General features: G+C 40.0%; 1 protein-coding gene and 1 pseudogene across 1 annotated transcript; one reads left to right on the top strand and one right to left on the bottom strand.

Annotated features, from left to right (window-relative positions):
• The first annotated feature begins 26,171 nt into the window (after positions 1-26,171).
• LOC117272991 (transcription factor MYB82-like) lies at positions 26,172-27,540 on the top strand (annotated as a pseudogene).
• A 1,345-nt stretch (positions 27,541-28,885) lies between these two features.
• On the bottom strand, positions 28,886-44,436 carry LOC104121336 (uncharacterized). Its single transcript, XM_070197096.1, has 6 exons — positions 44,167-44,436; positions 43,959-44,051; positions 43,520-43,769; positions 43,324-43,420; positions 29,528-29,593; positions 28,886-29,417 (listed from the first exon to the last, which is right to left on the bottom strand). Exons 1-6 carry the CDS (start codon positions 44,318-44,320, stop codon positions 29,217-29,219), a joined length of 861 nt encoding a protein of 286 aa, XP_070053197.1. The 5' UTR covers positions 44,321-44,436; the 3' UTR covers positions 28,886-29,216.
• Positions 44,437-70,473: the final 26,037 nt, after the last annotated feature.

Genomic DNA, 70,473 nt, shown 5'->3' on the forward strand with positions numbered 1-70,473 from the left:
TCGAATATGTCGGGCTCTTTGATATCTTCCTTGATCTCGTCATGCCTTGACCTCGTCATGCCTTGACCTCGACCATACTGATTGATATGCCTCTTTTTCATTGTCCTTCCTTTGTTGAGTAGTCGTGATATCTAAAGCAATGCGGTAGCACTTCCGGGACGTACGTTTCCCTCATTGTTTGTTGAACACTCCCCATGGAGTTAGAAATGTGAAGACTTGGTATAAGCTGGAGGGGGTGGCCTTCATGGGGTGTATCCACAGTCGGCCCACTATGGCATTGTACATGGTGTCTTGATCGATGATGTGAAATGTCATTTCCAGAGTCACGCCGCCGGCCAACACTAGAGTGTGATTTCTCTGGATGTCTGCTCAACTGCATTATTAAAACCAGTTAGCGTGATGCAGCGCGACACTATCTTGTCTTCAAGTCTCATTTGGGTGAGCACTTGAGGAGGATAATACACGCGTCGCTCCCATCATCTATCATAATGCATTTAACATCAGTATCCAAAATTTGTAAAGTAACAATGAGGGCATCGTTATGAGGAAAGGTCAAACCATCAGCGTTCGACTTATCAAAGATGATACTTTTTTCGAGTACGTCGTACCGTTCGTGGTTGATTAATCGCTTGAGTTTGTAGATAGTGGTGAACTTCATGTTGCTGATGATCATGTTGATGGTTCGAGTTGGTGAGGGTGGTTTCAGCGGTCATTGATGTTCGTGTCCTCTGGCGATGCTGATTCTTCCCCTGTTGCTCAGCAATTCTTTGAGGTGACCTTGTCGTAACATGTATACGACTTCTTGCCTAAAGGCGATGCAATCCTTGGTTTTGTGTCCTCGTTCCTTTTGAAACTCACAGAGGGCATCGAACTTTCTGGTGTTCAAGTCCTATCTCATCTTCGATGGCCATTTCACTTTCGGTCTGAGTTTCTCCAGTGCATAGACTATCTTTGTAGGTGACACACAAAAATTATGAGCAGATAATCGATGAGGCATACCTCGGTCGTTCCGATGAGTTCCCGTCCTTGGTCTAGATGGGCCCTCTTCGTAGCGGGGAGAGTGCGCAACGGTCGCCCTAGCATATGGTTGATGGTGTTCCCTATTAGGTCACAGGGTTGGATGATCTCTTCTGGCATTTTCTCTTCGATCCTTTCTTGTTTCAGCTTGTACCGAGGTCAGTCTTTGGGTTGGTCCGTTGAGGTCATCTTCATCTGCACAGACCTCGGCACAATAAGCATTGTGGATTTCATCCTAAGTGGTTGGGGGGTACTTCATCAACCGACTCAGTAGCTTCCTAGTTGCTCTCGAACCATCCCTACTCAGCCTCTTCTGAAAAGCTACGACCGTCAGCCCTTCGGATACGTTTGTCAAAGTCATCCTTACTCGATTGAACCGAGTGAGGAAGTCCCTCAGTCCCTCTCCTAAAGACTATTTAATAGCAAATATGTCATTTACTCTTTCCTTGGCTTTCTTGACTCCGGCATGGGCCGTTACGAACTTGTCGGCCATTCAAAGGTTTTAATGGAGCGTGTTGGTAATTGCGAACACCAGGTTAATGCCCCTACTGTGAGGGTTTTGCCGAACTTCTTCAGCAAGATGGAAGATACTTGTTCTTTGGCGAGGTCGTTGCCTTTTACGGTGGTGACATAATTAGTCACATGACCTTCAGGGTTGGTTGTGTCGTCATATATCCTGACGTAGGGCGGCATTTTAAAGGTTTTTGGTATAGCATACGGGGCTGCGTCATCACTATACGGTTGTTCGATGAACCGGCCGACATTCCTCTTCGGAAACAGCTTGGGGCGCCTGGTATTTTGTCGACCCTTTCCTGGTGCTCTTTCATTTGATCTCGGAATGTCTTGTTCTCATTCTCCATTTCTTCCATCCTTTTCAAAATGGCTGCAAGAACGTTGTCACCTGCGCTATCAATGACATTGTGAATAATACATGTCGTTGGAGGAGGATGGAGTTGGTTGAACTGCTCGTCTGCTGGTTGTATAGTGCAAGTCCTTGCAATTTCTGTAGTCGTGTCTCGGGCGGGCTTGTTGAGGACACTGGTTAGCGTGTCGGTTAGCCACGCTTCGAAGAGCTTTTTCACAACTGGGGGGCTTCTCTTCCCCTACCGATGTGGAGGCTCCCTTACTAAGAGATTTTATGATGTTGTAGTGAGGGGGCGGGGACCCATCTCGCCTAGGGGAGGCATTGGGCGTCGCGCCTTCGTCTTCCGTTTCACAGCTTTCGTTGATGACGTTCATGAGGTTGGTTGGGAGGTCACTTACTATTCTTGTCCTTTCTTCTCAGATACCTGCCATGTTGGGATTCGGGCACACAAAGAAAGGAGATCTCGTTTTTGCTTCTTTTTTTACGTTAGTGACTCGTGATAGTTGTAGATCTAGAAGAAACTAAAATCTTAACTAAGAAATCCCATAGACAACACCAAATTGTTTGACCAAAAAATATAACTTTCGGTTCAAATAATTAAATTTATGTGATAATGGATTAAACCTAGTTAATAATAATATTTCTAGCTGCGACTTCCGAAAATGTGATTAGCGCCAAATAGATCTAATAGAAAAATGATAACGATATGCAATAACTATTCCAAAAAGTATGAGCTATAATGTAGCATTTAATAATAATGAATAACAATAAATGACATTTAAGTAAATAGGAAGAGTGATTCATCCAATAAAGAATGAACTAGATGGTTGTTCCTCCTGACAATGATGAGTGACAGATAAATCCTTGAATGTTCGAATTATTCTCGGATCCGATGGAAAAGTATGGAATAATATAGACAAGAATCTTGATGAAAAGGTAGTGTTTGTAACTTAGTGTGAGAGAGAGAGAGAGAGAATCTTTTGTGAAAGTCTGTTCTTACAATTGAATATCACATGTCTCATATCATTGTCTCTTTTTTTATTTATATGATACGTTTTCCTAGTAAACCCTAATAGTACAAGTGCAGAGAATATCCACTAAAATATTCTCATTAATATCCTATTTCGAAAACTAGTCGTTACAGCCTCATTAACGGTGTTCGACCTCGAGCATTTTTGATATATCAACCACGGCTCTCGTCGACTCTTCGACTATGAGTCTCGATGCTTCCTGATCTACCTCGACTAGCGACGACTTGAGAATTCTTTCTTTATCGTTTTCTTATCTTAAATATTCTAGGGCAGATTTTGACTCATACACCTCGCAAGATGAATTATTTAGAAACAAACAATCAACACTTCGCCTTCATCGAAGAAACCTAATGAGTTGAATAAAGACAAAATCTGAAAGACCAATTTGATAGTAGAAATATAGTACTTCCTCTTGTCCATAATAAGTGACCTTTTAGTTTTTTTATTTTGGTCTAAAATAAGTATCATTTTACATAATCAAGAAGGAATTAATTTTATTTTTTCAAAATTTGCCCTTATTTACATATCTTAATGTGTTAAGGTAACAATTAACTAAGCGTAATTTAGTGAATACATCTTTTTTCTTTAGGAATTTCTTAAAGGGTGTGTCAAAGACTAAAAATCATTTATTATGAATCGGAGGAGTAATTCTTGGTTAACACAATAATCATCGTATAAAAAACTGTTTTCTTGGTTGACTAGGATCACGACAAACCATGAGAGGCACTGCGTCTTTTTTTATTTTTTAAAAAAAGAAAGTACTTATATTCCTTCTCTTTTTCTCTGGTCAGTTAACACGAGGTACGAATTACTACATCATAAAATCAGCAATTCAGACTGTTTTGACAAGGCAATTATAATATAAATTGAATAAAAGAAATCGATCAATTTATTCTACCTTTATTATTTGATGACTGTTCTCCATAAAATAAATGTGTACTCTGGAAGACAAAAGTATTGGACTTTGAATTAAAGTAGCCTTTTTTTGGGTACCATAACATACCAGCCAGTAATATCAATATGTGAACAGTCATATATATATTTGATCTTAAAAGCTATAGATACATAAGACGATGTTCATACTAGGATTTCCACCCCAACGACTACTCGTTTACTCTTATTGTCCGAGAGAAATTGTTGAGCAGAAATATTGTTGAGGTTTTATTTTAAGATGTAATATTCTTAAAATGAGGGTGAATGGGAAATGGAGGGAAAATGAAATTTTTGAGTAAAATTTTAAGTTTTTCCCTCTTAACAATGAGACATTGTCCCATATTAGAAGTGGAAGACATTTTTGGTGGGTATATATATAATTGCTCTTCTTGTAGCTCTTAAAGAGTTAAGAAGAAAGCAAGCCTCGCGCCGTCGTCGTCGCTCGCTCGCTCGGCTTCGGCTACGGCTACGGCTTCGGCTTCGGCTTCGGCTTCGGCTTCGGCTTCGGCTTCAGATTCGGATTTGGTCAAATGATTTGTTAATAGTAAATATTAACGTAAGATTATCCGTATTTGTAAACGGATATTTTCCAATCCGTGTATTGATAATTTAGCAGCCGGATAATGGTCTTCCCACCATGAAGTGCTTGCTCCACACATCATGAAGTGCTTGCTCCACCATGAAGGGTGGACGTTTGGTCTTGCACTCCTTCTTGGCTGCTATATATATGAGCAGCAAATGTTGAAGAAAGATACTCAACTCAACATACAATTCGCTCAACAAATTGGCTATACATTGCATTCCTTCCTCTCAGAACTTCCATACGTTTTTTCTGAGTATATACTCCTTCGTTCTGCATTGTTTTTAACTTCAAACAAAGCAACTGTAAGTGTGATTTGCTACCGAACTTTGTGTTCGCCGAAACACTGGGGTTTGAAGTACCGCTACACCAGTGTGTTATTCGTTCTATCCTGGGAGGAAATAATCCATTACCTTGGGTACTAGGAGGGGATTAAATTCCTTAAGGAAACACTGTGAATTCAGTGGGCTCGAATTTATTATTATTGTTTCATTACGTTAACTTATATTTTGCAGAATTAATATTTACAAATACAGCAATATTGACCGGGAATAACAATCTTAAGGAATTTAATATTTATTTCTGTACTTGTGTTATTCTTATTATTCTGCAAACTAAAACCTTTGTGGTTTGTGTACTCCCGTTTTGGAGAGTTAAGCCTTCGTGGCGTTTTGTTGGATATTAAAATCTACGTGATTTTTACTCCAGTTTGAAAACGTGTATTAAACGTTTGTTTGTGTCATTCTTTTACAGAAAAGATGATGACTGAAAACGAAAACCAAGCTGTTCCGATGGCGACTGCCAACGCAACGACAAGCCGAACACCGGCGTTGGCACCGGCAGAAAAACCCGGAAAATTTTCCGGGATTGATTTCAAACGCTGGCAGCAGAAGATGTTCTTCTACTTAACTACGTTATGTCTACAGAAGTTCATCAAGGAAGATGTTCCTGATCTGCCGGATAAAACTCCAGATAATGAACGCTTTCTCGTGATTGAAGCGTGGAAGCATTCTGATTTTTTATGCAAGAATTATATTCTTAGCGGACTGGATGATAATCTGTATAATGTATACAGTAGCATGGAGACATCCAAAGAATTGTGGAATGCGCTTGAAAAGAAATATAAGACTGAAGATGCCGGGATGAAGAAATTCGTTGCCGCAAAATTTCTGGACTACAAAATGATAGATAGCAAGTCTGTTATTACTCAAGTCCAGGAATTGCAAGTGATTATTCATGATCTACTTGCTGAAGGTCTTGTAATCAACGAAGCATTCCAAGTAGCAGCAATGATTGAGAAGTTGCCTCCGTTGTGGAAGGACTTCAAAAATTATTTAAAACACAAACGAAAGGAAATGTCCCTTGAAGATCTCATTGTTCGGTTGAGAATCGAAGAGGACAATAAAGCTGCTGAAAGGAGAGGCCGTGGAAATTCAACAATAATGGGAGCAAATATTGTTGAAGCTAACAAAAAGAGGAAGAAGGCTTCTGGTCCGAAATACAACCCAAGCAAGAAGCGGTTCAGTGGAAACTGCTACAACTGTGGGAAAACCGGACACAAATCTACGGAGTGTCGTGCTCCGAAGAAAGACAAGAAAAGGGATCAAGCAAACATGGTAGTAAACCATGATGATGTTGATAACTTGTGTGCCATGCTCTCTGAATGTAACTTGGTGGGAAATCCTAAACTGTGGTGGTTTGATTCAGGAGCCACTCGCCATGTTTGTGCAGTTAGAGAGGCTTTTGCTACCTATGCTCTTGCTGAACCCGGAGAGACAGTTTATATGGGAAATGCTTCAACAGCAAAAGTTGAAGGATATGGGAAGGTATTTCTAAAAATGACTTCTGGCAAGGTCATGACTTTGAACAATGTCCTTCATGTTCCCGAAATGAGAAAGAATTTAGTCTCTACTGGACTTCTTGTTAAGCACGGTTTTAAGTGCGTTTTTGTATCCAACAAGGTTGTAATTAGTAAGAATGGAATATTTGTGGGAAAAGGTTACCTCACCGAGGGCCTTTTCAATCTAAATGTAATGGTTGTTGAAAATAATAATAATATTTCAGCTTCTTCTTACTTACTTGAGTCAAATAATTTATGGCATGTACGTTTGGGTCATGTCAATTATAAAACCTTGCGAAAAATGATTAACTTGGAAGTACTGCCCAAGTTTGAATGCGAAAAATCAAAATGTCAAATATGTGTGGAATGTAAGTATGTTAAACATCCTTATAAGTCAGTTGAAAGGAATTCAAATCCTTTAGACTTAATTCACACAGATATTTGTGACATGAAGTCAATACCATCTCGCGGTGGAAAGAAGTATTTCATAACTTTTATTGACGATGGTACTCGATATTGCTATGTTTACTTACTGAATAGTAAAGATGAAGCAATAGACGCATTCAGGCAATACAAAAATGAAGTTGAAACGCAACTTAACAAGAAAGTAAAAATGATAAGAAGTGATAGGGGTGGTGAATATGAATCTCCTTTTGAAGAAATATGTTTAGAATATGGAATTATTCATCAAACAACAGCCCCTTACACGCCCCAATCTAATGGGATTGCGGAAAGAAAGAATCGCACATTAAAGGAGATGATGAATGCGTTGTTGATAAGTTCTGGTTTGCCACAGAACTTGTGGGGGAAGCCATTCTTACGGCTAATCGAATATTAAATCGAGTGCCCCATAGCAAAACACAATCCATTCCTTATGAACAATGGAAAGGAAGGAAGCCCAACTTGAATTATTTTAAAGTGTGGGGGTGTTTGGCAAAAGTGCAAGTTCCTAAACCCAAAAGGGTAAAGATAGGACCGAAAACCGTTGATTGTGTTTTCATAGGATATGCGACAAATAGTAAAGCATATCGATTTCTGGTTCATAAATCAGAAAATCCCGACATTCATAATAATACGGTTATAGAATCAGATAATGCTGAGTTTTTTGAAAATATATATCCGTATAAAAAGGAATGTGAGTCATTTGGTGAAGGATCTAAACGACCTCGGGAAGAAACAAAAGAAAGTACATGTAATCAGGAGAATCCAAGACGTAGTAAACGTCAAAGAACGTCTACTTCATTTGGACCAGATTTTGTGACTTTCTTATTGGAGAATGAGCCTCAAACATTTAAAGAAGCTATGACTTCTTCGGAATCATTGTTTTGGAAAGAGGCAGTCAATAGTGAAATAGAATCCATATTGAACAACCATACATGGGAATTGGTTGATCTTCCTCCTGGAAATAAACCTTTGGGTTCTAAATGGATTTTTAAGAGAAAAATCAAAGATGATGGCACTATTGATAAATTCAAGGCAAGGCTCGTAGTCAAAGGGTATAGACAACGAGAAGGTCTAGACTACTTTGATACATACTCTCCAGTTACAAGAATTACGTCCATACGGATGTTAGTAGCATTAGCTGCAGTGTATGGTCTTGAAATTCATCAAATGGATGTTAAGACGGCCTTCTTAAATGGAGAGTTGGAGGAAGAAATTTACATGGAACAACCTGAAGGGTTTGTGGTTCCAGGTAAAGAAAAGAAGGTATGTAGACTTGTTAAGTCTCTTTACGGACTAAAACAAGCACCCAAACAATGGCATGCGAAATTTGACCAAACAATGTTGTCAAATGGTTTTAAGATAAATGAATGTGATAAATGCGTGTACATTAAAAATGTTCCAAATCACATAGTCATTGTTTGCCTATATGTGGATGATATGTTGATAATGAGTAATGACATTGCCAACATAAATGCTACTAAGCGTATGCTCAATAGCAAGTTTGATATGAAAGACTTGGGAGTTGCTGATTTAATTCTGGGAATTAAGATCAATAAGACTCCTCAAGGTCTGGCATTGTCACAATCTCATTATATTAAGACAGTACTTGAAAAATTCAAGCACTTGGGCTTTAAAGTTGCAAAGACTCCAATTGACGTGAATCTTGCATTAGCAAAGAACAAAGGCCAAAGCATATCACAATTGGATTATGCTCGTGTATTGGGATGCTTAATGTATATCATGAATTGTACACGACCAGACATAGCTTGTGCTATAAGTAAACTGAGTCGATATACGAGCAATCCAGGCCAATCTCATTGGATGGCAATGAAACGAGTTTTGGGATATTTAGAACATACCCAGAACTTTGAATTGCACTACAGTAATTTCCCTGCGGTGATTGAGGGATACTGTGATGCAAATTGGATCACCGGTTCAACTGATTCTAAGTCCACGAGTGGATATGTATTCACTATTGGTGGAGGAGCGGTATCTTGGAAGTCGTCCAAACAAACATGTATTGCCCGCTCTACAATGGAGGCTGAATTCATAGCCTTAGATAAAGCCGGTGAAGAAGCTGAATGGCTCCGGAATTTCTTGGAAGACATTCCATTTTGGCCCAAACCGTTGGCACCAATATGCATACATTGTGATAGTCAAGCGGCAATTGGAAGGGCTGGGAGCGTCATGTATAACGGTAAATCTCGTCATATACGACGAAGACATAAAACCGTTAGGCAATTACTCTCTAGAGGAATTATCACAATTGACTATGTAAAGTCAAGTGATAATGTGTCGGATCCACTTACAAAAGGCCTAACTAGAGAGGTAGTTGAGAAATCATCAAGGGGAATGGGGCTATGGCCGAGAACAAGTCATTGTGGCGGTAACTCTACCTAGAAGACTGGAGATCCCAAGATCTAGGTTCAAAGAGATCAAACAAAGTCATTAATGACGGTTCAACATTGTCAAATAAAATTTTAGTCCATTCTCGTGATGAGACAATGTTCAGTACCAAGGATAAAGCATTAAGGCTTTTTAATGATTTTTAAATTTGATACGGGGTATATCAAATAGTGTATCTACAGGATGACACGTTTAGGAATCACCTATTTAAGTGTGAAGTGTGAGCCGCTTCAAGGAGAACTTTGTAAGGCCAGTTCTCTACGCACTTATGAAACCAGGCGGTGTTCATGGCTGAAACGAACACAACAATGAGAACCAAAGACGGTTAAGGGTTGATTGTGTGACTTATGGTTGTCTAGGTATACACCAAAGATCGACGGTTCAAAGATATCAAATCTACCGATTGACCGAGTATATCCGACATAAGTTTACTACGGAAAGTTCAAAGGGAAACCTACTTATCCAGATGTAATTAATCCTTGCTTGTAAATCACACAGTTTTTCATGCATACTTCCGTGATATAGCCATTCCCCATTCATGTGGGGGATTGTTGAGGTTTTATTTTAAGATGTAATATTCTTAAAATGAGGGTGAATGGGAAATGGAGGGAAAATAAAATTTTGAGTAAAATTTTAAGTTTCCCCCTCTTAACAATGAGACATTGTCCCATATTGGAAGTGGAAGATATTTTTGGTGGGTATATATATAATTGCTCTTCTTGTAGCTATTAAAGAGTTAAGAAGAAAGCAAGCCTCGCGCCGTCGTCGTCGCTCGCTCGCTCGGCTCGGCTTCGGCTACGGCTACGGCTTCGGCTTCGGCTTCGGCTTCGGCTTCGGATTTGGATTTGGATTTGGATTTGGATTTGGATTTGGATTTGGTCAAATGATCGATTGATTGATTAATTTTTTGGACCAAATTTATTTGTTAATAGTAAATATTAACGTAAGATTATCCGTATTTGTAAACGGATATTTTCCAATCCGTGTATTGATAATTTGGCAGCCGGATAATGGTCTTCCCACCATGAAGTGCTTGCTCCACACATCATGAAGTGCTTGCTCCACAAACATGTAATGCTTGCTCCACCATGAAGGGTGGACGTTTGGTCTTGCACTCCTTCTTGGCTGCTATATATATGAGCAGCAAATGTTGAAGAAAGATACTCAACTCAACATACAATTCGCTCAACAAATTGGCTATACATTGCACTCCTTCCTCTCAGAACTTCCATACGTTTTTCTGAGTATATACTCCTTCGTTCTGCATTGTTTTTAACTTCAAACAAAGCAATTGTAAGTGTGATTTGCTACCGAACTTTGTGTTCGCCGAAACACTGGGGTTTGAAGTACCGCTACACCAGTGTGTTATTCGTTCTATCCTGGGAGGAAATAATCCATTACCTTGGGTACTAGGAGGGGATTAAATTCCTTAAGGAAACACTGTGAATTCAGTGGGCTCGAATTTATTATTATTGTTTCATTACGTTAACTTATATTTTGCAGAATTAATATTTACAAATACAGCAATATTGACCGGGAATAACAAATATCACAGTATAACTTTTTGACATGGTAGCTTCATTGTTTTTTGAGTTTTATATTCTATGCATGACAATGTAAAAACTATTAACGGTAACTAGCTTGTTATTACAATATTTTAATTTATATTGATAATCTTTAATAATAAAAAAAAGTCTTTACATTATCAATATATAACATAAATTCTTGTTTTTATACTTGTTTTACATAGTATTAGATGAGACGACTATTACTTGGAAATAGTGAAGACTTGCAATTATTCCTTAAAATTGGCTCAATACTCGCAAGTCTTCACTATTTTAATATGACAAGTATAAGTTGTTTATAAGAAGATTAAACGCTCATTCTATCTCGTGTTAGTTCTTATACGAACTGGATAAGCGATATCATTCAAAATGATTTAACTGGATGACTAATGCACAATAACAAAAATAAGTGTAGACCTTAGATTAACTCTAGCAATTAAAGTCAATCCTAAATTTCTTAAGCATAGATAACTTTCAACTATCGTTGTTAAAATATTGATGGAAAGAAAAGGACGAAAGGGCAGCTTACATTTCGACGAGGGATGATATGGAACCCCTCAACTTGTCATGTTTTCTCAACTACACGTCTTAATTTGTTTGATTTATTATTTTCACCTTTTTAATCCTCCGTCTTAAAAATAGTTATTGTTTGATCCAAAATTTAGACCTAGGTTTAAAGAATTAGATTTTTTAATAAAATAGAGTTAATGTTAGCCAATATTAATATCCAAAAGATATATTAACCGATTTTGTAGCAAGATAATATGGGCATTATCTAAGTAGCAATAAATGATGACAACACTGTTATATCCAATGTTCCAAAAATGAAGGAGGTAGCATTAAATAACAATAAATAGCAATGAATGCATTTAAGTAAATAAAAGCATGTGAGTCACCCGATAAGGGTGAGATACTTTGGTATTCTTTCTCACAATGATGAATAATTTATGAGTCTTTGAATATTCGGATTCTCCTTGGATCGTGGGAGAAAAGTTAGATAAGGATCTCAAGATAAAGGTATATTTTGTATGTGTATAATAAAGCAAGAATCTTCATATAATGTCAATGTATTGTCTTACAAATGAGTGTTTAATGTCCCCTATAACAATGTCTCTTAAATTCTTAAATTTTTCGGGTGATTTGTTGGAGCCATCTGGTCCAAGAGAGGGGGTGACGTCATGTGTCATGATGATGCTTGTTTCCGATATGGGATCTGTCGTTTCGATTCTGTGCCAATTAAGATAAACCGTTTCGGATTTGGTGCCTCAATCTCTATAAATAGGGATAGCCAAACCCGAATTTGGAACTTTATTCTCCCAAACTTTTGATACTCCAAACTTCCTCTCTAAACCTCTCTTCTCTGCATCTTTGCTCTCTCCCATATTCTAAACTCTCTTCCCAGTACCCTTCTTCACTTTCTCATTAACATGTCGAATGTTTTATCTATTGTTAGTGAAGAGAGTCATGCCATTCCGTTGGTGGTTGTGTTCCCTGATCAATTTAGATATGAGTACTACAAAGATAGACACTGGAAGCCTTGAAGGGATAAATATTACCTTAGTGTCGCTCCTGTCCCTGGTAGAGAAAGAATGTTAGGCAACCCGAATAGATAGTAGATAGAGCAAGGGGAGCTAAAAGCAAAAGAATATCTTGTTCGAGTTTTCAGAATAAAGTGATAGACAGAAGTGTTAGCAGGGAAATATTCGGTTAGCCATGCTTCGAGAAGCGTTTTCATGGCAGGTAGCATCCCTTCTCCTGCAAACGTGGAAGCCCTTTTCCTATTTAGTTTCGTTGTGCTACAATGAGGTGGAGGCGACCTCTCATTTTTGGGGGAGGCAGTGGTGCAATATTAATATTCAAAAGATATATTAACCGATTTTGTAGCAAGATAATATGGGTATTATCTAAATAGCAATAAATAATAACAACACTGTTATATTCAATGATCCAAAAATGAAGGAGGTAGCATTAAATAACAATAAAGAGTAATGAATAGCATTTAAGTAAATAAAAGCATGTGAGTCATCTGACAAGGGTGAGATTCTTTGGTATTCTTTCTGACAATGATAAATATTGATGAGCATTTGAATATCCGGATTCTCTTTGGATCGTAAGAGAAAAGTTAGATAAAGATCTCAAGAAAAAGGTATGTTTTGTACGTGTATAATAAAGCAAGAATCTTTAGAGAATGTCAATGTGTTGTCTTACAAATAAGTGTTCAATGTACCCTGTAACTATGTTTGTTTCTATTTATAAGGGGACATGTGTCACAAAACTCTAATAGTACAGATCCACAGAATATTTACTGGAATATTCTCTTTAAAGTTGTATCCTAAAATTAGCCGTTATTACTCTGTTTAAGAAGAGTGTTCGTCCTCGACCTTGATCTCTGTTGACTACTCGACCATGCCCTTCATCTCTTGTTAGATTACTTCGACCTTAAATATGCCTTTTGTTGAAGTCATACTGGTGGTGACACATGGCAGCCCTCGAAGGCCCTCTTAATGCTAATATGATCTAAACATAATTAAGATAATTTTTGGCTCATACAATTATAAAGTTTAGAGGCGGTTTAGGTAAGTTTTCACTGGGACTTCTCAGTGCTGGAATGGGAGAAAAGGGTGGACCGAAAAGAAGATAAAAGAAAAGAAAAGAAAAGAAAAAAGTGAGGAAAGGGAAAGTATGGTGATTTGGAAAATGTATATTTTTAGTCTCTTTCAGATATAATAGCGGATAAAATATATATTTTTTGTATATTTGCGTATTATATAAAAAATATATATATTTTATATATTTTTTTACTAGCTAATGCAATTAATTTCAGCTTAGATGGTAGACCAGTTTTATATTTTGCCATTAAAAGTGAAAAGGTGAGGAGAGAGAAAATAGCTGAAAATTAAATGTTTTTGTTGCTTCCCCAACTCAACAAAAAAGACATAATAATTCTATAGAAGATTAGAAATAGTTCAATGGGATAGTATAATCTCCCCAAAATTTACGTGAGCAGTTAAAAAAAAACAAGTTGAGGGAGGTTGGTATGTATTATTCCTTTTATGGACAATAAAATTGCGACATAAACTACATACTAGCTATTATGATGATTGATTAGCTAGTAAAGTGGTCAAATCCGAAACTAAATAGTGACTAGGTCGTCTTTAATTTCTTTAAATCAATTGACCTCGTGGTCTTTGACATTAAAAAATCATAAGTAATCCGAAAGTCTGTAGGTCTTTCTTTAAATCAATTTGTTGAATTAATATTTGTTTTTGTAATGTGTAGTCGGCTATTACCAGCTTACATCAACCAATTGACATCAGCTCTTGTTTTCACTGCTTTGTGCCCCTATTAATTTACTTTGTGATCCCGATTAATTTAATTTTGCATAATGTAAGATTTATTAACAGGAAAACGCTAATTTTTTATTCTTAAGATTCGAATTCGAGATTTCAAATTAACAATTGTAGGATTTTATCCATCTCTGAAATCCTTGGAGTGACATCAGCTCTTGTTAATCTCACTATCTCAACTTCTTCCTCAACTTTAATAGCATGTTTCAGCTCAAAAAATTCTTTATAGAATTTTCCTTTATTATGTCACGAAAAAATATTTAAGAATTTAAAGAATTTATTTTTCTAAAAACAATTGAAGGATGGGCCCACTCTAACCCGCGGCCCACTTAGGATTGGGTAGGGCTGGCCATTTCAAGATTCATTCATGTAGCGGGCCGAGTCACTCTAGCCCACCAAATTTAAAAGCCCACGAGTCTTGGACTGGCCCGTCTTGATAGCTCTACCCATTAGACGTGAAAAGTTGTAATTTTCTATATAAGCAAATTATTGTTTTACGAACATGCCACATACAATATTACAAACACTAAAGTTTAATTATTGTTTTACGAACATGCAACTTTGACCACATGCAGCCATGGACTTTTGTAACTAATTTGACAAATTTTTCATGGTTTTATTTGTGACTTTGCGAATTAATACTCCCTCTCTTTTTCAAATTATATGACATAACAAATGTCACGGGTGTACATGAACCGGATCGGTTCGGATTTTATAAACCAAACAAAATCAACTATATCGATTTGAATTGATTCGGTTTTGTCGGACTTTTCGGATTTTTTTAAATTTTTTTGTTACAAAAATATTATTTAAATTTTACTTTGTTAAAGTTATAGATAAATTTTTGATAAGTGAATATATATTTAGTAAAAATTAAAATAATTGACAAACATATGATCTATTTAAATATTCTTATGGGAGAATATTTTTAATAACACATGATAATTATTTTCTTGTCGTCTAACAATAATTTTTTGTTGATGTACGCTTTCAAGATTAATCGAATTTAATAATTAAGTATAAAAATTAATATGATACCTAAATAATAATAAGTTCTGTTTAATTTTAAATTATCAAAATACCATTTCAACTTTGAAAAAGATATAAGAAATCTTGACGTATATGAATATGGAAGAACAAATAGATGATTAACGCATTTCAATAACACTTGATAAGAAAGTGACACAACTTATTATTAAAAGTAAATAAAAATAAATGCACTTCATAGTCCCATGAGAGGATCTCAAATATTTCTAGATATTTTTTAAAGAAAATTTTATATAAAGTCTTAAAAGTATATATATAAATTATATATTTATATGTCGTTTTGGTTTGGATTTTTTTGCTCAATATCAAATCAAATCAAATCTAATATAATCGAGTTTTTAATCGATTTAGTTTGACTTTTCGGTTTGGTGTGATTTTTTCGGTGCGGTTTGAACACCTCTGACAAATGAGAGTTGAATACCAGAATTCAGAATCCTCAAACTCACTGTACATTTTTGAATAAATACATATGTTAGGCTTTGCACTTTTTCTGCTAAAGGTTTGGTTTTTGTGCACTGACGCCTAGCAGTATAAAAAATATTCTCAAATCAGATTATTTAAAAGGTGATTGCAAGTAATTCTAATTAATAATATTAGTCATGTAACCAAGAATAAATAATAGGAGTAAATAATACTGTAATAGATGCTGTCAAAAATTCATTACACTATCCTTCTGCTAAATAGTCAAAGCACTTCTACTGTGCTTCCATGTTCCATATGCGGTCACTTCTCATCATTAAGGACAATCTAGTTACTTCGTCCAATTGAATCATTGAATATTCATACTAATGTAATTTGTATGGTAAAGAACTCAACAAACTTAATCATGACACTCAATTAGACATTTGAAGCTGAAAAAATTAATTACCAATTTTGTGTGCGGGTAAAATCGGGGATAAAAGTTACCCCCAATTTTCTGGTAAGAAAACGAGAAGACAGCGCGTCCCGAGATGGCCTCGGGTAAAGCCGAAGGCTTCTACGGACCAGAGCCCGGGGAGAACGAATGGTGCGCTCGGAAACCGGACGCGGCCAAGCATTGAGCTCAAGCAAAGTGAAGAACCGAGGCTACGGGAAAGACGGTTAGACAGAACAATTGAGGGGCCGAAATATCCGTCCTTAACTGGATATTACGATCCAAATCTCGCCCGATATCAACTGCATATCAACGTTTACTAGAAGAAAAAGATGTTTACCTTAGACTTGTACTAGGATTGAAACTCCTCTACTATATAAAGGGGAGAACTTTTTCATTTTGAGGGCCACTGTTGGCATGCATATCAAAGAAATAAAGTTAATTTTTGTTCTCTCGCTATTGTTTAAAGTGCCTTCAGCTACTTGTTTATTGAGTTGCAACCGAGCCCGTTTCGAGGGCTTGATCGAAACCGATTTCCAAACATCCATTGCAAAGCCAAACTTAATCATCCATCGCATTTGGTTTGATCGCTTTGTTTTTCTTTAATTCAATTAATTATTGTTCTTAGTTCATTCGTGTTAAATTAAATCACTTATCCTTTACATCGCGTACAAATTCAATTGTTACTCACTTTAAGGATATACAGTTTGGCGCTCACCATGGGACAGAGGATAATAGTGGTAATTTAATACGAATCTCCGTATCACACCATATTTTACACTTGCTCTTTGAAGTTTGATTTCAGGTTTATTTAAAATTTTAAATTCTCAATCTGCTCATTTGAACGTTGATGCCGAGTCAGGACACCACGGTGAAAATAATAACGTGGTACCAAGCAATGACGTACCCCTTACTGATCCTAATAGTGTTCCAATCGTTGAACCGGTCAACTCTAACTCACAAGTTGCCATTAACATCAACCAGCCAACTAATCCCGAAAATAGCATTCGCGGGGCACCCCGGCCATTGGCTCGAGAAGCACCCGAAGGGGAAGGTGATGGAGTTAGCTTACGATTGATTTTTGAAATGCTACAAGCTTAGCAAGTGGAAATAGCACAACTACAAACTCAAAATCACGCCCAGAATAGGACCGAACCTGAGCGGGTTAGAGAAGACGCTCGAAGAGATGAATAGATTGTCACAGAACCGGATGAGTTCGGACTCGAAGAAACTTCCAAGGTGATGAAAATGCTCGAAGTGCTAACAAAACGGGCGGAGTCTGGTGAAAAGAAGATAGAGGCAAATGACAAAAAGGTGAAAACTTACCATTCGAGGGTCGACCAGATCCTTGGAGCGCCTCCAATATTGAAAGGGCTAGATTTCAAAATATTCATTCAGAAACCTTTCCCCCCAAATGCAGCACCGAAGCTAATTCCGAAGAGATTTCGGATGCTCGATATTCCCAAATATTACAGAATCACAGATTCAAACGAGCATGTAACCTCTTATACGTGCGCAATAAAAAGCAACAACCTAGAAGATGACGAGATCGAGTCGGTGTTGTTAAAGAAGATTGGGGAAACCTTATCCAAAGAGGCAATGATATGGCATCATAACTTACCTCTTATTGATTCATTTGCTATGCTTGTAGATGCCTTCGTTAAAGCCCATGTGGCGCAATCAAGGTCGAGATGAGGAAATCGGACCTCTTCAAAGTCAAGCAAAGAGACAACGAGATGTTTAGGGAGTTCGTCTCGAGGTTTCAGATGAAATGGATGGATTTGCCATCCGGTCGCAGATGATTGGGCCGTTTAGGCATTCATTCAAGGGCTCAACCGCCGAAGTTCCATTGCTTCTCAGCAATTAAAGCAAAACTTGGTAGAGTACCCGACGATTACTTGGGCCGATGTTCATAACATGTATTAATCAAAGATCAGAGTCAAGGACGACCAGCTAGGGGCCCCCTCGGGGTCTGTTTACCCCCGATAGAGCGAACAACAAATCTAAAATAATTATGGACCAGGAGCCAAGGCTTTTCCGAGATCGGTATCAGTCACATACAGTTCGGATAGAAGGGGAAACGGACCCGGTTGCCACCCAGTCGGGAACGACAGGAGAAGAGACCAAGGACCTAGCAACTGGGGTCTGATGAGTAAGCACGGTTTTGATAGATCACTTGGAGGAAGGGAAGCCCCGAGACTATCGGAATATAACTTCAACGTGGATGCTACGAGTATAGTGTCAGCCATTGGTCGCATCAATGAGACCAAATGGCCTAGGCCACTTCAGTCTGATCCCGCACAAAGGGATCACAACTTAGTATGTAAATACCACGGTACTCACGGTCACAGAACCGAAGATTGTCGACAGCTAAGGGAAGAAGTGGCTCGTCTATTCAACAATGGGAATCTTCGGGAATTCCTAAGTGAGCGGGCCAAAAATCATTTCAAAACAGGGACGTCAACAAACAAATTGAGCAGGAGGAGCCTCAGCATGTGATCAACATGATCATTGGGGGGGTATATCTCCCGCAAGGGCCAGTGATCACAGGGGAAAATTTACTCGGGACTACGTCCCGGAGGAGTCCATCTCGTTCAGTGACGAGGACACCGAGGGCATCATTCAACCTCACAATGATGCACTGGTAATATCTATATCTATTAATAAATCTCGAGTTAAGTATGTGTTAATTGATTTAGGTAGCTCGACCAACATCGTTCGATGGAGGGTCGAAGAACAATTGGTATTATTGGACCAAATCGTACCGATAGTACGGGTATTGAACGAGTTCAACATGGCGTGCGAGATGACAAAGGGTGAAATAACCCTACCTCAGGCGTTGAAGTTTCCCACCCCAGGCGGAAACAAAATGGTCTATGGGGAACAACCGACCGCAAAGGAGATATTCGATGTCGATGAAGTGATCCTCGTGCCTGCGGTCACAATATCAAAAGGTATGGGACTGACCGAAGAGAAAGTAACCAAATAGCAATAAGCAGCCCCGACCCTGACCAGGCCGGGAAACAGAGGGAACACATAGTACAAGGAGAATGATTTCGGTTTCCTGAGATACTTTATAGTACCCGAGGATACCAATGCCACCAAATCGACAATCGAGGAATTGGAGCAAGTCATACTGATCGAGTACCTACCAGACAGAAAGGTATACATGGGCACGGGGTTAACTCCTGAGCTCAGGAAACAACTTATTAATTTCCTTAAATCTAATGTCGATTGTTTTGTTTGGTCCTACTTAGACATGATAGGGATCCCACCGGAGGTGACAACTCACAAATTAAGATTGGATCCAAAATTCCACCAAGTCAAACAGAAGAGGAGGCCGCAGTCCGAGATCAAACATGCATTCATCAAAGACAAGGTATCTAAACCTTTGAAAATAGGTTCCATTCGGGAAGTTAAATGGCCGGATTGGCTAGCTAACGTAGTGGTCGTGCCTAAAAAAGAAAATAAACTTAGAATGTGTAAATTATAAGGACCTAAACAAGACATGTCCGAAGGATTCATTTCCTTTGCCTATCATCGACCGAATGATCGATGCGACCGGTGGGCACGAGACGCTGAGTTATCTCGATGCCTATTCCGGGTACAACCAAATACAGATAGACCTGGGTGACCAAAAAAAGACTTCTTTTATAACTAAGTTTGACACCTATTGTTACAACATAATGCCATTTAGGATAAATAAAAAAAAAATATCGGTGCTACGTATCAACGCCCAGTTAACACAGATGTTTGAAGAACACATAGGCAAATCAATGGAGGTTTATATTGACGATATGTTAGTTAAGTCCCTGCGAGTAGAGGACCATTTGAAGCATTTGCAGGAAACATTCGACATACCAAGGAAATACAACATGAAGCTGAAAGAAGAAGTGTGCCTTCGGGGTCAGCTCGGGCAAGTTCCTCGATTTTATGGTATCCAACCGGGGAATAGAGATTAATCTGAACAAGGTAAAATCCATAGAAGATATCATTGTAGTTGATAATGTCAAGGCGGTACAAAGATTGACCGGGCAGATAGCCGCATTGGGCCGGTTTATTTCGAGGTCCTCTGACAAAAGCCACTAATTTTTCTCATTATTGAAAAAGAAGAACAACTTCTCTTAGACCCCAGAATGCCAGCAGGATTTAAAAGAACTCAAACGATACCTATCAGGACCTCTTTTGTTGTACACCCCGAATATGAACGAGCAGCTATACCTCTACTTGGCAGTCTCTGAGGTAGCGGTAAGTGGTGTCCTGGTCCGGGAAGAATAAGGTACGCAGTTTCCTATTTATTATGTTAGTAGAACCCTAGGTGATGCTGAAACAAGGTATCCACACTTAAAAACACTAGCACTCGCCTTACTGAGCACATCTAGGAAATTAAAACTGTATTTTCAGTGTCACCCCATATGTGTTGTGACCTCGTACCCGCTAAGGGGTGTTATGCATAAACTCAAGCTCTTAGGTTGACTAGCCAAATTGGCCGCAGAGGTTAGCGGGTACGATATTGAGTACAAACCCCGAACTGATGTAAAATCTCAAATTTTGGTAGACTTCGTGGCCGACTTCACGTCGGCCTTGATCCCCGAGGTCGAGAAAGAATTATTGTTCGCCTCAGAAAGTTTGGACCCTATTCACGAACGGTGCTTCTAAAGGAAAAAGGTTCGAGTATGGAATCGTATTAAAACCGCCTACGGGTAACGTAATAAGATAATCTATTAGAACTGTGAAATTGACTAACAACAAAATTGAATATGAGGCTATGATTGCAGGCCTAGAACTGGCTAAGAGCTTGGGGGCTGAGGCAATCGAAGCCAAGTGCGACTCCCTCCTTGTCGTTAACCAAGTTAATAGGATATTTGAAGTAAAAGAGGACCAGATGAGGAGATACTTTGATAAGTTGTAAGTAAAATTACACCAATTCAAGTAATGGACACTACAGCATGTAATCCGAGATCAAAATAATGAGGCCGATGCGTTGGCTAATCTAGGGTCATCGATCGATTCTGATGAATTCAATTCTGGAGCAGTGTTGTAATTGATGAACTTAGCAATAGAGGAAGGCCGTGTCGAGGTAAACTCAACAAACTTAACTTGGTATTGGAGAAACAAATACATAGACTACCTTCAGAAAGGGAAACTACCATCAAATCCCAAAGAATTGAGGGCCCTACGTAGTAAGGCTGCCAGGTTTAGCATGGTTAGTGGAAAACTATATCGAAGATCATTTTTCGGACCGTTAGCAAGGTGCTTGAGTCCGGGGGAGACCGACTACGCGATGAGGGAAGTGCACGAGGGTACTTGTGGGAACCATTCCGGACCAGAGTCCTTGGTTCGAAAATTGATCAGAGCCGGTTATTATTGGAACGCGATGGAAAGAAATATGAAAGAATTTGTTCAAAAGTGTAACAAATGTCAAAGGCACGCCCCGATGATCTACCAACCGGGGGAGATGCTTCACCCAGTCATTTCCCCCTGGTCGTTCATGAAATGGGGAATGGACATCGTCGATCCCTTGTCGTGGGCACCCGGCAAAGCACAATACATCTTACTTATGACCAATTATTTCTCCAAGTGGGTCGAAGCAAAGGCATTTGAGAAAGTTAGGGAAAAAGAGGTCATTAACTTCATCTGGGATCATATAATATGCATGTTCGGGATACCGGCTGAGATCACGTGTGACAACGAGAAGCAGTTCATCGGAGGCAAGATTAATAAGTTTATTGAGGATCACAAAATCAAAAAGATTTTATCGACGCCCTACCACCCAAGTGGGAACAGTCAAGTGGAATCAACAAACAAAACTATACTCCAGAACCTGAAGAAGAGATTGACCGACTCAAAAGGGAAATAGAAAAAAAAATTGCCCGAGGTCTTATGGGCAAATCGAACGACTTCGAAGTCTAGCACCGGTGAAACACAGTTCTCTCTAGTCTACGGCACGGAAGCTCTGATTCCGGTAGAGTTAGGAGAACCGAGCCTAAGGCTCCAATACGCTACAGAGGATTCAAATAATGAGACCATGGCCACGAGCTTAGAATTAGCGGACGAAAGGCGAGAAACTGCCCTAGTCCGGTTAGCAGCCCAAAAAACATGCATGGGGAGATATTACAACCGAAGGGCAAACCTTCGACACTTCCAAGTCGGGGACTTGGTACTGAGGATAGTTACACTACATACCAGGAACCCGAATGATAGAAAACTGGGCCCGAATTGGGAAGGACCGTACAGAGTCACCAGTATAACCGGGAAAGGCTCGTATCAGCTCGAATTCGGAAACGGGGTACAACTACCAGCAATTGGAATGTGGAAAATTTAAAGAGATACTACCACTAGGGTATGAACGCAATCTTCTTTGTGCTTTATTACGCTTTGAACTAACCCGTGCAGGTACTCAGTCAAAGTTAAATCTAAGAATTAGGTCTGAAAGCACGCGTTGTACTCTTTTTCTCTTGGACCGATTTTTTCAAAAGTGATTTTTACGGCAAGGTTTTTAACGAGGAAACAATAAAACATGTTACCCTGGTTTTGAAGATCGGCTGGAGGCCGGGGACTACGGATAATCCGTATCAGATCAATAGTATTCGAGCCCTCAAAAATTCGATCTCGAATACTAAGGGGTCATCACACCCTAAGCCAATGTACTGAATTCGGGAATATATAAGGCATTTTTATTCGATATTGAAATCCAAGACTTGAATATTAGGATTAACTGTAAGGGTCAAACGGTCGAAAGAATCATGCCCACATAGCTCATTCTCGCCATGGCAAATAGCTTTTGTACCGTCGACAATTTATACAACATTCAACATAATGAAAGAAATTTACCTTCTGTGTTTCATCGGTTCACATTTGCATAAACAATATTATTGTCAAAATTTACTTAGAACAAATGTTGGCTTCAAAACCCTTAAGCCTACTAGCCTCCCCGAACCAAGGACTGCTACCCGACGATACCGTAAAATTCGGGTTACTAAATCCCATAGGCACCGAGCCTACTTGGCAGGGCCCGAACACAAAAGGCCACGACCAACCTAAACGGCTCAGAGACATCTGAGTCTGTACTTGAAAAGTAAGGTCCTTACATATTTTTGATAACAAAAAAAGACTACTTCAGACCCGGTCAAGTTACTTGGTCTTGATTTTGGCAAATAATGATTCTATCCAGCTAAAATGTTCAAAATTTTAACAAAGACTTCGTTTTTATCGGGTCCTCCGAAGCCAAAGAAATTCAGAGTTATTACTTAACCCGGGCCTCATCCAGGCTTTAGGGGAACAAATAATTTAAACGATGTCAAATCCTACGCTAAGTCATCGACGACATATTATAAGCCTTAGACACAAGCAAGTACAGAAAAGTAAAAGACACAATGCATAGCCGAAGAAAAGCTTTTATATGCCCTCGGGACCAGATTGGCCTCTTAAGGGGCAGTGGCCACAGGTCCTCCCTCGGGTTCCCGAGCTGAGGAAGGTTCAACTTTACGGTCATCCCCCTCCGATACTGCCAGCTCTTGTGCAGCGTCGTCCGGCTCATGGATAACAAACTCCATGTCATCATCCTCGGAGTAGTCCCAGAGCCGGTAGAGAGAATCAGGGTTTGGTACCCTAGCACGAGTACTTTTCTTAGTACTCTTTGTAACCCTAACCGAGACCTTTTTCTTCTTGGTCTCGGCGGGAGCATTCGGGGAGCCGGAGGACCTCCTTTTCTTGAGTTCTTTCTTGTTTTCTCCTTCTTCTTCGTAGTAGCCCCAGCGATAGGTTGTACCAAAGTGGAGGGTTTTGCAGATGGGGAAGAGGTCTCGTCCTCGGTAATTGCCCGAAGCTCGGTGGTCTTGGGAAAACTTGTGAAAGGAAAAAGAGTCTTAGTCGAAGTGATGACAGAATAAAAAGGGAATTCAATCGGGGGAAGAAGGATACTCACCATGGGAACGAGCCTCCTATTAGCCTTCAGAGAGTTTGCGCCACTCACGGTCGGAGTATATCAACTTCTTGAAGATACCCTCGACCCACTCCTTGAAACGGAGGATTGCATTGGGGACTCGGGCGACCGCTGCATATCAAGAAAGTGAGTGATGAAAAAGAAGAGTACGTTCAAAGGGTTATTTTGACGACTTAAGAGGAGATGAACTTACATGTCGAGTTCCACTTCTCGGGGAACGACAGGAAATCGGAGGGAATGAGATATTCGGTCTTGACCCGAACAAATCTCCCTTGCCAACCTCGATCCATGTCTTCGTCGATGCTCTTCTTTGCTCGCCGGGCAAGCTTGATTAACCACCCTCAAAAGATTTGGGGGCTGTAGACAAGAAGTAGATGGTCGATAGTAAATCGGGACTCCTTCGTGTTGTTGACAAAGTGACGAAAGAGAATCACGATCCTCCAAAAAGACGGATGTATCTGTCTGAGACAGACCTCGTATCTCTTACAAAAATCAAGGACCACCGTGTCAATTAGGCCAAGCGTGAAGGGGTACATATAAATGCTTAAGTACCTATCGTCGTGCGTTGTGATGTCCTCATCAGGACCGGGGATAACTACTTCCTTGCCTTCCCACTTGCAATCCTCCCAGACAGTCGGGAGCGTGTCTTCGGTAATGGAGCAGATATACCTCCACACCTCCTCACCACGATCTCCTTATTTGGAGGTGTTCTTGACCTTGAAATCATTATCTGTGGAACAACCTCCAGGGATAAAATCTTTAAGAGGAGGTTCCGGATCCACTACCGTAAGGGTCGCTTCGATATCAATGGTCGGGGTAGAAGTTGAAGGGCGGTATTTTGAGGCACAGACTTCGAGGTTTTTGCCATCTTTATCTAGGAATATAAAGGTTTGAAGGTGGATATGAAAGTTTGAGGATGGGTATGAAGATTTGAAGGTCTGACTTGAAGATTCAAAGACGAAATATGAAGATTTGAAGATTGGTGAAGAAGAAGTGAAGAACAATGTATGAACATTTGAAGGAATTATGAACAAGTAAAACGTTCGAGGATAACTTAAGATTTGAAATCGGAAAGTAAAAAAGTAAAAAAAGGAAAACCGGAGCTATTATAGGAGGGAAATAATTAATGTGTGACGTTTCACATTCGATGCCCACCGAGGATGGTCAACCGGCGGCTGACATGTGTTCGAAATCAGAACGACGCGACTGATGGGACATTTCGCTAACTCGTCAACGCGTTTGTAGCGTACGAAGGAAGGAAACGGGATCAGTCAATCACTTCTCGTCATTTCTATAAATCTGCTCTCCAAAAAGTAAGAGGACTATCTATGTGCGGGTAAATTCGGGGATAAAAGTTACCCCCATTTCCCAGTAAGAAAATGAAAGGATAGCGCGACCCAATATGGCCTCGAGTAAAGACGAAGGCTTCTACGGACCAGAGCCCGGGGAGGATGAATGGTGCACTCGGAACCGAATGCGGCTAAGCATTGAGCTCAAGCAAAGTGAAGAACCGAGGCTACGGGAAAGACGGTTAGACAGGATAATCGAGGAGCCGAAATATCCGTCCTTAACCGGATATTACCGCGCAAATCTCGCCCGATATCAACTGCATATCAACGTTTACCGGAAGAAAAAGATTTTTACCTTACTTATACGTGTATTAGGATTGAAGCTCCCCTATTATATAAAGGGGAAAACTTTTTTATTTTTAGGACTACTGTTGGCACGCATATCAAAGAAATAAAGTTAATTTTTGTTCTCTAGCTATTGTTTAAAGGGTTCTTCAACTGCTTGTTTATTGAGTTGCAACCGAGCCCTTTCCGAGGGCTAGATCAGAACTGATTTGCAAACATTCATTGCAAAGCTAGACTTAATCATCCATTGCATTTGGTTTGATCGTTTTGTTTTCCTTTAACTCAATTATTTATTGTTCTTGGTTCATTCATGTTAAATTAAATCACATATCCTTTAAACCGTATATAAATTCAATTGTTACTCACTCTCAAATTTACCGCTAAGAGTTAGTCATTCTTTATGCCAACTAATGTAGGAACGAAATAATATCTTTCCTCCCTCTTGACAACTTTAACCCACTGTCAGTCATTCAAAAATAAACTCATCCTTCAAAGAATTGAAATAAGAATAAAAATAGGAAAAATACCATCAAAAGAAAAGAAACACTAAGAGACAAAACTGTGAAGTCGTTGCAAAGACTCTTTCTTGGAAGGAAGGCTTTGATTAAAGAATTCATAAAATGGATGGCAAATTCCAATATAAATAACCCCAAAGTATTTCTAAAAGAAAGTTGAAACAATTTTAAGCACTGAATTGGAGTCCTACTTCTCTGCAATCATGCCAAGAGTACCACCACAACAGCAGCAGAAAAGTACAAACATGAAGGAGATAAAGAAGGGGGCATGGTCTCCTGAAGAAGACCAAAAATCTGAGAGCTTATATCATGAAATATGGCATTTGGAATTGGAGTCAAATGCCCATATTTGCAGGTCTTAGCACTAAAACCATAATTGATTCATTTTCATTTCCAATCATTTCCATTCAATATACACTTTCCAATGATTCCTTCTCGGATTTCTACCTGCATAAAACAACTAAATTATAACTCTTTTGGGTAATTTCTTTGTGCTTAATTAGCCTCTTGAACTTTGGTCATGGTTGCAGGGCTTTCAAGAACGGGGAAAAGTTGTAGACTCCGATGGGTGAACTATCTCTGCCCTGATGTTAAAAGAGGACCCCTTAGCATGGAAGAAGTCGAAATAGTCGTCAAAATGTATCAGGAACTTGGAAACAGGTAAGAATTAATTTATTTATTTTTCCCTCAAAAAAAAAGTATGCCCTGATGGTGGATTGAACCCATGAGACAACTCTACCGTTGCTCCAACGCTTCCCTTGTCTTCCCCACATAACATAATATTATAAATCTCGTGTTTAATTTAATATCTTTTCCTAATTAATGGTAAGTAGGCTATCTAAGAGAATTTCTTTGTTTCTTTACAGATGGTCAACCATTGCTGCAAGATTGCCGGGAAGAACAGACAACGAAGTAAAAAACTTTTTCCACACACACTTAAAGAAGCATTTGGGACTGAAAAATAATGCCCCATTGAAGATTATGGCAAGACGCAAAAGGGTGGATCAAACCAAAGAAAATGACAAGACAAATACGATCGAAGCTGAGGAAAGACCTGTGCTGGGAACAACCAGTACCAGCAGCAGCTGGTTACTATCACCTGATGTTTCTTCACCCTGCAGCAGCACTATGACACATGAAGAAAACCAAATGATGGATGTCGTGAATTTCTCACAAACGTATCTGAATTGGTACAACGTTAATGTGGAAAACACAGTCCGGAAATAGATGAAAATATTGGTGTTGCCAACTCTCAACTTCGTCATCAGTTTGATCAGTACTTCCACACATGTTCCATTTCCGATATTAGTACAAGCTTTAATTACTCTATCGATCAATTCGATATGAATTCATTCTGGTTTAATGTAATTAGGGGTTCAGATCATTTTATTTTCTGAAAGATGCAACAACATAGAAATATCCATGTGGAGGTCCTAGTTTTTGTTCATCTTTCTTTTTACGAAGCCATGATCCTGTATGTTCATTAAACATGAAAAGAAAATTAAGTACAAATTATTACGTATTATCTAAGAATAAATTCATCAAGTTCGTATGTAACTATCAAAGCTTTGAGGTGTATGGACCTCATGCGCCTCAGTTTGCTTTTTCCTAATCTATAATTGCTACATCTTTGACAAAAAAGAGAGAGAAAATGATATTGTATAACCCCTTTCAAAATAATAGCCGAAAAATATGTGTGTTTGTATATATATATATATATATATATATATATATATATATATATATATATATATATATATATATACGCGCACACATTTCTTTATGTTATATACAAAAATGCAGCTACTGGATGTATATAGTTACGGCCATGGGCTAAAAGTGATCTTTGCCCGAAAAAAATAGTGCAGAAGAATCCATAACTGCACCTAATAAAAGAATAGATGTACAGTCGGCCACGCGTTTATGGAGGATTTAGGGATAAAAAACTATATTGAAAATACCATATATATGGAAGGTTAGTAAAGGTGATATATTTTTATTTATTTTTTTGTGAGACAATATGACTAAACTTGGACCAGTTGGAGAAGGAAACTACTGACAAGATTAAGAGCCTGTTTGGATTGATTTATTTTAAGTGCTTTTAAACTATTTTGTAGTGTTTGGATAGAGTAAAAAAGTATTTTTAAGCACTTGTTTTTAATCTAAAATGACAAAAACAAGCCAAAAGCTAGGATTCCTAACTTATGGCTTAAAGACTTTTTTGACTTAAAAGTCACATAAAATAAGCCCATCCAAACGGCTCTAATTTCTAATGTCATACTCAAGGAGCTTATTACTGATAAAGAGCTTAAATGACTTCAACCCTCACAACTTTGTTCTAAAAGTAGCTACTATTGATATTAACCTTAGTGATATTGACGAAGGGAATTTATAAGGCTGAGTTTTTGTACCAATAGAGAGATTTGACACAAGGATCTTCCTTTCAGAACTTTTCTTTTTCAGTATGTGAAAGCTAATCCAAAACAAGATTGATACAAATGATACCTCAAAGCTGGGTCCAAATCCAAGATGGAAGGTGGTTAGTATATTCTCGTAAAATAGTGACCTAGGTCACGTCTATACCCAAAAGTTAGATTGGAGATATATGTGTGCGCAGGATTCAGGCATATTGGACAGAGACTCTAGATTCGGGTGAGCCTCTCTTCTTGTTATCTATCTTATATTAAAACGACAAACCTATCAACAATCCCAGCCTTTCCTCTTGTTCCATTGGACTTCTTATTCGTAACAAGTTCTTTTCATTAGCCTTCTGGGAAATGCGTAGTGGCTTGAACTAGGAACGTTAATTAGGAATCTCTCTAGTTGCAGCTTGGCATTGGAATCAGTTGGAAAGACAGCGTCCTCAGGAGAGTGGTTAACAATTAACATTAAGTCAATTACTGGAAATGCGTAAAATACATGGGTGCTTTTTTTTAAAGACTATTCTAGTTTAAGAACAACAGATCAAATATCAGTATTCGATTCATGTCCAAGCTAATTTCCTCAAGAAACAGAGAGCTATTTGCCGCAGTTTTATGTGATTTTTTAGTTAGATATAATATCCAAGTTCACATTCCATGATAAATGTGATTTGCAGGGTGCGACTGCGGTTGATGATGCATAGGGTAGCACTTACTGTCATCAAAATTCACAAGAGAACTTGAGGCGTTTGTCCTGCACTCTGTAAATGACGGCTATTCCTCCTGAAACTTGCAGATTTCATGCGTCTTATTGCCTATTTTGCACAAAATGCCATTGAATTTGCTTGTGAATATACACTTCTGGGGTGAAGTCGAAACTAGTATGTATTTCTTCATCTCTTCTTCCACCATTCTCTTCAAGGTGTCCCTGATATCCCCCAAAGCCCAAGTTACTGAGATGTGAGGGCGTGGATCCTACCATCAAAATCCAAAAAAAATTGTAATTTCCACTGTCACGGGAAGAATCAATTTACACCGGCTAAAAGTGAAAGTGGCAGTGAAAATAAACATAGATGTGGCCAGACCTTGTAAAATTCCGGAAGATTGTGAAGTTTGTAGACTTCATTAACAGCTTGGATTTGCTTTCTTATCTGAGGCGCACAAGATAAAGTAAGTTTCCTCCCTTGCTTCAAAGAACTATATTTACCAAGAGATAGGAGGAGGACGAAGAACAATAAGCTCTTATCTAACTTGACATGAATGATGTCAGAGGAATAATAGTAGACAGCTTAGTTCAAACTCATTGTTCCATAATTGAAGACATTGAAAGATGAACATCCAGAACAAGCAAACACCAGCTAGAAGCTCACCACTGTAGAGCATTAATTGACCAAAATTAAAGCAGGAAGAACCTCTTAACAACCCCACAATGCAGCTTTTTGGATTGAAGGAAATAGATAATGCTTCCATAAGTAGGGATGCCAATGGCGCGGTGCGGGGGCAGGTTAGAGAGTTCGCGGGGGTGGGGGCGGGTTCAATTTTTTAAAATAGAATTTGACGCGGGGCGGAGCGGGATGCGGTTAGAGCTTTTTTTTAATACATAAAGATAAAACCTAAGTCTAATTGTCTAAAGACCTAAAACGCTAAAAACATAACACCACAGCTAATATCAGGAATATCAAATCTCATCTTTGAGCTCTCAAATCTCTTAATCTCAATCTCAAATCTCTGACTGACACTCAAGCAGCACCACAGGTCCAAGCTTTCTCCTTTCTTGTGACAATCTCATCACTCCAGCCCATGTATACTCTTAATTTCCACAGTTCCACTTAATGTTGAAGATTACGGACATCAGATAACTCTTTCTTTCTCTGTTTTCTTTCTTTTTCGCTAAGATTCGAGCTTAATTTTGAAAGTCACGCTGTATTTATGCTGCTCTACTGTGGTTATGTTTTGGGCTAGGAAAAAGATTGATTTTTGGGTTATACTTTGAATCTGAAATTAGGTTTTACTAGGTTAAGTAATTGTTTCTTGCCTTCTCGGATTCTACTTGTCATGTTAAGTAGGGAGTTCAACTATAGCTAATTTAATAATTGGCTTGCTCTTTTTCATTTTTTTGTTTGCCAATTTAATGATTTACTGTTTAATAATCAGCCTACTGTTTTTAATTATTTTGTGATTGCCATCCCTCTTCTTGCCTTGTAGAAAAGTATGGAGTCTCAAAATGAAGAGAATCCAGTGGATTCATCTTCTAGTACATTTCCTATTGAGAATGAGAGCCAAACGCTTATACAATCTGATGAAGTTAATATTGAAGTTACTGATTAAACCGGGAAAAGGAAACTTAGTTCTACAGCATGGAGACATTTTAAACCGGTGGTTATTGAAGGTGTTCCCTTTGGTATTTGTAAGTATTGTCATGCTTGTATTAAATCAACAAGAAAATGTGGGACGTCGTCTATGTTAGATCATGTTCGTAGATGTCGCAACAAGCCAAGCAACTTAGAAAGTGAGGATGGTTTGGGGGGTAACTTAGAACATTATTTTGATCAAGATGTTTCACGTAAAGAACTTGCTCATGCCATCATTTTGCATGAGTACCCATTGTCCATTGTTGATCATGTGGGATTTCGAAAGTTTGTTGCTAGTCTCCAACCGTTGTTTAAAATGGTGTCTAGAAACACAATCAAGAATGATATTTTGAAGATTTTTGACAATTTGAAATCAAATACTTCTAAGTTGTTGAAAAAAATCACAAGTAAAATTGCAATAACAACTGATATGTGGACTTCAAACAATACCAAAAAAGGGTTCACGGCTATTACGGCACATTTTATGGATGATTCATGAAGGCTTTAAAGCCATATTCTTAGATTTATTTATGTTCCTGCTCCACATGATAAGGATTGTGCAGTGCGTTGCTTAATTGCTTGTTCGAGTGGAATCTTGAAAGAAGAATATCAACAATTACAGTTGATAATTCTAGCACAAACAATGCTATGATGAAAACCTTGTTAGATGAGAAACTTTGTAAGAGAGATTTATTGTTGATGGGTCGGATGTTGCATGTGCGTTGTGCCGCACACATCTTAAATTTGATTGTGCAAGAAGGATTAAAGGTGATACAAGATGGTATTAGTAGCGTGCGTAACAGTGTCTTATACTGGATAGCATCTTCAAGCATAATTGAAAGGTTTGAAGAAGATGCACGGTTGCTACATATTTCCTGCAGGTAAGGCTCCGAGGACGTCGCCAACTCAGGTGGGGGAGAATGTCATGGGCTGCTTTCCATCATCGACCCATGACCCCTTGGACGCGCCCCGTGGCGTCCCGGCAAGCCTCCCAACGCCTAGCGCCACGGTCGGCCCCGTGGTCTCGGCAGCGCCAAGTGACAAGCGAGCATGCGCCTCTGTCGCCCCACCGATAATCAATGCCAGCGCCCAGCGGCTGGCCAATGCCATCAGTGCCGCGCGCATCGACAATGCCGCGTGCACAAATCATCCTGTTGCCATCAGCGCCGCACACCCAGACAGTGCCCCGCGCGCAGACCCAATGCCAAGCACCAGCGCCCAGCCGCTGGCAGATCCAAATAGTGCCGCGCGCGCAGACCCTGCTGCTCAAGACAAAGTTGCTGCCATCGGACTTGCTTCCATAGAAGACTAAGTCCTTTTCATTGTAATTATAGAGTAGTTTTACTTCATTCATTTTCAGTGTGTTTCTACAGCTTTCTTAGGTCAACTCATGTAACTTTGGTTTATTTTTTTTAAGCATTATTAAGAGGGACCAAAGCATTCAAACATTCAAGCATTCAAACAATTCTCTGTACTGGTGTCTTTCCCCCCCGACACCGCATTTCATCTTGTAATAGCTTTCATCATCATCAATACAATCATCAGCTTTCATCATCAATTGCTCATTTTCCGCTGCTCAATTGCTCACGACATTGGCTTTCCCGTACGGCACTGACAATCTAGTCTAGCGTACGGCGAGGGCCTCAGTTGGCGCATAGCAACCGCACTGACATCGGTTGCTTAGCCTTACGTCGCCCTTCCAAGGAACCTCAGGAAGGCGCCGCGTAACAGTTGGTATCAGAGCCTAGGCTCGACATCGGACGAGGGAACTCATTGGCATCATCATCACCATTTCTGACCATGGTGAATCACGGGGATCGCATCACGACCCTAGAAGAGACGGTTGACGCATTACGGCCCATCGTGGATACATTGCCTAATCTAAAAATCAGCCTAGTGCAAAGGTTGGACGACCTGGACCGCAGAATGCGGCAGGCCGAAAATGACATAGCAAACATCAGTCAAGACTCTGAGGAAGACCGGCAAACGGCTGCCGTCGAGGCAACCAAAATTCATGGCCAATTCGAGGACCTCCAACAGGAGCGTGCCGAGGATTTAGCCCATCGGGAACTAGAGGCAGACAGACTGACAGTCATGCAGCAAACCATAGACAACTTGACAGGCCAGCTCAATGTTGTCAATGCTGCCCTTCAAAGCCTGCTCAAAGGAGGCGAAAACCACATCAGGGGTGCCATGAACATTGCCCCCATGCCACAAAAGCTGAAAATTCCTGAGCCCAAGCCATACAACGGAGCCCGGGATGCTAAAGAAGTGGAAAACTTCATCTTCGACATCGAACAATACTTCGATGCTGTTGGACATTTGGAAGAATCCAAAAAGGTAGCAATTGCTGCCATGTATCTTCAAGGCGATGCAAAACTCTGGTGGCGAGTCAAATACGAAGCCATCAGGGCCGGTGAAGATACTCTCCAGACATGGGCAGAACTGAAGGCCGCCATACGCCTGCAGTTCTTCCCAGAAAATGTGGAATACAATGCACGAAGAAAGTTGCGTGAACTCCGCCACACCAGGTCGGTGCGGGACTACGTGCGTGAATTCTCCGCACTCATGCTAAACATACGGGATATGGGGGACAAAGACAAACTGTTCGCATTCATAGAAGGTTTGAAACCTCATGCTCGTATGGAACTGCAAAGACAACGAGTAGATACCCTGCCCAAGGCCATTCAAGCTGCAGAGTGCCTTGGGGGTTATCAGTTGGAAACTCAGAAGGATAGGCCCCAGCCGCCTGTCCGAGGGGGATACAATGGGAGCCAACCTAGCAACGGTGGTCCTAACAGAAACGGAGGAGATCGAGGTGCATCCAAATCTAAGACTCCTTCCTCAAGCAGTAACACTACTGCATCAGTCAACAACCATCAGGGGAGAAAGCCCCCATCAGAATGCCGTCATTGCAGCGGGGAACATTGGAACAATCAATGCCCCAATACACAAGTCAATGCTCAACAAACTGTTGACGATGACGAGACAGATACCGACGACTCAGACGGCGCCGATCAAGTAGGTGCCTTCAACGCATTTGTCGGCTCCATTCATGATACCTTGGCGGGAACCAGTACTGGCAACCCCAAGAAGAAAGCATTCCCAATCGACAAGAAAGGGAAAGGAAAGGCGAACGAGAGGCCTCCCACATCACAAAAGAGGACCTTAATGTTCGTTGACATGAAAGTAAACGGCAGACCTATTCGGGCATTGATAGACACGGGTGCTAGCCACAACTACCTGGCCTCAACTCAGGTGCAACGCCTCGGTCTAGCATTACAAAAATGCAAGGGTCGTGTCAAGGCTATCAACTCTCCATCTCAGCAAGTGAGTGGAATAGCCAAAGAAGCGCCAATCCAACTTGGCCCATACAAGGGAATATTCGACCTACGCATAGCTATCATCGATGACTTCGAACTGATAGTGGGATTGGAATTCCTCAGGCAGACCAACACCATCCCAGTACCATATGCCAACATGCTCCTAATGATGGGAGACAACGGGGCCAAACCCCACACCATACCATGCATATCCAAGAAGATGGCCGCTGGAAACATCACGGCCATGCAGTTTAAGGAGGGAACCAACAGACCTGAACCCACAGTTCCGGCTGCCCTCAACATCATCAAACAGGCATCACATCATCGGGGTCCAACAGCTCATGGCGCCCCTCATTGTGTGAAGACTTGCCAAGCATTCCCAAAGGCCAAGTCGGATCACCCAGCACAAGCGGGACTCTTGGAGCCGCTACCTGTCCCACAGAGACCTTGGGAAAGCATTTCCCTGAATTTCATCACAGGATTACCCAAGGTCGGAAATCATGCAACCATCATGGTGGTAGTAGACCTGTTTTCCAAGTATGTTACCTTCATCGCAGCCCCACAGAACATGTCGGCAGAAGAAACAGCTCGACTCCTCTTCTCCCATGTTGTCAAACATTGGGGTATGCCCAGCAACATCATCAGTGACTGCGACCCACGCTTCACTAGCAAGTTTTGGACCCAACTCTTCAGTTGCCTCGGATCCAAATTGAGTTACAACTCAAACCATCATCATCAGCAAACACATGATCAACCAGACCGGTTCAATGACCTGCTGGAGGAATATCTCCGCCAATTTGCTACCGGGTCACAAACACATTGGGTGAAGTTTCTGGATGCTGCTCAGCTGTGTTTCAATTCACAAAAGTGCGCCCATACAAACAAAAGCGCTTTTGAAATTGTTACCGGACAGCAACCGCCACTCCCACATAATGTGAATGCACCAACCATACCATCATCTCATCGAGCTGCCAGTTTCTCTACAGAATGGGAACAAACTTTGAAGATAGTGCGGAGCTATCTTGCCAGGGCCCAAGACAGGGCAACGAGGCATGCCGAACAAAACCGTCACTTTGCCCAACATCAAGCAGGGGACAAAGTGATGGTAAAAACCCCGAGGCGGAACTTGTTTGCAAAGAGGACCCAAGATCCTCGCCTATTGCCAAGCTACATCGGGCCTTTTTCCATTGAAAGGCGCATCGGGAAATCCACATACCAGCTGAACACACCAGCCTGGTGGAAAATCCATCCAGTCTTCCATGTCAGCCGCCTCAGGCCACTTCAGAAATGCATGGAAGATCATTCAGAAAGACATCTCACAGCACCGAGGGGAACAGACCTCCCAGCCATCAAGAGCCTGACCAACCATCATCATCCTGCAGGTAAGGCTCCGAGGACGTCGCCAACTCAGGTGGGGGAGAATGTCATGGGCTGCTTTCCATCATCGACCCATGACCCCTTGGACGCGCCCCGTGGCGTCCCGGCAAGCCTCCCAACGCCTAGCGCCACGGTCGGCCCCGTGGTCTCGGCAGCGCCAAGTGACAAGCGAGCATGCGCCTCTGTCGCCCCACCGATAATCAATGCCAGCGCCCAGCGGCTGGCCAATGCCATCAGTGCCGCGCGCATCGACAATGCCGCGTGCACAAATCATCCTGTTGCCATCAGCGCCGCACACCCAGACAGTGCCCCGCGCGCAGACCCAATGCCAAGCACCAGCGCCCAGCCGCTGGCAGATCCAAATAGTGCCGCGCGCGCAGACCCTGCTGCTCAAGACAAAGTTGCTGCCATCGGACTTGCTTCCATAGAAGACTAAGTCCTTTTCATTGTAATTATAGAGTAGTTTTACTTCATTCATTTTCAGTGTGTTTCTACAGCTTTCTTAGGTCAACTCATGTAACTTTGGTTTATTTTTTTTAAGCATTATTAAGAGGGACCAAAGCATTCAAACATTCAAGCATTCAAACAATTCTCTGTACTGGTGTCTCTCCCCCCCGACACCGCATTTCATCTTGTAATAGCTTTCATCATCATCAATACAATCATCAGCTTTCATCATCAATTGCTCATTTTCCGCTGCTCCATTGCTCGCGACATTGGCTTTCCCGTACGGCACTGACAATCTAGTCTAGCGTACGGCGAGGGCCTCAGTTGGCGCATAGCAACCGCACTGACATCGGTTGCTTAGCCTTACGTCGCCCTTCCAAGGAACCTCAGGAAGGCGCCGCGTAACACTTATGTTGAGAACAGCCCTAGATTACAAAGAGCTATTTACAAAGTTGAGTATAAATGACACCAATTATCGTTGTTTCCAACCGAAGGGCAATGGAGTGCAGCACAAGAAGTTTGTGAAAAGTTGAAGCTGTTTCATTGTATCACTGAACAATTCTTGGGGAGTCAATATCCAACTTCAACTCCATACTTTTCAAAATTTTGTGATATTAAGCTAGAATTGGAAGCTTGGGTGAAAAGTTCAAATCCTTTGAAAAGTTCAAATCATCAATGTTGTTGAAATTTAAAAAATATTGGGATGATGTGCATATTTTGATGGGTGTAGCTACTATTTTTGATCCGAGATATAAGATGAAGTTGGTGGAGTTCTATGTTGTACAAATTTATGGTGAAGAAGCTTTAGATAAAATTCAAGAAGTTCGAAACCATTATTTTGATCTCTTTCAAGAATATAAGAGTAGAGTGGTTGCTTCACATGAGTCATTTCAGGCATCTAGTTCTAGCGAAGTTGCTAGTGTTGTTGAGGATCTACTATTAACTTTTTTTTCATTGAGTTTTTTTTCTTATAGGGAAGCTAAAGGGATATTTCAGTTTCTGACTTTTCTATGTACTTATATGATGAATTCTAATAGTTTAACTTACAATTGACATGTTGCTTTTATGTCTTGCAGGATGGTGGTACTTTTCATAGAATCATAATTATTCAAGTTGCAACAGAATAGTTATTTAAACATGTTTTGCATTGAAGGGAGGCAACAAAGTAATTCAAGATTCATATGTACATGTACCAAGCTGGTTGGACCATTATTTGCTGGAAGCAAGTGCAGCACTGGAAGGATTGGCTATTAAACTGTGCTAAGGGTCCTGACAAATTGGAAGGATTGGCATCTCAAATTTCACATTGCTAATTGACCTGTTTTAGATTTTTTCCAGTTTCTGCTTTCTGCAATTTTACTAACAATTCTCCTTCTATGTGAACTACTACCCTTGCAAGTTATGAATTCCATTGAGTTTTATTTTTCTATCCTTTCCCTGCTTCTTGAGTTCTTGGAATGTAATCTGTCATTATTGCTATTTTGGATTAAATATTGGTTGTTTGTTGAATTGTGTTTAATAGAAGTTATTTTAGATTTTCAATACTTGATGTGATTAAACTCTCAAGTAAATATGAACAACTAAGCCACCTTACAACCATTTGTGATTTGCTGCCTTGGATCCTTGATGACTGCATGTCTGCATATGAGAGTTACTGGTTTCTATTCAATTCATTCTATTTAGGAATTGAATTGAAAAGCATTGGTGTGAGTTTTGAATGTGAGCTGCAGATTGTTGCAGCTAATGAACGGCTGAAGAATGGCTAACTTTATGGTAAAGAGGTTGTCTTTTGGTAGTGCCAAGATAAGATGTACTCTTTGCTTTAGGGGATTAGTTAGCATTCCTTTTTTTTATTCGGATATCTATGTTCCAAGAGAATTTGATGCTTAAGTCTCAAATTAAAGGTCAAAGTGCATTACATATAGCTTACCAAGCAATACGTAAGAAACGCAAAAATACTAAATTGTTAGCTTCTCATAAAGGAACCAAAAATAGTTTGTAAGAAACTTAACTTTAATTAATAATAGACAGTTACACAATATAAAAGTTGAAAAATATGAGGTAACATAGAATTATTCCATATGCACAAAAGTAAGTGGAGTTAACACCAACGAAAGAAGAAAAATTAAGAAAAATTGCATAAAATTTCTCTAAAAAGAAGAATATAAATTATAATGCATTGGAATATGGTATCTTTTGATACAACAACAACAACAACCCAGTAAAATCCCACTAATGGGGTCTGGGGAGGGTAGTGTGTACGCAGACCTTACCCCTACCCCGAAGGAGTAGAGAGGCTGTTTTCGAAAGACCCTCGGCTCAAAAAAATAAAAAGACAAAATGACAAAAGGAGACAATATTAGTATCACAACAACAATCATAGGATAAATAGGAACACCATGAAATCCAGAAGAAAGATGCAAAGCAAAGGGAGACAATATTAGTAAATATTAGTATCACCACAACAATCATAAGAAAAATAGGAACACCATGAAATCTAGAAAAAAGATGCAAAGCAAAAGCGATAGCTAGTAAATAGGACATGCACTGAAAAGCGAAATAGTAAGCCACAACATTGCCACTAGCTATCTTAGACAAAAACCCTACATGGCTAGTCCCACAATGGTACGAAGTAAGGCACGATTCAACTACCTCCTAACCTACAACCCTAATACTCGACCTCCACATCTTCCTATCAAGTGTCATGTCCTCGGAAATCTGGAGCCTCGCCATATCCTGCCTGATCACCTCTCCCCAATACTTCTTAGGTCGCCCTCTACCTCTTCTCGTGCCATCCACAACCAGTTGCTCACACCTCCATACCGGAGCATCTGGGCTTCTCCTCTGAACATGTATGAACCATCTAAGCCTCGCTTCCCGCATCTTGTCATCAATGGGAGCCACATGCACCTTCTCACGGATATCATCATTCTTAATCTTATCTATCCTAGTGTGCCCGCACATCCACCGCAACATCCTCATTTCTGCTACTTATATCTTCTGGATATGTGAGTTCTTAACGGGCCAACACTCAGCCCCATACATTATGGCCGGTCTAACCACCGCTTTATAAAATTTACCTTTGAGTATCGGTGGCACTCTCTTGTCACACAGGACTCCAGATGCTAACCTCCACTTCATCCATCCTACCCCAATACGGTGTGTGACATCCTCATCGATCTCCCTTCCCCGGATAACCGAACCAAGGTACTTGAAGCTGCCTCTACTCGGGATGACCTACGAATCAAGCCTCACATCCACGCCCTCTTCCCCTGGCTCAGCGCTGAACTTACACTCCAGGTATTCCGTCTTCGTCTTGCTCAGCTTGAAACCCTTAGACTCAAGAGCCTGTCTCCAAACCTCCAGCCTCTCGTTAACACCGGCTCGCGACTCATCAATCAGAACTATGTCATCGGCGAATAGCATGCACCATGGCACATCCCCTTGAATATGGTGTGTTAACGCGTCCATCACCAGGGCGAATAAGAACGGACTGAGTGCAGAACCTTGGTGTAACCCCATTACAACCGGAAAATGCTCAGAGTCGCCTCCTACTGTCCTAACCCGAGTCTTAGCCCCATCATACATGTCCTTAATCGCCATAATGTAGGGAACCGACACACCTTTTGCCTCCAGGCATCTCCAGAGAATTTCTCTAGGAACCTTGTCATACGCTTTCTCTAGGTCAATAAACACCATGTGCAGATCCTTCTTCCTCTCTCTGTATAGTTCAACCAACCTTCTAACAAGGTGTATAGCTTCTGTAGTCGAACGACCCGGCATGAACCCGAACTGATTGTCGGATATAGACATTGTCATCCTCACCCTCGCTTCAACCACCCTCTCCCACACTTTCATGGTATGACTCAGTAATTTGATATTGTTACAACTCTGGATATCACCTTTGTTCTTATACAATGGAACCACCGTACTCCACCTCTACTCATCGGGCATCCTCTTCCCCTTAAAAATAATATTAAACAACCTAGTCAACCACTCCAAACCTGCTCTCCCCACACACTTCCAAAATTCCACCGGAATCTCGTCTGGCCCGGTCGCTCTGCCCCTACTCATCTTACGCATAGCTCCCACGACCTCCTCAACCTCGATACGCCTGCAGTACCCAAAGTCACGGTGACTCTCGGAATGCTCCAATTCGCCTAGCACAATATCCCGATCCCCTTCTTCATTCAGAAGTTTATGAAAGTAAGTATGCCATCTCCTCTTAATCTAGGCATCTTCCATCAATACTCTACCATCTTCGTCCTTGATGCATCTCACTTGGTCAAAATCCCGAGCCTTCCTCTCTCTCAACTTGGTCAGCCGGAATAACTTCTTCTCCCCACCTTTTTTCCCCAATTCCTCGTACATACGACCATAAGCCGCAGTCTTAGCCTCTGTGACCGCCAACTTAGTCTTCTTCCTAGCCGCCTTATACCTCTCCATGCACACTCGCCTCTCCTCCACACCTATGCTCCCCACTAACTTCAGGTACGCCGCCTTCTTTGCTTCCACTTTACCTTGGACCACTTCATTCCACCACCAGTCTCCTTTGTGCCCACCAGATATGCCCATCGAGACCCCTAACGCCTCTCTCGCAGCCTCCCTAATATAGTCTGTTGTCGCTGACCACATAGTGCTCGCGTCACCACTAATCCTCCAAGCTCTCATAGCCGACAACCGCCCTTCCAACGCTTGGGCTTTATCCTTAGTTAAGGCTCCCCACCTGATTCTCGGCCTTCCTCGAGTAGACCTTTTCCTCCTCTTTAACATAATACCAACGTCCATTACCAAGAGCCTATGCTGCGTCGCGAGTATCTCACCCGGATTCACCTTGCAATCCTTGCACAACCCTCTGTCACACCTCCTGAGGAGGAGATAGTCAATCTGGGTCGGGTTAAAAAAAATATGCGGGGCGGGGCGGTTTAAAAACAGCAAATTATACTTTGCGGGGCAGGTTGAAACCTTCGCGTGTTTATGCGGATTTGCCCCGCAACCGCCCCGCCAGTGTTATCAAAGGTGCGCTTAAAGCGCGCTTAAGCCCTGAAGCGAGGCTCAAAATATGCTGAGCGTTTCGCCTCACTTAGTAGGCGTTTCAGTGTTGTCATCAAGGCTCTAAGTCACACTTTTCCTTGCCAAAACAATTTATATTTCACTTTATCGTAAATTTTCTTCAATTTCTTTGTCCATATATTTGGTATTCATGCTAATAGATGTTAGTCTTGGACCACACATATATATTTGTAGTTTTTCTCTACTTGCGTTTTTCTTCATTAAAGCACACCCTTTATTTGTACTTTGCACTTAAAGCCCCAACAGACCTTAGAGCTTTTTTGTGCTTTTCGCGTTTGATAACACTACGCCCCGCACCGTTTGCCATCCCTATCCACAAGGAGTTTTCTTTCGACGCTTAGAGCTAGGCGTGCCCTCCACTGCTACCACCATTAGCTTTAGGTAAACAACTAGTTTAATTATAGTTTTTTTTTATAAGGTATAGTTTTATTCAAAAGCAGTACCATGCACAAAAAAGCAGGACTTGTTTTACATTAAAATTTCAGAGAATCCAACAAGTCCAGCAGATCAGTCTACTGAAAACACTCTCCTCTTTCAGCCAACAATACATATTTAGCACTCTTCGCTAGTTTCTTTATAGTTTTATCACTTTATGTATCCATTCACTCCAAAACCTGGCATTGCATCCCTCTGCTCCTTGCTTTGGTTAAAATCTACATAAAATAACAAAAGTTAATGTATTGTCTCCCTTATCAAAAAGTTAATGTATTGTCCTCCCAAACTTGTTGGCCAACCTATTATTATGACTTTTATAAAGACATCAACCATTTGTCATCCTCCTTCCTAAACTTCAGGGCCAACCAATTATAATTGTCTGCCATAAAGACATCATCCATTTCTTATCTCAATCTCTACCATAAATCCATTAGTAAAAAGAAACTTTATCACCCATTTCTTTTCTGAATCTCTACTATAAATCCATTAGTTAAAAGAAGCTTTGGTTAATCACATTGCAATTGACACGCGTATAAGCACCCTTTATTTTGTTTTCCATATAGTTGATGTTGTTTTGAATAGCTTTATTTGACAAAAATAACATGCGTGCCTTAGCTCGACTAAATCTTCTGACTGATGGTTGACCTTTACTTCTTCATTCTTTCTGTTACTGCGCATTTCTGGTTGAATCAATATATCTTCAGCTTTTCCAGATTCACGTAAAGTACGTTCCTAAATGTAAAGGACAAAGCTTTATCAAGTTTGTACCGAGATTTAACAGTATTGTCATCTCTTGGAATTCTAGGTGTTAGCATCCCCATAGTCTAGCCCTGCACCATGCAAACTAAGCCTGGTATAGAAGTGGAGAAGGTAGAGGGGTGGGCCCATTATCCCAGAGTTTCGAAGGCTGTGATTGGTCCTAAGGATTCACCCCAAATGTGGATTTCTCGGTCATCAAAAAGAATCCCCTTGGTCTACTTTTGACATTTTCATATAGGCTAAATTTTCCATACACGTTACCTTTAGTTACAGTTTATCAATGTTTGTGAAGACAACAAACAATATCAGTTGTGAACATTCTCATAAAATCTATTTGCACCCCCCATCAGTAAAAGAGAAGCTTATGGATACAGTGGCCCTAAGAGAAAAAGATACCATATACAGAACCTTCTATGTAGTAGATGGCTGCGGCAGTGGGAACTGGGAAGAGAAGGGTTGGGCAATACAAATAAGCAGCAACTTCAATACAATTTCCCGGTCAGAGGGAAATAACCTTCCTTAGTTGTATGACTGTACTTCTAGTTTATCATTACTTAGACTAGCCATGAGTTCAAAATTACCGGTCCTAGTATCACAGTTGACCATAGATGCAGCTGCCAACCACATTGATATATCTCTCTTGAAAACGAAAGATAATCATGCAGGTCATATAATTCAGAACGCACGCATGGACTGCTTATCTACACCATTAAATACGGGATAGCAAGTTAGTTGATCCAACTCAAATTATGAAGCCTGTTGTAATTTTTTCCTCTCAGATATCCTTATAACCACCTCAGTAACAAGGAAGGAGAAGGGTTATGCTGGTCAGTTGGGAAGGAGAAGGGTTATGCTGGTCAGTTGGGAAGGAGAAGGGTTATGCCAGTCAATTGGGTAGTTTTTTTCCATCTACTGAGACTCCCTTTTTCTCGAGTTATGTTACCTTTCATAACTCTAAATTTGAATTTTGCACACACAAACATGTGCCTCAATATCTATCCTATATTAAGGGGCCTAAAAGATGTATCAGAAACAAGTTCAGCTAGAAGTGGAGACATCCAAAACTGTAAACCATGTTTCCAACAACAACTACTGAAGAAATGCCATTTTTCATACCTGGGCTAAGCCTGCTGCTACAACTTCCAGTGACATGAATGTGCGAGTTGAATCATCATTGACAAAGATCTCCCATTTGTTAAAATTTATCAAATACCTATGTCCATTGTCAGACAATGGTTACCAAAGAAACCACAAGTTTTACCCAAAATAAAATCAGAGCATAGCATGAATAGCATCACTAATGCCACCTCACCTCCTCTGAAACTGAAGCTTCTGGCGAAGCATGGAGACCATTGAATTAATCTGATGCACACGGATTGGGACAGTTCTCCCCAAACTAATGTGAAACTCTCTACCCAACACCACTTGTTCAAGCAAGGCCTCATCTTTCAACAAACCACTCAATGGTATATCGACATCAACAGCATGTAGACTAGGTACAAGTGCTGTGACCTTCTTTAGAAAACGGGCCAGCTCCTTCCTTGTTGTAGGTGGTACATAAACTAGAATGTAAAGAAAAATTAAGAAAATAAGTGTATATCAAGTTACCAACCTACCAACCAATAGCAATATGGCAAAAAGAAATGACTGTAAATTGCACTATTGGGTTATTCTGCTGTTTGCTCAATTCACAAAAATAAAATTAGAGGAAGCTGAAATGCTCCCTAGATTCGGTAAGTAGATGAAATTACCGGGGATGTAGACATGTAAAGCATAATTGCCTTCAACGTGAGGAAAGCTTCTAACGCGATTGACTCGACTGCTTGACAAGGAGTCCAAAGGAACTTCACAAGCAAAAGATCAAACACTTAGTGAGCATAAATTCTCAAACACACGTCTTGTATCAGTTTTTTTCCTGCTTTTAAGTAAACTTTGATAGTAATGCAAAAGAAAAGTTACCAAGAGAGTTGGGTGGGGGAAGGAGTGAAATAGGAGGTGGAGGCAGATGGGCCACTGTAGTAATGGATGTAGAAGCTGACGGCTGTGGAGGGGTGGGATTGGACTCAGAGTCGGAATCGGAATCGCCTGCATATGAGGCTCTCAGCGCTTCCATATAGCACTCCTTTTGGTTTGGCCTCCGCCGATTAATCCCGCAACCTCAACCGTCACTGATTAATCTTCTCCACACTTCCAACTTTCCCCTTTAAATTTCTTTAAGAAATTAATTGCTTTACTTAGTTTTTTTAAAAATTATTTTCCACTGTATTTATAAGTAGACTAATTATATGCTATAGGCTGATACAATTAAACAGAAGCAATATACTCGTGTGTATTGGTGTTGCAACTAGGATAAATTTTATAAATAGTCACTAAATTATCTATTTTTTTATCAAAGTTACTTAACTTTATTTGATCATACAAAAATCACAATACTCCCATCAATGTATCAGAAAAGTCACAATGACTAGAAATATAACCTTTCGCTATGTTAACATATTTTTTTGGGTAAAATACAAAAAATTTCGATAAAATTAAATTATGTCGCTAGCCAAAAAATATATAATATGTATATATACAAAAAAATATACATTTTATTAGTTATTATTTTTTGGAACGACTAAAAATAATATTTCTGTATTTGCTATAAATCATTCGATCAACACATTTCATATCTTAACTTATTTTTTAATCTAATGAAGAATCGGCCCTACATGAAAAAATTACCTGACCCTACAAAATCGAGAACCATCGCGTAATATAAAAATTATTTTCAAAAAAAAAATGACCCAACAATTCTACGTGGGTTTTAACAATAAAGTCCACACAACTAATTTATCTGGGTTGTATTTGTTCTTTTTTCTTCGTAAAATGATCTCTCATTTAGGTACTTGGGTGCAGATATGTTTTTCTAATTATTAAATATCGATGTGTTGTCTTATTATTTAGATTACGCGTGTAATATATTAACTTTAACATACGATATAAAAATAAGACCTACTCTTACAATATTAATATTTCAATGGAAAGATATGATGTTTAAATTCAAAACTATCATAACTTTACTTTTTGGAATGGACTTTATTGATAAAATCCACACATATTTTGCTCGCTCGGGTTCTTTTTCCTAAAAATAATTATATTACTTGATGGGTTCTAGGTTTGTAGAATCATGTCTTTTTTCAAGTGCCCCGGGTCTTCATATGAAAAAAAAAAGTAAATTAAAATATATTGATGTGGTAATTTAAATTAGAAAAAGAGTTTATCAGTGCATAGGTTATATTTTTCAACCAATTACCAATGTGACTTTTCTGTTAGACTAGTGATAATACTGTAAAAAAATTTACAAAATAAAGTTATATGACTTTAATACTTGATAGACAAAAAAATAATTTAGTGACCATTTATGAAATTTAATCGTAGTACAACTTCAAAAAAATAGGCAAAATAGTTTGGGACCCTCCTGAACTTGATAACTTTTATTTAGTCCCCCTGAAACTTCACGTGGTCTTTAATACCTTCCCCATATGAACTTGGCAATTTCATAGCCTCCTCCCCCATGGACGCTCACAATCCATGGGAGTGTAACACACGTGTTGCCACATGGATGTTTTTATAAAAAATATATATTTTTATCCTCTTACATCCACCAACTATTTAAATTATTTTTTCGTGCCAAAATCATTAAAAAAATAAATAAATAAACATTATTTTCACTATAATTTTTTATTTGGCTAAAGATAATAATATTTTAATCAAGTTACTATTCATGTTTGGTCGGGGGAAAAAATACACAGTAGGAATATATTATTATTGCATCTAAAAAATAAAAAATACGTTGTTGGAACTCCATATATTGGCTAAATAAATATTTTAGTTAAAAATAGTAAAATTTCGATCAAATATTTGTGAATTTGACTAGAAAAAGAAAAATGCATAGTTTAAATAAATAGTCATTGCATGAAAATAAAAATAACAATACATAGTATTTTTTCTTTTTGTAGAAAATACACCATTTGAACTTCATTACTTTGGATAAATCTTCTTTTTATTTGACTAAAATAAATGGAGTTTTAACTAACTTTTGTAGATTTGGACCGGAAAAAAAGAAGATAAGAAATAAAATAATTGAAACATATATTCATTGTATCTAAAAAAATATAATTGGGATAAAATATGCAACGTATATTGAGAAGAGACAACAAAAAATATAATTGAAACAAATAAATCGTTATATTTGACTGTGTGGCAATTAATATTTGAAAAATACCCCACTTAAAAACTGATTTTTTATTTTATTTTTCTTGGAAAAATACATAAGTTCATACCTAAACTTGTCCAGAAAATTAGGTTACACACTTATACTATACGGGTGAATTTTTACCCCCTATCATTGTAAAAAGTGATATGAGTACCACCCTCAGACATATAGTACCATTTTCCTGGTGAGATGTGCTTTACGCGCGCGTGGCACATCAGCGCCAGGTCAACATCACATCATAAATCAATTAGTTTTTAATCATTTTCCTTTAACTTTTCTTTTCTTCGATTTTTCTTCTTTTTATTACCCCAATACTTAAATATAACTAGCTTTTAAGATTAGCATCTATAAAGAAGAACCTCAAAGATTGGTTGTGCCCAACCAAATATATTGAAATTGATGATGAAATTTGAATGGCTTAAAGAACAAGAATCTTTTTGCTTATCTCTATAAAAAAATTCAAGTCGGACATTTTTCCATACAAACTTGTAGCTTGTCCTCCCTGTCACTAAGTGCTAACTAAGAATTCAATAAGAATCTTAGTGTCAATCTCCAAATTCGGCAGCAAAAAAATACAAGTGATGCTTGAAAAAGAATTCATCATTGTAGCAAAAAAAAAATAATTTTGAGATGATTTTAATGGCATAAAGGACAGGGTCTCGAGAGTTTTCGGCATTTTAACCCCAAAACCACCAAAAACACATTTTTCTTTATGTGAATATGTAACTTAGGCTTCATTTTTGTCATTCACCGTGGTAGAAGAGTATAACAATCCAACTTATCGTTTTAAGAATTTACGCCCGATCAGTGACTTATGGTCTCGAGCAGTTTCGCAATATGCATTATGACCCACGGGTGTGATCGAGTTTGATTTTCGGAAGATCCAGAATTTAATTAAAAGAACAATTCTTATTTAGAAGCTTAAAATGGAAAGAGTTGACCGGAGAGTTGGCTTTTGAGCAAACGACCTCGGAATAGAATTTTGATGATGTCAATAGTTTCGTATGGTGATTTTGGATTTTCACGTATGTCCGGATTCGAATTTAAAAGTCCGTAGAATAATTCGACACATTTTGGCGAAAGTTAAAAAAAATAGAAGATTTTGAAAAATCCTACCGAAGAATGAATTTTTGATAACGAAGTCAGATTTCGATTCCGGAAATGGGAATAGCTCCATTACGTCAATTATGACTTGTGTGCAAAATTTGAAGTCATTCCGGATTGATTTGATACGTTTCAGCACAAAATATAGAAGTTGGAAGATTTGAAAAACTTATAATTCGATTCGATGCGCGATTCGTAATTTCGGCATTATTTGACATAGTTTAAAGCCTCGACTAAGTTCGTATTGTATTTTGGGACGTGTTGGTATATTTGGTTGAGGTTCCGAGGGCCTCGGGTAGATTTCGAAAAGTTAACGGATCAATTCGGACTTGAAGAAAAACTGCTGGAATTTCTAGGCAGCTTGCTGTTTTTTTCCAGGTGCGTGAACAGTACCCGCATGTGCGTGAACAGTACCCGCAGGTGCGTGAACAGTACCCGCATGTGCGTGAACAGTACCCGCAGGTGCGTGAACAGTACCCGCATGTGCGAATCTAGGCAGAATGTTAAGGACCAAAAATTGGTCATTTTGTCATTTTCGTTTTGGATTTTTGGAGCTCGGATTTGGGTGATTCTGAAGGGAATTTTCACAAGCTTGGTTGGGGTAAGTGTTATATATCCTAAAGTGTTTATATTTCATGAATCCATAATTATATTCATCATTTAATTCTGATTTAAATGGAAAAAATTAAGATTTTTGTAAAATCTTCCAAAAATAAAAATTTAAGATTTGGAGGTCGAGTTGTTATTGGAATTCGATAAAATTGGTATGGTTGAACTCATATCGAAATGGATGTTCAGATTTCATGAAAATTATGTCGGGTTCCGATGGGAGGGCCGCGCGTTGACTTTTGTTGACTTTTTGGAATAAAATTTTAAGTCGACGTATTATTATCCGGAATTATTTTTGATGAATTTTAATGAAGTTATGCAATTAATTTGGATAGATTTGAGCTATCCGGAGGTCAATTCAAGCAAAAAAGTGATTTTGGAACATCGGCATAACTTCAAAAAGGTAAGTGTCTTGCTTAACCTCGTGTAATGACCCAACCAGTCATTTTGACCTTTAGAACTTTGTTCCCTAAAATAAAACTTCCTGCATGTGCTTTTAATGATTTATGATTTGCGGGGATGGTTGGTTTGGGATTTGGAAGTGTTTGGGTTGAAATCGGAACACTTGGTTCTTTAAGTTGGCTTTAAAATGCCAAGTTTGACTTCAGTCAACATTTTGAGAAAACGACCCCGGAATAGAATTTTGACGATTCCAACAGCTCTGTATGGTGATTTTGGACTTAGGAGCGTGTTCGGAATTTTATTTGAAAGTATGTAGTTAAATTAGGCTTGAAATGGCTAAAATAAGAATTGTGTGCAAAATTTGAGGTCAATCGGACTTGATTTGATAGGTTTCGACATCGAAAGTGGAAGTTGAAAATTTTAAGTTTCATTAAGCTTGAATTGGAGCATAATTCGTGATTTTAGCGTCGTTTTATGTGATTTGAGGTTTCAAATAAGTTCGTATGATGTTTTATGACTTGTTGGTATATTTGATTGAGGTCCCGAGGGTCTCGGGTGAGTTTCGGATGGTTAACGGATCAAAAGTTGGACTTAAAATAGCTGCTGTAATTTTTCCTTTCTACTGGAAGATCGAGGCCCAAGATCGAGGCCATGATCGAGGCCGAGGATCGAGGCCATGATCGAGGCCATGATTGAGTTCATGATCGAACCACGATCGAGGCCGAGGATCGAGGCCATGATCGAACCACGATCGAGGCCGAGGATCGAGGTCATGATCGAGGGCTGCCTGGGCAGAATTATAAAAGAGGGTATTCGTCTCATTCGCCATTTTTAACAAATTGGAGCTTGAGCAGAGGCGATTTTTGATAGATTTTCAAGAAAAAGACATTGGGGTAAGTGATTCTAACTCGGATTTGGTCAATATATACGAATATATCATTGTTTTCACAATTTAATTAGTGTTTTGAGATTTAAATTTGAAAATTTTTTAGAAATCGTATAGAAACGAATTTTTGAGATTTCGGTATCGATTCGGAGTCGGATTTGAGTGAAACTGTTATGGTTGGAATCGTAATTGAATGATTTATCGGATTTTGTAACTTTCACCGGATTTCGAGATGTGAGCCCCACGGACAAATATTTAATTAATTTCGGGATTTTATTGAAAATGTAGTATTTTCTTATAGAATTGATTCCTATAATTTTTAGTAATTGTATCGAATTATTTTTGGTTAGATTCGAGCCAATCGAAGTTGGATAATTGAGAAAAAGGCCTACTAGTGGATTAAATTAGAGCAAGACGAGGTAAGTCTCTTGTCTAATCTTGTGAGGGAGAAATTACCCCATAGGTAATTAAAGCAATAATTGTTGCTAATTGTGGGGGTTACGTACGCATGATGTGACGAGAATCCGTACGTAGCTACTATAAATGCTAAAGTCTGGGTAGTTTAGGACTCAAAGCATGAATTACTTGTGTAAATTGTATTCTTTGTTTAATTAATATTAATTGATATATATGAATATATTGTGAATTGTTATATATATATATATATTGTGAATTGTTAGATAAAAATATTAAAGGATGAAAATCTCATATGCTTAATTTTCTGTGTAAATTAATTAATTATTAAAAAAGAATTTGTTCATCCTCCCGAATTTATATTATAATTAATATACTCTCTTTCCGGAGATACATAAGAAAATGTCCTCTTTTCTTGTGGAGCGGGCCGAACGCCTCGGCAGGATAGATGCATCTATGGATCGTGTCGCACGTTCCTCGGCAGTGTACACGACACTATGGATCGGGCCGTACGACCTCAGCAGAAATCGTGCTTAATAATAATAATTACACGATACTTTGATAGTTTATTGTAGCTTGTGAAGCTAATTGATAAATTGAAAATCTTTGGAATTTAAAAAATTATTATTCCTACTTGTTAAGGAATTATTGTTATTCCTGTAAATTAGACTAACTGATAAATTTGGAAATTTATTGAAATTAAAGGAATTTAATTAATATATTGAGAATTGTTGCATTTGAAGAAAATTTAATTATTTCTGCTGGTTAAATAAATTATTGTTATATTCTGTGAATCATGCTGATTTAGATATTCTAGTTTTATTTCAATTATTATTATTGACTCATAGTGAGTGTCAAAGTCGGCCATCTCATCTCTACCACTTCGAGATTAGGCTTGATATTTACTGGGTACACGTTGTTTATGTACTCATGCTACACTTGCTGCACTTTTTGTGCAGGATTTGAGAGAGATACTAGTGGAGGACCTATCATCGCACGTCCTCGTTATCCAGGGGCGTAGTGGTGAGTTGCCTTTTTGAGCCGTCCTGCAGCTACCAGTGCCTCTTCTATTATTTTTAATTCTGTCTATTTTCATTTCAGACAGTATTTGGAGTTTTGTATAATCTACTAGATGCTCATACACTTGTGACACCAGGTCTTGGCACACACATTGGTAGAATTTGGTGTCTTATTATTTTTCTTAGATTTAAATTTTATCGATATATGTTTAATCTATTAGTTGGCTTGCCTAGTTGTAGTGTTAGGCGCCATCACGACCTATAGGTGAAATTGGGTCGTTACAACATGGTATCAGAGCACTAGGTTCACGTAGGTCTCACAAGTTATGAGCAAACCTAATAGAATCTTGTGGATCGGTACAGAGACGTCTGTACTTATCTTCGAGAGGCTATAGGGTGTTAGGAAATTATCTTTCTTCATATTCCATAGTGCAATTGATGTAATTCTAAATATCCTTCTCTTATTCTCTCTCAGATGGTAAGAACACGCTCTAATGAGGTTCTAGACCAGGGAAGAGCTACTCTCCCAGGCGCTAGAGGCCGAGGGAGGGCTCCAGCCCATGGTAGAGGGCGAGGACATCCCAGAACTGTTCCAGTTATGCCGCCAATGGGTCCAGCAAAGAATCCCATTATTAAGGAGCAGGGTGAGGTGCCTGTGGCAGAGCCAGCTCCGATGGATTTCACATCTGCACCGGGATTTCAAGATGTCATGGGTCGTATGCTGCGGTTCATGGACAATATGACTCATGCCGGTTTATTTCCGGCAGACCCAGCCACATCCCAGGCGGGCGGGGGAGCACATACCCCTACCGCGCAGGCTCAGGGACAGGTAGTTGTTGTATATCAGACCCAGGGTGCACTACCCGTGGGTAGAGCCCAGCCAGTGGCAACAGCTACACCTGAGCCCAGGCCAGCTGCAGCCGCTGATCCGCAGAAACTACTGGATAGATGGACTAGACTACATCCTCCTGTCTTTGGGGGTGAGCGACACGAGGATCCCCAGGATTTCATTGATCGGTGCAAGGATAGACTGTATGATGTTTGGCATATTTCGATATGTGTTGATGTTACTTTACCCATGTTTTAACCACTTCTTGATGTTATTTGATCTTTAAAATGCCCAACATGGTTTAATTATTGGTTTTATGACTAATTAAGTTATGTGTGACGATTTAAGGTGTTTGGAGTGCAAAATATGAAGAAAAGGTGGTCTAGCCAGAGGAAGAAGGGTTGGATGCGTCGCATCCAACCTAGAAAAAAACATCATCTTTTGTGCACCCTTAGCAGTGAAGTCGGCCCATAGCGTCCGCCATAGCATCCGAAACTGGGAAGTAGAAGAGAAGGGTGGATGTGTCGCGTCCACCCTCACATGCAAAGTTAAGAAACGGAGGACGAGGTGGATGCGTCGCATCCACCTTAGCATCAACCCCTGAAGCCGATTTGGACTAGGGTTAGGAGAACTCTAGCCCACGACTTTTGGACGCAATATATAAGCTTAAAAACGCTTTTTTTTAGTTAGGGAGATATTGGAGAAGGAAAGGAAGCTACAACCAAGTTCTAAAACCACGGAATTCGTCTTGAGTTCTTATTCTCTCTTAAGTTTTTGATTCTTATGCACTCTTTTGAAATTTTGGATGATTGCCTGAATATGAGTGGCTAAGAACCCTATTGTTCTAGGGTCATGGGTATACATGAATGTTGATGTTTGAAGTTTAATTTGACGACGTTGAGTTTATCATATTGGGTTGTTTATTTAATTCTGTTTTTAATTATTTTGCTGAGTAGCTAACAGTGAAATACTATCTACGAATCTAGAGTTGAACTCGAAAGTGGGAACCCTAGATTGCATATAGAAGTAAATAGAGTAAGTTCTCAAACCCGGGCATCGGGGAACGGATTCGCAATTAGGATAGACATATACCTAATTGCCTTACTCGGTTGCAATACAGGAATTGTAAATACGTTCTTGTTAAACTTAATTCCATAGACATATAGGTATTAAGTTAAATTGAATAGGCGAGTAAGGACTCGACAGATTCTTACGAGTGAAATTAACCCTGTGAATCAACAATTCAGATAAATCATTTAGTTATTTTAAACTAAGAATGCAACATGAATGTTAGATGACCCATGACCCTGGAATATTATATCCTATTGATTGTTATTCAAAACTATTTAAGTGTTGTGTTTAATTCTTAGCAATTCATTATTTGATAGTCTTTAGGAAGTAATTTAGAAAATTATATATTTTGTTAGAAACATCTTGAATCAATAAGCTATTCGAGTTTGAATTAATCAAAAGTTAATCATAAGTCTTCGTGGGAACGATACTTTATTCACTACTTTATTACTTGACGACCACGTATACTTGCGTGAGTGTGTTTGGACGCGACAAGTTTTTGGCGCCGTTGCCGGGGACTTAGAAATTAGCTACGTGACTAAGTTAAGCTTTTATTAGATATTTGTTCAAGTTTTAATTTTCAGTTTGCCTTGTTTGTGTCAACGCAGGATCTTCTCTCGAATGCAGAGGAGTAGAAGTGCAAACAACCTCATACCTCTTGATCCAGAAATCGAACGAACACTACATAGAGTGAGAAGGGAACTCAAAGCTAGAACGACAATAGAAAAAGAGTTGGACATCGTAGTTCAACCACAGTCAATAGAGATGGCAGACAATGAAGAGCGTCCAGTGATTGAAGCCGCAAGGCCCAATCTTGCGAATATGACTCAGGCTATTGTGAAGCCTGATATCACTGGGCATTTTTAACTCAAACAGTACATGGTACAGCTGATTCAGTCCACAGGACAATATGTGGGTCTATCTCATGAGGACCCGCAGAGGCATATTCAGAACTTCTTGGAAATTACGGACACTTACAATTATCCGAACGTTTCCAAGGACTATGTCAGGCTGACACTATTTCCTTTTTCACTGTTGGGGGAAGCTAAGGAATGGTTGCAAAAGGAGCCCGCGAACTCTATCCACACTTGGGATGATCTAGCAAGGAAATTCCTGATCAAGTTTTTCCCAACTAAGAAGACAAAGTCGCTGAGGAGCCAAATTCTTGGGTTCCAACAACGGGATGGCGAGACACTTCGTCAAGCTTGGGAAAGATACAAGAAGCTACTCAGAGACTGCCCGCATCATTGTCAGACTGATGAGGTATTGGGTCACACTTTTGTTGATGGGTTAGATGAAGCATCAAAGATGAATCTTGACTCAGCTTGTGGGGGTAGTTGCATGGCAAGGCCGTATAGTGAAATACAACTCTTGCTAAATAACTTCACTGCTAACGACCATAATTGGCAAGGAGAGAGGGATTCAAGAAAGGGAATTAAACAGAAGGCAGCCGGGTTGATTGAGCTTGATGACTTTTCCGCCATGAGAGCCGATATAGCAAAATTGGCAAATCAGATGAATAGAATGACAACACAACAAATGCAACATGTACAGCAGATGTCTATTTGTTGCGAACTATGCAGAGACAGTCATATGATTGACATGTGCCCCACGAATCCTGAATCTATATACTATGTGGGGCAACAAAACAGAGGTTCTATGAATCAACATGCACAATATGGGAACACTTACAACCCAAACTGGAGGAATCATCCTAACTTCTCATGGGGCGGAAATCAACAGAATCAGAATCAGTATAGGCCTCAAGGAAATTTTACTCAACCTCAGAAGCCACCCCAACAAATAGAAGAAAGTACGAATGACTTGCTGAAAAAGTTGTTGCTAGACAATCAACAGCTCAGGACCGATTTCAGAAATCTTGAGAGGCAAATGGGGCAGTTAGCAGCAAACCAAAACACTAGACCTAGAGGCTCACTTCCCAGTGATACAGAGAAGAACCCTCAAGTTAATGCAGTTACACTTAGAAACGGGAGGGAACTAGAGGAAGTGCCAAAGAAGATAAAGGTAAAACCTATACCTGAGGGGGAGCTGACACCTAAGGCAATACAAGAGTCAAAGGAAAATGATGCAAGTTCAGAGCGAATGGAGGTTACAAGGCCACCACCACCTTTCCCCCAAAGATTGCAGAAAAAGAATGACGATCGCATGTTCAACAAATTTCTCTCTATGTTGAGTCAGGTTCAATTAAATATTCCATTAGTGGATGTACTTCGTGAAATTCCAAAGTATGCTAAGTACATAAAAGACATAGTGGCTCACAAGAGGAAATTGACTGAGTTCGAGACGGTTGCACTTACTGAGGAGTGCACATCAAGGGTCCAAAACAAGCTTCCCCAAAAGCTTAAGGATCCTGGCAGCTTCACCATTCCAGTGCGAATCGGTAATATTGACGTGGGACGTGCTCTTTGTGATTTGGGTGCAAGCATAAATCTGATGCCTTTATCCTTGTTTAAGCAATTGGGTCTGGGAGCTCCGAGACCAACCACTGTGATGTTGCAATTAGCTGATAGGTCCATAGCCTACCCCGAAGGAGTGATTGAAGATGTGTTGCTGCAAATTGGAAAATTCATCTTCCCAGCTGACTTCATTATTCTAGACTTCGAGGCTGATGAACAAGTTCCAATCATATTGGGACGACCTCTCTTGGCTACTGGTGATGCAATAATTAAAGTGAGAGAAGGGAAAATGATTATGAGGGTGGACAACGAGGAAGCAGTCTTCAATGTCTACAAAGCAATCCAACTTCCCCGCCACTATGAGGAGCTCTCTATGATATCTGTTGTGGAGGTGGATGAGAAACTTCTTGACACGAGTGTATATCTAGACGATTCTCTAGAAAAAGCAATCATGATGTTTGATAGCTTGGAGATGGATGATGAGGTTGAGGAGATGATGCATATCCTAGATGCATCATGTGCTTACATGCAAGGAATAATCCCGTTTGAGCCCCTGAATAGGCCAAGTGGCCCCCCATCAAAGCCGTCAATTGAAAAAGCTCCAAAATTGGAACTTAAACCCCTACCCCCTCACCTTCAATATGCTTATTTGGGAAGTTCTGACACTTTACCTGTTATTATTTCTTCTCACTTGTCTAAATTACAGGAAGAAAAGCTATTAAGGGTGCTACGTGAGCACAAGCGAGCAATTGGGTGGACAATGTCTGACATTAAAGGCATTAGTCCAGCTTTCTGCATGCACAAAATCCTCGTGGAGGACGGACACAAGCCAAGTGTAGAGCATCAACGCCGACTAAATCCAATCATGAAAGAAGTGGTAAGAAAAGAAGTGATTAAGTGGCTTGATGCAGGTATTGTATTTCCAATCTCTGATAGTAAATGGGTAAGCCCCGTTCAATGTGTGCCGAAGAAAGGGGGATAACCGTAGTAGTTAATGAAAATAATGACTTAATTCCTACAAGAACTGTCACTGGATGGAGAATTTGCATAGATTATAGAAAACTGAACAATGCCACCCGGAAAGACCACTTTCCCCTTCCCTTTATTGACCAAATGCTTGATAGATTAGCTGGCCAGGAATACTACTGTTTCCTGGACGGTTATTCGGGGTATAATCAGATTGCTATAGCCCCAGAAGACCAAGAGAAAACTACATTTACATGTCCTTATGGCACGTATGCGTTCAAGAGAATGCCCTTCGGTCTTTGTAATGCACCTGCGACTTTTCAAAGGTGTATGATGGCTATTTTTACTGACATGGTTGAAAGATTTGTAGAAGTATTCATGGACGATTTTTCTGTGTTTGGATGTTCTTTTGATAGTTGTTTGATGAACCTTGATAAAGTGCTTGCTAGGTGTGAAGAGACGAACTTGGTGCTAAACTGGGAAAAGTGCCATTTCATGGTACGTGAAGGTATAGTTTTGGGGCACAAGGTTTCAAAAGATGGTCTACAGGTGGATAAAGCGAAGGTGGAGACGATTGAAAAATTTCCCCCACCGACATCCATCAAAGGCATTCGCAGTTTCTTGGGTCATGCAGGTTTTTATCGTCGTTTCATTAAAGATTTTTCGAAAATTTCTTCTCCTTTGTGCAGGCTTCTAGAGAAAGATGTTACCTTCAAGTTTGATAATGCATGTCTGAAAGCATTTGAGGAGCTGAAGGGAAGATTGGTGACTGCACCAATTATCATTGGCCCCGATTGGGCACAACCATTTGAGTTGATGTGCGATGCAAGTGACATAGCAATCAGAGCGGTGTTGGGGCAAAGGAGGGATAAAATCTTTCACTCCATTTATTATGCGAGCAAAACTATGAATCCAGCTCAGATGAATTATACAGTTACTGAAAAGGAGTTGCTTGCAGTGGTGTGGGCGTTTGACAAGTTCAGATCCTATCTAGTGGGAACCAAAGTCATCGTCTACACAGATCATTTAGCTATCAGGTACTTATTTGAAAAGAAAGACGCCAAGTCGAGGCTGATTCGTTGGGTCCTCCTCTTGCAAGAATTTGACTTAGAGATCAGAGATCGAAAAGGGACAGAAAATCAAGCGGCCGATTATTTGTCCAGATTAGAAAGTCGGGACCATGTAGCTGAAGGAGGGTCAATCAAAGAAATATTTCTGGATGAGCAAATATTAGCAGTCACCTCAGGTAAAGCCCCATGGTATGCAGATTATGTAAATTTTATTGCAAGTGGGGTGACGCCACTAGAATTGACACCTGAAAATAGAAGAAGATTCTTACATGATGTAAGGTTCTACATGTGGGATGAGCCATTCTTATATAGGCAGTGTGCAGATCAGTTGGTGAGAAGGTGTGTTCCTGAGGAAGAGATGAAGGCTATACTGCATGACTGCCATGCTTCGCCATATGGAGGTCATCACGGCGAGGATAGAACCGCCCAAAAAGTGCTACAATCAGGTTTTTATTGGCCAAAATTGTTTAAGGATGCACATGCCTTCGTTAAAAAGTATGATAGATGCCAAAGAACCGGAACTATCACGAGGAAGCACGAGATGCCCTTGCAAAATATTCTGGCAGTAGAACTTTTTGATGTTTGGGGGATTGATTTCATGGGACCATTCCCACATTCTAATGGGCACAGATACATCTTGGTGGCGGTCGACTATGTTTCTAAGTGGGTGGAGGCCATTGCTCTTCCTACTAATGACGCAAAGGTAGTGGTAAGCTTTGTAAAGAAGCACATCTTCACACGTTTTGGGACTCCAAGAGTGTTGATAAGCGACGGGGGAACTCACTTTTGTAACAAATTGCTGAATAATATTCTTGCAAAATACGGAGTTAAGCACAAAGTTTCCACTGCCTATCATCCCCAAACGAGTGGTCAAGTAGAAGTTTCCAACAGAGAGGTAAAGCAGATTTTGGAAAAGACAGTAAGTATCAATAGAAAGGACTGGGCCGGGAAGCTGGATGACGCATTATGGGCATATCGCACTGCATACAAGACCCCAATAGGTACTTCTCCGTATAGGTTGGTTTATGGGAAGGCATGCCATCTGCCCGTCGAGCTTGAACACAAAGCATATTGGGCGATTAAAAAGCTAAATATGGAGATGGACTTGGCCGGTGAGAAGAGATTGCTACAACTCAACGAGCTTGATGAGTTTCGATTGAATGCGTATGAAAATGCCAAATTGTATAAAGAAAAGACCAAAAGGTGGCATGATAAGCATATCCAATATCGTGAGTTTGAGCAAGGTCAAGAAGTTCTACTGTTTAATTCAAGGCTAAAGCTTTTTCCAGGAAAGCTTAAATCTCGATGGTCGGGTCCGTTTGAAGTGGTTAGTGTGAAACCTCATAGTGCGATAGAATTGTGTGATAAGGGTTCCAATGCGACATTCTTGGTAAATGGCCAAAGAGTAAAACACTATTGGGGTGGTGACATTGCACGTCACAAGATCACGATGGATTTAGTGGAGGCATGAAGAACATGTTGCGTCGTGCCGCGACGTTAAATCATGCGCTTCTTGGGAGGCTACCCAAGTTAGTTAGTTCATTGTTTTGTAGGAATTAGATCTTGTATGTATATAAAAAAAAATAAAAAAAATCTCGGTCCAGATATGGGAAAATGAGGCGGATGCGTCGCATCCCCCTCAGCATGAAAAAATTGACGGGCCAATTGCTCAAGGCAGTGAAGTCTGTCTATCGCGTCTGTGTCGCGTCCAACAAATTTTGAAGGAAGAAGAGGGGATGCGTCGCGTCTAAGCTCGCACGCACAGGTAAGTGCTATATATTTTAACACATCTTAAAAAAAAAGAAAAAGTCAGGCATACAAACGCATACAAATTCTTTAATCGAACTTGCGACGCATACAAACGCATACAAATTCTTTAATCCAACTTGTGAAGCATACAAACGCGACAGGTACGCATCATCTTCTTCGTTCTTTCTTTTTCTTCTCTCCTAATTCTTCTCTTTTCACTCTCTCAATGGTAGCAACAAGTAGGTTTTGCAATTTCAAATATCACACATGTAAGTAAGAAAGGAACTGAAAAAGCCTGGGGTTTAGGGCTGTCGTTCTTGGTAGTTATAATGGTTGCGAGATGATAAACTATAATTCCCTTCATCTCGTTAATTTTGGGAGGGTAGTCGCATTACCCAACTGATAGAATGAACTAGGCACACTTGTTGCATATCACATGTTCGACGAATTGTCCGTGAGGAAAATTTAGGTGTCGGTGAAGTCTGAGTAACCGAGCAACATTGGTATATGCTTGAGAATAGGTGTGGGGTCGAGGGAGGTGCTATGTGAAATTGACCGTGGTTAGTGAGCGTCGCTAGGATAGACCTCATGTTGGGCATAACGATATCTATATAGCACAATGCTTATTTGTAAAATTGAAGAGAGTTATCACATACTTGCTGAAAGCCATGAGCTATAATTCCATGAAGTATTGAATGGCATGACTTTATGAATAATTGGAAGTGCAAGCTGTTGCAACTGCTTTAAAGCTGAACTTCGCTGTTTCATATGCTAATTGTTGATTTCTTTGCATTGCAGGTACTTAGATTCATAAAATGACAGCAACGAGTAAACCGTCCAAGCAACAAGACAAAGATGGTAACAAGCAACTGCCCAAAAAGCCTACCGGAAGGGCAGCAGGCGCCCCAAATCCACAGAAAAAAAGGAAGCGGACGGAGAAGGAAATGGAACTGCAGCCTAGGCAGTTAAGTGATGATTCAGAGCAAGAAGAAGAGGAACCATTAGTCAGGAGGACAGTGAAGAAGGGTATTACACCAAGCAAAGGAATAGAGATAAGAGAGCCTGTGACATACCAAAGAAAAGCCTCCAAAAAGAGTGATCCGACTGATAAAGGGAAGGAGAAGATTACTACAGAATCTGAGTCCGAATCCGATTCGGATAATGACCTCCTACATGTCGACATGAGTGATGAAGATGAGGGTGAACCCATAGACCGAGTTGCTTGGGAGAAAAACTTTGTTAATAAGAAGGCATTCCGAGCCTATAAGAAGATACTGGTTTCAAAGAAGTATATTCCGGAAAAGCCGATCAAACATCGGAACACTTAAGAAAAAGTACTCAGAGTTTCTAAAATCAATTCGAGAGGTGCAACAATGGGGACCCATCTTGAAAGGTCACGGCAAAGCCAACCTCACCATTGTTAGAGAGCTTTACGCCAATTGGCGTCACGCCAGGGGTAACATTGTGAGAGTAAGAGGGGTAGATATTAATGTGTCAGCTGAAGCTCTGAATAACTTCTTAGGGGTGCCACACACACTTACAGATAGGTTTGACTCCATATGCAAAACACCAGATTATGCACACATTAAGTCTGTCCTATGCCCTACCAGGAAGGATGCAGAGTGGAAGCATGGGAGTATGGAGTACCATTCTATAGCCAAGGAATTCATGAGTGCGTTAGCACGTGTGGCCCTAAATTTCATATGTAACCGCCTGATGCCATGCCAACACAAAACTGATATCCCTCGTCACCGCGCACTAGTATTATATGCTTTATTGGAGGGGATACCGCTCAACTTAGGAGCCATCATGCATGATCAAATGCAGCACACCAGGATGAATTACAAGTGGAGGCTGTTCTTTGCTAATACCCTATCGGCTTTCTTGACAGAGATGGGAGTACTATGGGACAAGGAGAATGACGACATTGAGGCTAAAGCTCCAGAACCATACGATGTCACTCATGTTCTAGAGCCGAACAAGGGAAGGTCTTCTAAGCTCACCATTCAACAATTATTTGAGCAGATGCAAGCAGATATGCAAGAGAACAGGGCTGAGCTGATAGCGACTCGTGTCGAGTTGAGTGCCACCAGGGATGAGTTGAGACAAACTCGTGCGGATCTAAGCCGAGTTCAGACTGAGCAGGCCACGATGATGAAGGAGATATCATTACTCCTCAGAGCTCTGGTTCAATGTGCAGGTACAGACATCTCACAGCTGATTGCATCATCCACTGCCGGACCATCCACTCATGTTCCTCCTATAGTCACTGAGGCTCCACACAACAGGCCTACTGAGGTCGCTGTAACACCTGCTACAGAATCAGCTCCAGTTGTTGATGATAGGACAATGACAGCTCTCCCTATGCGTGAGGATGATGTTGCAAGGCCGGAGGGGGTCCTGGTGAATGCTATGGATGCAGATGCTCTTCCACAGACTGCGGATGAGCCTTCCACCTTGACTTGAGGGAGTTCTTCTCACCCTACTTTATCTTGTTTGTGTGCATTGGGGACAACACACAGTTTTAAGTGTGGGGTGGGGGCTATTCATATTTTGTTATATGGATGAATGTACTAAAATATTCACTGGATTAATGGCATATAATAGCAGTAAATTCATCTATATGGAGTAACTCTCAGTTTATTCTTGAAGGTATTAAAAAATAAAATAAAAAAAAATAAAAAATTTCTTTGTAGGTAGTAATAATCCCCTGTGGTTTTTCTTTGTGCATCGGTTCTTTTCCATGGGATGTATTTTGAACCGGGTAGAAATTTTTTTCTTTTAGAATAGATTAGAGTTAGAAAATAAATGGAGGAAGAAATATGAGATTCTGAGGGGGCTACTGATTTGTTTGATAGTAGCATATTCAGGCTTTGGCATATGTAGGGCCTCTCCTATGTTTTGAAATTGATCATGAAGCCTTCATGTATTGGATAGCATGTTTGTGATACCTATGTCTCGTTTACATGACTTATGTTCACTTTGCGCTTAATGTTTAATATCTCGTGGCTTCGTGAATACTTACATTGTTTGAGAGTCGGAATGTGATCGTCCTTAGTGAGTCATGTGCCATGTGTGGTGAGGTTTTTGTGTAGTCCATGTATTGTACTTGTGTCTAGAACTTGCCCGGTATGTGAGTTGAAGCGAAATTTTAGGTGATGCTCAGTTTGAAAAATAATTTTAGGCTTTCTTTGATCTTTTTGAGCTTATTGCTTATCACAAATAAAATATATCCCTAGTTAACCCTTTTTGAGCCTGTAGACCTGTTATTTGGTACCCACATTACAAGCCTATACCCTTTTTATTCTTAATTGACATTGTTTTGATCCTTTTACCTCTTAAAGTACTTTAATTGTTAGATGAGCGCTAAAAGAAGTAAGAAGGGACTAAGTGTGGGGTGACTTTTGAGTGGAACCAATGAAAGGAAGAAAGGTGCACTTGTTTTGTAAAATACTACACCACTAGCGGAATTTGAAAAAAAAGAAAAGAAGGAAAAATAAAAATGAATAAATTGTTGTCTTGTTTTTGCTAGTGGGTATGAACTAAAGTAGTGCTTAAAGAAAAAGGGACTGTTTTGGGGGTGATATTGTTTGTGAAATTGAAATGGTATTGAAGAATCTGCGCTTAAGTTATTTGGTGATGTGTTAAAGTGCTTAGGAGGTTGAGTCACTATTCCTAAAATATATCCTACCCTTCCCTTAGCCCACATTACAACCATGAAAAAGTCCTAATTGATTTTAGATCGAGTGAGCTTACATTAGTAGAGATTTACATTAAGGGCAAGCCTATGGTACCAATTTCATGCATGTGACTTCTTTGTGAGAGTGAGCGATTTTCTTTGATATATGTGAGTCATTAAAATATAATTGATCATGAGATTCGAATGTGTGGATTAAACTCGCTCTCTTGTTCTTGTTGTGAGGGCACATGGTTTCATGAGGGATAGGTAACGTTATTAGACTTCTCTATGATGTTGGGTGTTCAAGTCATGAGTGCATAGTGATATTAAGTCAGTTTTTGAGGTTAGGGTTATTGTGAGCATGTTGTCTTTGTTTAAATATTTTTAAAGAATGACATAAGAAAAGAGAAGTGTATATGATGCATATTCTAGAGCCTAATTGTTGCAAATAACCATGGTCATAGGTGCAGTGTGCTTTGAATGATAAGAGCTTAATTTTGTTTCGTCTACTATAGGATGGTTTGTTCGAGGACGAACAAAGGTTTAAGTGTGGGGTAGTGATGTTTGGCATATTTCGATATGTGTTGATGTTACTTTACCCATATTTTAACCACTTATTGATGTTATTTGATCTTTAAAATGCCCAATATGGTTTAATTATTGGTTTTATGACTAATTAAGTTATGTGTGACGATTTAAGGTGTTTGGAGTGCAAAATATGAAGAAAAGGTGGTCTAGCCAGAGGAAGAAGGGTTGGATGCGTCGCATCCAACCTAGAAAAAAACATCATCTTTTGTGCACCCTTAGCAGTGAAGTCGGCCCATAGCGTCCGCCATAGCATCCGAAACTGGGAAGTAGAAGAGAAGGGTGGATGCGTCGCATCCACCCTCGCATGCAAAAACTGGGAAGTAGAAGAGAAGGTGGATGCGTCGCGTCCACCCTCACATACAAAGTTAAGAAATGGAGGACGAGGTGGATGCGTCGCATCCACCTTAGCATCAACCCCTGAAGCCGATTTGGACTAGGGTTAGGAGAACTCTAGCCCACGACTTTTGGACGCAATATATAAGCTTAAAAAGGCTTTTTTTTTAGTTAGGGAGATATTGGAGAAGGAAAGGAAGCTACAACCAAGTTCTAAAACCACGGAATTCGTCTTGAGTTCTTATTCTCTCTTAAGTTTTTGATTCTTATGCACTCTTTTGAAATTTTGGATGATTGCCTGAATATGAGTGGCTAAGAACCCTATTGTTCTAGGGTCATGGGTATACATGAATGTTGATGTTTGAAGTTTAATTTGACGACGTTGAGTTTATCATATTGGGTTATTTATTTAATTCTGTTTTTAATTATTTTGCTGAGTAGCTAACAGTGAAATACTATCTACGAATCTAGAGTTGAACTCGAAAGTGGGAACCCTAGATTGCATATAGAAGTAAATAGAGTAAGTTCTCAAACCCGGGCATCGGGGAACAGATTCGCAATTAGGATAGACATATACCTAATTGCCTTACTCGGTTGCAATACAGGAATTGTAAATGCGTTCTTGTTAAACTTAATTCCATAGACATATAGGTATTAAGTTAAATTGAATAGGCGAGTAAGGACTCGACAGATTCTTACGAGTGAAATTAACCCTGTGAATCAACAATTCAGATAAATCATTTAGTTATTTTAAACTAAGAATGCAACATGAATGTTAGATGACCCATGACCCTGGAATATTATATCCTATTGATTGTTATTCAAAACTATTTAAGTGTTGTGTTTAATTCTTAGCAATTCATTATTTGATAGTCTTTAGGTAGTAATTTAGAAAATTATATATTTTGTTAGAAACATCTTGAATCAATAAGCTATTCGAGTTTGAATTAGTCAAAAGTTAATCATAAGTCTTCGTGGGAACGATACTTTATTCACTACTTTATTACTTGACGACCACGTATACTTGCGTGAGTGTGTTTGGACGCGACACTGTACAACATGATGATATTGGAGTCTCATGGGGTAGACTTTGCTACTTTTCAGCTACAGAGAAGAGCCCGTAGATGGTGGCAGTCTTATGTTCTTGGTAGCCCAGCAGATTCTCCTCCCATGACTTGGGACTGGTTCACCAGTATCTTCCTAGATATGTATATTCCACCCTCTCAGAGAAAAGAGTTGCGGTTTCAGTTTGAGCAGCTCCAGCAGGGTCAGATGTCAGTGACCGATTATGAGGCGAGGTTCTCTGAGTTATCTCGCCATGCACTTATGATACTCCCTACCAAGGCGGAGAGAGTACGGAGGTTTGTAGCTGGTTTACATACTGGCATTTAGGCCACTATGGCTCGAGAGGTTGAGATGGGTACTTCTTATGAGCTAGTCGTGGAGATAGCCCAGAGGATTGAGGGTGTATGTCAGTGTAGCCGAGAGCATGTTACTAGAGATAAGCAATTTAGGTATTCTGGAGAGTTCAGAGGTGCTCCGTCTGGGGGGCAGAGGTCAGTTCGTGAGAGGGTAGTCCAACAGGCCCCCATATCCAGCTAGAGAGAAGAGCCCGTAGATGGTGGCAGTCTTATGTTCTTGGCAGACCAGCAGATTCTCCTCCCATGACTTGGGACTGGTTCACCAGTATCTTCTTGGACATGTATATTCCACCTCTCAGAGGGAATAGTTGCAGTTTCAGTTTGAGCAGCTCCAGCAGGGTCAGATGTCAGTGACCGATTATGAGGCGATGTTTTCTGAGTTATCTCGCCATGCACTTATGATACTCCCTACTGAGGCAGAGAGAGTACGGAGGTTTGTAGCTAGTTTACATACTGGCATTTAGGCCACTATGGCTCGAGAGGTTGAGATGGGTACTTCTTATGAGCTAGTCGTGGAGATAGCCCAGAGGATTGAGGGTGTATGTCAGCATAGCCGAGAACATGTTACTAGAGATAAGCAATTTAGGTATTATGGAGAGTTCAGAGGTGCTCCGTCTGGGGGCAGAGGTCAGTTCGTGAGAGGGCAGTCCAGCAGGCCCCCATATCCAGCACCACCGCCTCCTCGAGGTGCTCCAGTGCGACCATATCTCAGTGCTATACCAGAGAGTTCTTATCGCCCACCAGTTATTCAGGATTCTTCTAGTGGGTATTCAGGTCACCAAGGCCAGACTTCTAGTCAACATCTTATCGCACTGAAACGTTATCACGAGTGCGGGGATCCCAGTCACATACGGAGATTCTGCCCCAGACTGCGGGGTAGACTAGTGCAGCAGGGTCAGCAGGCTATGATTACCGCACCAGTTGCTCCACCACTAGTCCGACCACCAAGACGTGGAGGATATGTGGGTAGGGGCCGTCCTAGAGGTGGAGGTCAGCCAGGCGGAGGCCAGCCAGTTGGCGCTCCAACTCGATTTTATGCTTTTCCGGCCAGACCAGATGCAGAGGCCTCAGATGCCATTACAGGTATTATTTCTGTTTGCGGCAAAGATGTCTCAGTATTATTTGATCCAGGATCTACGTATTCATATGTATCATCTCTATTTGCTCCATTCCTGGGTATTTCTCGTGAGTCCTTGAGTACTCATGTTTATGTGTCCACTCCTGTGGGCGATTCTATTATTATGAACGGTCCTGTATTATTACATTCTGTGGTTATGAAACTATAGCAGGTCTCATATTGCTTGAGATGACCGATTTTGAAATTATTCTGGGCATGGACCGGTTATCTCCATATCATGCTATTCTAGATTGTCATGCCAAGACTGTTACCTTGGCTATTCCAGCATTGCCTAAGCTGGAGTGGAAGGGCTCGTCTGTTAGTTCATTTAATCGAGTTATTTCTTTTATAAAGGCTCAACACATGGTTGAGAAAGGTTGTTTGGCTTATCTAGCCTATGTTCGGGATACTACTGCAGAGACTCCGGCTATTGATTCAGTGCCTGTAGTTCGGGAGTTCTCCGATGTATTTCCTTCAGATCTTCCAGGTATGCCACCTAATCGTGATATTGATTTCTGTATTGACTTGGCTCCATATACCCAGCCTATATCTATCCTACCATATTGCATGGCTCCGAAAGAATTGAAAGAACAGCTTGAGGAGTTACTAGCCAAAGGGTTCGTCAGACCGAGTGTATCTCCTTGGGGTGCACCGGTATTATTTGTGAAGAAGAAGGATGGAACAATGCGGATGTGTATTGATTATCGTCAACTGAACAAAGTCACTATTAAGAACAAGTACCCTTTGCGTATTGATGATCTATTTGACCAGTTACAGGGTGCTAGGGTGTTTTCTAAGATCGAATTGAGGTCGGGGTATCATCAGTTGAAGATTCGGGATTCGTATGTTCCGAAGACTGCTTTTCAGACTAGATATGGTCATTATGCGTTTCTGGTGATGTCCTTCGGTTTAACTAACGCCCCTACAGCGTTTATGGATTTGATGAACAGGGTATTCAGGCCATATATTGATTTGTTTGTCATTGTCTTTATTGATGACATCTTGATCTACTCGCGCAGTAAGGAGGAACACGAGAAACATATGAGAGTAGTATTCTAGACGTTGCGGGAACAAAAGCTATATGCTAAGTTCTCCAAATATGAGTTCTGGCTAGAGTCTGTAGCATTTTAGGGGCATATTGTATCGGGCGAAGATATTAAGGTTGATCCCAAAAAGATTAAGGCAGTTCAGAATTGGCATCGTCCCACTTCGGCGACTGAGATCATGAGTTTTCTGGGTTTAGCAGGTTATTATCATCGGTTCGTGGAAGGTTTTTCATCTATTGCAGCACTTTTGACCAAATTAACCCAGAAGGGTGCTCCGTTCCGATGGTCCGATGATTGTGAGGTGAGCTTTCAGAAGCTCAAGATAGCATTGACTACAGCACCAGTGTTAGTGTTGCCTTCCGGTTCGGGGATATATACAGTGTATTGTGACGCTTCACGCGTTGGCTTGGGTTGTGTACTGATGCAGGAAGGGCGAGTTATTGCATATGCTTTACGCCAGCTGAAGCCCCACGAGAAGAATTTTCCGGTACATGATTTGGAGTTAGCTGCGATTGTTCACGCTCTAAAGATTTGGAGGCATTATCATTATGGGGTGTCTTGTGAAGTTTACACTGATCATCGCAGTTTGCAGCAATTGTTCAAGCAGATGGACCTAAATCTGAGACAACGCAGATAGCTTGAGTTACTAAAAGATTATGATATTACTATCCTGTATCATTCGGGCAAAGCAAATGTGGTTGCAGACGCCTTGAGTAGAAAGGCAGAGAGTATGGGTAGTTTGGCTTTCATTTCAGCAGAGGAGAGGCCATTAGCTTTAGATATTTAGTCCTTGGCCAACAGACTTGTGCGGCTGCATATTTCAGAGCCCAACCGAGTTCTTGCATGTGTTGTAGCTCATTTTTCACTATTTGAGCATATCAAGGCTTGCCAGTATGATGATCCACACTTAATGATTCTTCGAGAAACGGTACTATGGGGTGGTGCCAAGGAAGTTACTATTGGAGCGGATGGTATTCTGCGACTCCAGGATCGTCTATGTGTTCCTAATATGGATGGACTAAGGAAAAAGATACTAGAGGAAGCACACAGTTCTCGGTATTCTATTCATCCAGGTGCTACGAAGATGTATCGTGACCTGAGGCAGCATTATTGGTGGCGACGAATGAAAAAGAACATAGTTGAGTATGTAGCTAGGTGTCTGAATTGCCAGCAAGTTAAATACGAACACTAAAGGCCAGGTGGCCTACTTCAGCAGATCACTATACCATAGTGGAAATGGGAACACATCACTATGGACTTTGTAGTTGGGTTGCTGCGGACCTTGCGGAAGTTTGATACAGTTTGGGTCATTGTCGACAGGTTGACCAAGTCAGCACACTTTATTCCTGTTGTGACTACGTATACTTCAGAGAGGTTGGCCCAGATATATATTCACGAGATAGTTCGGTTGCACGGTGTGCCAATTTCTATCATATCAGATAGAGGCCCTCAGTTTACTTCACATTTCTGGAGAGCAGTACAGAGTGAATTGGGGACCCGGATAGAGCTTAGCACATCCTTTCATCTCCAGATCGACGGGCAGTCAGAGCGGATAATTCAGATTTTGGAGGATATGCTCAGGGCATGTGTGATTGACTTTGGAGGTCAGTGGGATCGTTTCTTGCCTTTGGAGATAATATGTTTATCCATGTTGGTAGATTTGAAGATGTGAGCATGCGTCTATCATTTTTATTTTTAGGAACCATTGAGGACTATAAGTCCAAAAGTAACTTTTATTATTCATTACAGTGGGTTTGATGTGTTTCGAAATAATTGATTCCAATTATATGAATTATCTGCCCTACCGGTATGAGGGTTAATTAAGTGTTATGAAAAATATTTACGAAATTTATTGGAAAAAAAAGAGAGAAAGGAAATTGAAATTTCAGTTGGCACAATGTGCAAAATACTTGTGATTCAGAGTTGAATAGGAGATCCTCGCATTTTATATATGATATAAAATATTTAAACCGGGCTACAAGCTGCGGTGAAAGTTATATAAGGACGAGGTCCTTGTGGTGAAATATTTATGAGTTTAAAATTCTCCATTTTTGAAATTTAATTTGTACAATAATATTAATAAGGAGTCATGCATGATAGGCTTATGTGATAATTCTTTTATATGTTTTTGTGCCATAATTGTGCTGTAATTATTGAGCTTTAGCCTACGAGGTGAGTACCTAGGTGGCGTTAAATGTGACTCGTTAATACGAGTAAATAATTATGAGGTATTTATGCCTCACATTCTGTTGTCAATGTTGTGAAAATTCGAAATAAGGTGGTAGTTAATATGAGATTAATTGATGATGCTGGAATTAATTATAAACAACTTTTAAGACCAGAGATGTGTTGATGAGCATACATATGATGTGCTTCATGTCATGATATCATTATGATAATGTAGTGCTTGTAATGTTGAGATTGGTATTATTGATATATACCTTGTGGTATTTTGTTGGTTTGTAGATGTGTTGTTAGGAGTTATTTTGGTGTTACTCTAGCATGTGGATAGACTCAATTACAGGGGAGACTCTGCCGAAAATTCTGAAAAATTTGGGAGTTAGTAAAAATTTGGGGGATTGAGACGTGCAAAAGAAGAGATAAATTATGTTATGTGTTTGAAGGCGAATGATCCTAAGTGGGGAAGAATGTAACACCCTAAAAAAAATTTAAAGTACTTCAACACTATCAAGAAAGTTGATGTGTGCGTAGGCACGAGTTGCTATAGCCAGTTGAGACTAAGACCGTGCGTTGTTGTGAGAATCAGGCCTTTTGAAAATATTTGAAGTGTAAGAAATTGGTCTTAAAGTTTACAAATATGGATAAAAGAAATAATCTCAAATGAGATGGTGTTGTCAGGATTATCTCAAATGCAGTAACGTGGGATCAACCGTGAGTATATGTAGCAAAATAAAATCATCAATTTGGTAACATCAGAACAATTCTTAGCATGTTCGAGGACGGACGTTTGTTTAAGAGGTGGAGAATGTAACGACCCGACTTATCGTTTTAAGAATTTACGCCCGATCAGTGACTTAAGGTCTCGAGCAGCTTCGCAATATGTATTATGACTCGCGGGTATGGTCGAGTTTGATTTTCGGAAGATTCAGAATTTAATTAAAAGAACAATTCTTATTTAGAAGCTTAAAATGGAAAGAGTTGACCGGAGAGTTGACTTTTGAGCAAACGACCTCAGAATAAAATTTTGATGATGTCAAAGCTTCGTATGGTAATTTGGGACTTCCACGTATGTCCGAATTCGGATTTGGAAGTCCATAGGACAATTTG

Source organism: Nicotiana tomentosiformis, chromosome 3, assembly GCF_000390325.3.
Source record: "Nicotiana tomentosiformis chromosome 3, ASM39032v3, whole genome shotgun sequence".
Classification (NCBI taxonomy): domain Eukaryota; kingdom Viridiplantae; phylum Streptophyta; class Magnoliopsida; order Solanales; family Solanaceae; genus Nicotiana; species Nicotiana tomentosiformis.

Excerpts from the sequence above, each read along its gene's own strand:
- LOC104121336 (XM_070197096.1), bottom strand. The coding sequence starts at position 44,320 with ATGGAAGCGCTGAGAGCCTCATATGCAGGCGATTCCGATTCCGACTCT. Across the intron at positions 29,594-43,323 it reads TAGCAGCAGGCTTAGCCCAG|ATAAGAAAGCAAATCCAAGC; the intron begins GTATGAAAAATG and ends TGTGCGCCTCAG. Across the intron at positions 29,418-29,527 it reads ATCTTCCGGAATTTTACAAG|GATCCACGCCCTCACATCTC; the intron begins GTCTGGCCACAT and ends TTTTGATGGTAG.